The sequence below is a fragment of the Theropithecus gelada genome, chromosome 2 (assembly GCF_003255815.1).
Source record: "Theropithecus gelada isolate Dixy chromosome 2, Tgel_1.0, whole genome shotgun sequence".
In the NCBI taxonomy this organism is placed as follows: Eukaryota; Metazoa; Chordata; class Mammalia; order Primates; family Cercopithecidae; genus Theropithecus; species Theropithecus gelada.
Genome location: NC_037669.1, coordinates 81,595,602 through 81,666,168, shown reverse-complemented (window position 1 = coordinate 81,666,168; position 70,567 = coordinate 81,595,602). Strand labels below are relative to the sequence as shown.

The 70,567-nt window shown below is 45.7% G+C and overlaps 2 protein-coding genes across 5 annotated transcripts; one reads left to right on the top strand and one right to left on the bottom strand.

Moving 5' to 3' along the window:
* The first annotated feature begins 22,081 nt into the window (after window positions 1–22,081).
* On the top strand, window positions 22,082–32,756 carry KCTD6 (potassium channel tetramerization domain containing 6). Of its 3 annotated transcripts, none has more exons than XM_025376262.1 (3): window positions 22,082–22,232; window positions 29,078–29,147; window positions 31,349–32,756. In XM_025376262.1, the coding sequence occupies exons 2-3, from the start codon at window positions 29,121–29,123 to the stop codon at window positions 32,033–32,035; spliced, it is 714 nt and encodes a 237-aa protein (XP_025232047.1). In that variant the 5' UTR covers window positions 22,082–22,232; window positions 29,078–29,120; the 3' UTR covers window positions 32,036–32,756. The 3 variants fall into 3 exon arrangements, with proteins under 3 accessions (XP_025232047.1, XP_025232048.1, XP_025232049.1); XM_025376263.1 differs by lacking the exon at window positions 22,082–22,232 and adding an exon at window positions 23,858–24,456; XM_025376264.1 differs by lacking the exon at window positions 22,082–22,232 and having other exon boundaries at window positions 28,641–29,147; window positions 31,377–32,756.
* Window positions 32,757–35,508: 2,752 nt separating this feature from the next.
* On the bottom strand, window positions 35,509–68,710 carry ACOX2 (acyl-CoA oxidase 2). 2 transcript variants are annotated; one of them, XM_025375888.1, is made up of 15 exons: window positions 68,627–68,710; window positions 66,451–66,701; window positions 65,864–66,026; window positions 65,498–65,649; window positions 64,950–65,057; window positions 63,237–63,356; window positions 62,798–62,913; window positions 62,015–62,187; window positions 60,351–60,513; window positions 58,015–58,205; window positions 55,962–56,141; window positions 53,974–54,079; window positions 48,407–48,624; window positions 39,915–40,047; window positions 35,509–35,659 (listed from the first exon to the last, which is right to left on the bottom strand). In XM_025375888.1, exons 2-15 carry the CDS (start codon window positions 66,608–66,610, stop codon window positions 35,597–35,599), a joined length of 2,046 nt encoding a protein of 681 aa, XP_025231673.1. In that variant the 5' UTR covers window positions 66,611–66,701; window positions 68,627–68,710; the 3' UTR covers window positions 35,509–35,596. The 2 variants fall into 2 exon arrangements, with proteins under 2 accessions (XP_025231673.1, XP_025231674.1); XM_025375889.1 differs by having other exon boundaries at window positions 66,451–66,744; window positions 68,627–68,686.
* Window positions 68,711–70,567: the final 1,857 nt, after the last annotated feature.

The following is a 70,567-nucleotide window of genomic DNA, read 5'->3' as shown; positions in this document are numbered from 1 at the left end:
AAGATAATGATAATGAGCAGGCTTCGATTGAAGGATTAATGGTCATTAACAATACTAATAGCCACTACCTTTAGCAAGCACATCTGCACATTTCAAGTTTAATTATAGTCCTTATAGTTTCTTATAAGTAGAGATGCTAACCGAGGATGGCATGTTCCTCCTCCTGCTTTTCTGAGGATGCTCTACTTGACTCTGTAACAGGGTAGTTTCCAATAAACTTGCTTCTTTCACTGTGGTCTGTGGCTCTCCTTGAATTTTTTTTTTTTTTTTTTGAGATGGAGTTTTGCTCTTGTTGCCCAGGCTGGAGTACAATGACTGATCTTGGCTCACCACAACCTCTGCCTCCCAGGTTCAAGCAATTCTCCTGCCTCAGCCTCCCCAGTAGCTGGGATTACAGGCACGCGCAACCACGCCTGGCTAATTTTGTATTTTTAGTAGAGACGGGGTTTCTCACTGTTGGTCAGGAGGTCTCGAACTCTCAACCTCAAGTGATCCACCCGCCTTGGCCTCCCAAAGTGCTGGGATTACAGGCGTGAGCCACCGTGCCCAGCTTGCCTTGAATTCTTTCCTGCACTAGATCCAAGAACCTGTTCTTGGGGTCTGGATCAGGACCCTCTTTTCCAGCAACATATACACATGGGGGATACCCAGGAAGTGAGTTGTTCTCCAGGAACTCCAGCTTATATAGCATCTCCAACAAAGAACAGCGAATGTTTAGAGAAGTGACAAGATGGGAAAAGGACTTGAGTCTCCAGGGGCAGCAACTTGTGGGAAGGCAAGTAATTGGCAGATAAAGGCCAGTGAGTGAAGCTTGTTCATGTTGATTCCTCTGGCGTCATCTCCAGGGGCCCAGGAGGGTCTCGAGTTGTCTTCAGTGGTTAACCTTTGTCCTCCTTTTTTTTTTTTTTTTGAGACAGAGTCTCGTTCTGTTGCCCAGGCTGGAGTGCAGTGGCATGATCTCAGCTCACTGCAACCTCTGCCTCAAGTGATCCTCCTGCCTCAGCCTCCCGAGTAGCTGGGATTACAGGGGTCCGCCGCCATGCCCAGCTAATTTTTTTTGTATTTTTAGTAGAGACAGGGTTTCACCATGTTGGCCAGGCTGGTCTCGAAATCCTGATGTCAGGTGATCCACCCGCCTGGGTCTCCCAAAGTGCTGGGATTAGAGGCGTGAGCCACCACGCCCAGTCCCAACCTTTGTCCTCCTTGGTAGAAAGGGGTACAGGATACCTTTTGTCTTTGTAATCTATGTCCTGCTTTTAGGCAAGTAGAGGAAGGGCAGAGAGCTTTTCTGCATCTGCGTCTTCTCAATTGCCTTCAGCTCAACAGTGCTTACAACAAAGAGGCGTACTTAGGGGGTCATATTCCGATCTCCCACAGACGTTGCAGGTGGAGTGTCCTGATGGCAGGGTGTGGGTCACATCTCTGCTCTCAGGAGGTGGGGAGAGGGGATCTGGGGCCTCCTTGACTTCCTCAGGGGAGGTTGGGGTGTGCTGTTCACCTCGACCCACACAACCACAGAAGCAAGTTCCTTGGCAGTAACCAGCACATGTTCATTACAGTGAATGAACAGACCAGAGAAGGTAGCTTGGATCTCAGCAGCAGCTCGTGGACCACCCAGCGCTGGGACATTGTAGAGGTTCCCTAACCTCTCCTGAGCCTGAGTTTACTTATGCAGAAAATGCCAGAGTGGACTTGGAGGGTAGCTACAGGCCCTGTGAGCACTAAGATTTCCTGAGACTTCGCTGCTGTCCATGCCCCTCCCCTGTTGTGACCTTTCCAACAGACTGGAGGCTAGAATGAAGATAAGGAGTACCATTTTTTGTTAGGCACTTGGAGACGGCCCAGACTTTGCTATAGCAAAGGTTAATGTTCTGTCATCTCAAAGATCCATTTCCCCAGGCTCTCGGAATGTAAATGTTAAGGTGATGAAAATAGCGAAGTCTAGGTTCTGGCTCATTTGAGTCAGAACCTCTCACCCCTCACGGTGCAACGCTGGAGCACAGGGCCTCCGCTGTGGCCTGAACCTTCATAAACTTGGGTTTAGGCTGTCAGCACTGATTTAAAGAGATTTGCTTTGTTCAGTTTGCTTCTGGGAAAGAACTGACATTCACAGCAGGGTTTGGGGGTTAAGAATGAAACCTGAGCTGGCTGCTTCCCCCCCGGGTGTGTGCAGAGTGAGTCAGATGTTTGCACAGAAGGCTGCGGTGTCAAATCCACAAATTCGCAGGCCTTATGCCTTTACCACTTCAAACCGGAAAGGTGTTGCAACGTAACAGTTTTAATTGCTAAACCCTAGCTGCAAACCCAAATCTCTGGATTTAATAAGAATTGGGTGTGAGAGACTGTGAACAGTGGCAGTTTTCTGCCAGGTGGGTTTATTTTTTCCTTAATTCCCTCATTTGCTTCCTCCTTGGCGCCCAAGCCCACACCAAAGACCTCTGGCCGATCGCTGCCTGTACGCCCTCCTCTTGGTGATGGGCCTGTGGTCTCTCCTCTAGGTTTACCTTCTTTCCTGCTCCTGGTTGAGATTTGCAGACCTTTGTGTCCACTGTGGTCTCCTTGGAACAAGCAACTGGAAATTCTTCACACCAGCTATGGCTGGTAGGCATTTCAGGCCACAACTCAGGTATATGAAAAATAAAGCTTTCTTTTCTAGAACTTGACTCTGAGTCCAGGTCTTTGCTGTGCCAGACTGGTATAAAACCTCTAACCATGGTCTTTCATGGGCACATACCCACTTCCCCAGCAACACGTACTCACTGAGTTGCCCACAGTCCTGGCGGTTGAAGTAAGGCCATGATTAGGGAAGGAAATGAATCTGGCTCTGGGTCATTGGCCCACATAGTTGGTCAAGGGATCTGTTGGTCCTGCTAAGTGGTCCCCTTGGCTTCAGGGTCCTCTGTTGCTTTCCTGCCATCCTGGGGCCCTTTCTGAAGTTATAGTAACGGCTGGTTGTATCACCTTCCACAGGCTTCCAGACTCCGGACAGTATTCCCAGAGTCAGCTGCCTTCTGAATTGGGAGAAAGAGAGAAAGGAAAATACAAGAAGACCCAACCATGTGGATTAACACCCTACAGCATGATCCAGGCCCACAGCCAGCTCTGTGTTTCCAGGTGGGAGATTATAGACATCTACTTTTTCTTTTTCTTTTTTTTTTTGAGACGGAGTCTCGCTCTGTCACCCAGGCTGGAGTGTAGGGGTGTGATCTCGGCTCACTGCAAGCTCCGCCTCCCTGGTTCACGCCATTCTCCTGCCTCAGCCTCCTGAGTAGCTGGGACTACAGGCACCCACCACCACACCCAGCTAATTTTTTTTTTTTTGTATTTTTAGTAGAGACAGGGTTTCACCGTGTTAGCCAGGTTGGTCTCAATCTCCTGACCTTGTGATCCGCCCACCTCGGCCTCCCAAAGTGCTGGGATTACAGGCGTGAGCCACCACGCCCAGCCAGACATCTACTTTTTCAAAAGGAATAATAAAAGGATAAAAAATAATATTTTCTTACATCTGTTAGATACAAACTGGACCTGGAAGAGTAGCCTTTTGTACTGAGTACTACTATTATTTCCATTTCACGGATCAGAAAACTAAGGCTCAGTGATATAAGAAGCTTGCTCAAGGTGACACTGCGGTGATAGAAGAGATTTTAATACAGACCTATAATCCTGAGAGGGGATTTTTTTTTTCTTTTTCTTCTTTTTTTTAGGCAGAGTCTTGCTCTGTCACCCAGGCTGGCTAGAGTGCAGTGGCAGGATCTCAGCTCACTGCAACCTCCGCCTCCCAGGTTCAAGCAATTCTCCTGCCTCAGCCTCCCAACTAGCTGGGACTACAGGCATGCACCACCATGCCCGGCTATTTTTTGTATTTTTAGTAGGGATGGGGTTTCACCATGTTGGCCAGGCTGGTCTTGAACTCCTGACCTCAAGTGATCTCCCAAAGTGCTGGGATTACAGGCGGGAGGCCACTGTGCCCGGCCTGTGAGGGGATCTTTAAACTACATTTTAATGATTATTCTCATCTTGAACTGGAGTTTGTACTCTAGTCTGGCCCCTCTCTCAGTGGGACTAGAAAACACAGCGCCCAGCAGCTACCCTGGCTGCCAGGCTCACGCTGTGAGCTCCATCAATACTTGCTGACTGATTGATTGTACATCTCCCACGTGATTTTGCATTTTCACATACATTTGTGTCTGGTTCAGATGTGCCAGAAAAAGTGAGAGATTGCTGATAGCGTTGTTTTCTCTAAAAAATAGAAGAAGTCCTTCTAGTTTTGCTTAAAAAAAATTGCTTGCTGATATTCCTTCGACTCTTCCTTCATTTTGCCTTTCCAGTTAGTTCCCAGTCTGATGCACTCAGGGTGAAACCCCCTGCAGGGGTCTGACAAGACACACAGACCTGGGTTTTAAACCCCAGCTCTGATGCTTGCTGCTCATGTGACCTGAACTCGTCACATACCTCCCTGAGTGTCTGTTTCCTCCTCCATAAAACAGGAGCAATAATGTAACCAACTTTAGGGATATTGTGAATGTATGCAGTAGGCGCTCAGTGGCTAGTTCCTTTCTCTGATAATTAAATCAACCTCATCTGAGTATTTTGTCAATTTGAACTTTAAACTTAAGGTCCTTCTGAAAACTCTTTAAGAATGCCATCCCTTTGGATGGATTTAGGAATTCATGTTTACCCACACAGCTTAGAGCTGATGTATCAGTAAGATGTTTGCAGTTGCAAAGAAGAGAAAATACTGACCCAAACTGGCATAAACAATAAGAAAAGACATTATTCAAAGGACCGAAGGTTGATTCACTGGCTCAATAGTGGCAGTTAAGACTCAGTCTTGAATTCCTGGGCCTGAGACCCTGGCACCTCAGCCTCCCAAAGGGCTGGGATTACAGGTGTGAGCCACTGCTCCCAGCCTGACCCAGGCTTTTCCATCTGTTTTCCAGTTTCCTCGAGAGTACGGTGCATATGCTCATGGCCACAGGGTAACTGGAGCTGCAGGTGAACACATGGTGTTTAGACACAACAACATAGAGAGAGAGAACAGGGGCCTTTATTTCAGTGTTCCCTTCTCAGGAGTCAGGAATTCCTTCCCAGAAACCTCCCATCAGATATATCCTCAGGTTTTCATGGGCAGAACTGGGTCACATACTACAGTCTAATGGTACCAATAACAGGGAATAAAACCAGTTAGGATTTATCTCTGAGCTAGGGATGAAGCGACCATTTTCTAAGTCATGTTGTGGGGGATGGCCCCTTGAACAAAATCCAGGTTCTATCAGCAAAGAAAAATGGAGAGGATTATTTTGATTGCCTCTTCTTCATCCCATTAGTGAGGGAGGGATTCCTAGCTAGGATTATGGCTGTGACTGAAGAGTACACTGGCCAGGTGAGATTGAGACAGCTTACTCATCACATATACTCACAGCCCAAGGAAGGCGGACACAGGACCATATGGGGGTTGCACCCAGGAACAGAGAAAACAATCAGGGGCTCTGGGAGGCAGGCTTTGTAGTTTTAAGAGGCTGAAGTGCTCTTTAGTCCCTATAGGAGGAAGTGATTGGCTTTTGGAAGAATTCTGTGGGCTGGCAGGAAGTGAAACCTGTTACTCAGTGATAAGCAGGAACTGTGCCTTGTCCCTTAAATAAGGAAGGTTATTTGGCCAGGGGACCATATCTACAGGAACATAGTGGGGAAGAGAACTTGTTCTTAGGCCATCTGAGGCCCTTTCATTTTACCAGATGTCAAGACAGCACATAATATTGAACTTTAATTTTAGGTCTTACATACACAGGCAGGGATGGATATGGGCTACATATGCACAACCTCCTTTCCTGCTTTCCTTTATCCATCTATCCATTCATCCATCCATCCATTCATCCATCAATCTATCCAACCATCCATCCCTCTATCCAACCATCCATCCATCCATCCATCCATCCATCCATCCAACCATCCATCCATCCATCCATCCATCCATCCATCCATCCATCCATCCATCCATCCATCCATCCATCCATTCATCCATCTATTCAACCATCTATCTATCCATCCATCCATCCATCCATCCGTCTACCAACCCACCTATCTATTCTGTAGAGATTCCACAAATGATTGATTGAGGCAGCCTAAACATTCTCATTACATCTCTTGTTTTTCATGAGTCCAGTTCATGGTTGTTTGTGGGTAGAACATTGGAATCAGCCCTTCTGACCTGTGGCCGACTCTTCACCGTTTTCAACTCTGCACTAGTCCATCGGTCAGCTCATTGACCCTAACATGTGCTTTTCTCTGTTCTGCTTCTGATTTTGCTGGAACCATCACTTTCTTCTTTGCCTGTCTGAATTCTATGTCTTTGAGCCAAGTCCCTCATCATCCATGCACACTTTCACTCCCCTTCCGGAATTCTGAATCTTCTTGTCAGTCCAAAGCCTTTGTGGCAGCTGCTATATGCAAACACGTAACCATGCACTACTGTGTGTCCTGCATCCCCTGGGGATTGTTCTTTCCTGTTTTGCTGCGATTTCTCATTTTATTGGTATGTTTTCTCTCTAACCTCAACACTAGCTCTCTGAGGGTCAGGGGTCTATCCTGCACACCCCACTACCCCCTTCATTGCATGGGAGTGGGAAAGGACAGCACAGCACCTTCTTATGCTCCTAAACCTCCATAGATATTTTCTGACTTAATTTGAATCATCAAATGAACATTTATCTAGCATCTAGTACATAGAAGGCACACAATAAAAAAAGTGTCGAAATGATGAATAAAGCACCTCAATGGTCATAAACATCATTTTTTTGTTTTTTGTTTTTTGAGATGTAGTCTCGCTCTGTCACCCAGGCTGGTATGCTGTGGTACGATCTCGGCTCACTGAAACCTCCACCTCCCGGGTTCAAGCGATTCTCCTGCCTCAGCCTCTTGAGTAGCTGGGATTACAGGCGCCTGCCACCATGTCTGGCTACTTTTTGTACTGTTAGTAGAGGCGGGGTTTCACCATCTTGGCTAGGCTGGTCTTGAACTCCTGACCTCGTGATCCACCCGCCTCAGCCTCCCAAAGTGCTGGGATTACGGACGTGAGCCATCGCGCCGGGCCTAATGTTTTTTTAAATTGATTAATTTTAAAACTTAGTCCAGATCTAAGCAATAGTATCTGTGACATCATTGGCATGATGTGCTAGTTATTTTCATGTATCTAATTAAAAATACACAATTAAGATAGCAAATGGTTATCTATACACACGAAATTCTTTCTTTCTTTCTTTCTTTCTTTCTTTCTTTCTTTCTTTCTTTCTTTCTTTCTTTCTTTCTTTCTTTCTCTTTCTTGCCTGCTTGCTTGCTTGCTTGCTTGCTTCCTTCCTTCCTTCCTTCCTTCCTTCCTTCCTTCCTTCCTTCCTTCCTTCCTTTCTTTCTTTCCTTCCTTCTTTCTTTCTTTCTTTTTCTCTTTTTGAGATGGAATTTCGCTCTTGTTGCCCAGGTTGGAGTGCAGTGGTGTGATCTCGTCTCTCTGCAACCTCCGCCTCCTGGATTCAAGCGATTCTCCTGCCTCAGTTTCCTGAGTGGCTGGGATTACAAGCATGCACCACCATGCCCAGCTATTTTTTTTTTTTTGTATTTTTAGTAGAGACAGGGTTTCTCCATGTTGGTCAGGATGGTCTCAAACTCCCAACCTCAGGTGATCCGTCCGTCTCAGCCTCCCAAAGTGCTGGGATTATAGGCATGAGCCACCGCGCCCAGCCAATTCTTTCTTTTTTAAACATGATATGTAATGGTTGTATATATTCTGGGGCTACAGGTGACATTTTGGTACATGTATACAATGTGGAATGATCAAATTAGGGTAATTGGGATATCCATCACCTCAAGCACTTTTCTTTGTGTTGGAAACATTGTAATTCTTCTCTTCTAGCTATTTTGAGATACACAATAAATTATTGTTAACTATAATTTCCCTACTGCACTATCAAATACTAGAATGTATTCCTTCCATCTAACCGTATTTTTGTAACTATTAATCAAGCTCTCTTCATCCCCGCTAACTTCCCAGACTCTGGTAACCACCATTCTACTCTCTACCTCCATGAGACCCACGTTTTTAGCTCCCACATATGAATAAGAATATATGGTATTTGTCTTTCTGTGCCTGGCTTATATGAACATAATGACCTCCCCCAGTTCCATCCATGGTGCTGCAAATGACAGGATTTCATTCTTTTTTATGGCTGAAGAATATTTCATTGTGTATATATACCATATTTTCTTTATGAAGTTCATTCATCCATTGATGGGCACACAGCTTGATTCCATATCTTGGCTGTTGTAAATAGTGCTGCAATAAACATAGGAGTGCAGATATCTCTGACATGCTGATTTCCTTTGTTTTGGGTATATACCCTGCAGTGGGATTGCCAGATCATATGGTAGTTCTATTTTTAGTTTTTTGAGGAACTTCCATACTGTTCTCCATAGTGGCTGTGACTAATTTACTTTCCCACCAACAGTATACAACTGTTCCCCCTTTCCTACATCCTTGCCAGCATTTGTTATTTTTTGTTTTTTTGATAACAGACATTTTAATTGGGGTGAGGTCATATTTAATTGTGATTTTGATCTGCATATCCCTGATGATTAGTGATGTCAAGCATTTTCTCATGTGCCTGTTGGCCATTTGTATGTCTTCTTTTGAGAAATGTCTATTCATATATTTTGCCCATTTTTATGGGATTATTTGTTTGTTTGTTTGTTTTACTATTGAGTTGTTTGAGTTCCTTATATATTCTGGCTATTAATCCCTTGTTGGATGGTGATATGGTTTGGCTATGTCCCCACCCAAATGTCAACTTGGATTGTATCTCCCAGAATTCCCACATATTGTGGGAGGGACCCAGGAGGAGGTAATCATTACCTGGGACAGGAGGTAATAATTACCTCCTTCTGGGTCCCGTGCTATTCTTGTGATTGTGAACGAGTCTCACAAGATCTGATGGGTTTATCAGGGGTTTCTGCCTTTGCTTCTTCCTCATTTTCTCTTACCGCTGCCATGTAAGAAGAACTTTTCACCTCCTGCCATGATTCTGAGGCCTCCCCAGACATGTGGAACTATAAGTCCAATGAAACCTTTTTTGTCCCCAGTTTTGGGTATGTCTTTATTAGCATCATGAAAATGAACTAATACAGATGGTGTCTCAGTCTGTGCAGTGTTGCTATAAAGGAATACCTGAAGCTGGGTTGTTTATAAAGAAAAGAGGTTTCTTTGGTTCATGGTTCGGCAGGCTATACAAGAAGCGTGGCACCAGCATGTTTCCAGTGAGGCCTTCGGGCTGCTTCTACCCATGGCAGAAGGCAAAAAGGAGCTGGCATTGCCAGAGAGAGGAAGTAAGAGAGAGGGGAGGCAGGTGCCAAGCTCTTTCTAAACAACCAGCTCCCACAGGAGCTAATAGAGAGCACACTCCTTACTGTGTGCTAAGCCATTCATCAGGGATCTGCCCCTATAACCCATTGGAAGTGGACCCTCCAGTTAGGCTCTGTCTCCAACATGGGTCAATTTCAACATGAGGTTTTTGAGAGTCAAATATCCAAACTGTAGCAGATGGATACTTTGCAAATATTTTCTCCCATTCTGAAGGTTGTCTCTTCACTTCGTTAATTTTTTGCTTTTGTTGCCTGTGCTTTTGAGGTCTTACCCAAAAAAATCTTTGTTCAGACCACTGTCCTGTAGTGTTTCCCCAATGTTTCCTTCTAGTAGTTTCAGAGTTGTAGGCCTTACATTTAAGTCTTTAATCCATTTTGAGTTGATTTTTGTATATGATGAAAGACGGGGATCTAATTTTATTTTTCTGCATACTGATATCCAATTTTCCCAGCACCATTTATTAGAGGCAGCCCTTTCCCCAGTGTATGTTCTTGGTGCCTCTGTGGAAATCAGTTGGCTGTAAATGCATGGATTTATTTCTGGGTTCTCGATTTTGTTCCACTGGTCTATGTGTCTGTTTTTATGCCAGTGGAATGCTGTTTTGGTTACTAGAGCTTTGTAGGATAATTTGAAATCAAAGTTTGAAATGCTTCCAACTTTGTTTTTTTTTTGCTTAGGATTGCTTCAGCTATTTGAGGTATTTTGTGGTTCCACATTATTTTAGGATTCTTTTTTCTTTCTTTCTTTCTTTTTTGAGACGGAGTTTTGCTCTTGTTGCCCTGGCTGAAGTGCAGTGGCACGATCTTAGCTCACTGCAACCTCTGCCTCCCAGGTTTAAGCAATTCTCTTGCCTCAGCCTCCTGAGTAGCTGGGATTACAGGCATGTGCCACCATGCCTGGCTAATTTTGTATTTTTAGTAGAGACGGGGTTTCTCCATGTTGGTCAGGCTGGTCTCAAACTCTCGAACTCAGGTGATCCTCTCGTCTCGGCCTCCCAAAGTGTTGGGATTATAGGCTTGAGCCACTGTGCCCACCCAGGATTTTTTTTTTCTAATTCTGTGAAGAATGTCATTGTTATTTTGATAGACATTGCATTGAATCTGTAGATCACTTTGGGTACTATAAACATTTTAATAATATTAATTTTTCCAATCTGTGAACATGGGATATCTTTCCATTTTTTGTGTCCTCTTAAATTTCTTTCATCACTGTTTTACAGTTTTCTTTGTGCAGATCTTCCTTTTTTTTGAGACAGGGTTTCATTCCAGTGCCCAGGCTGGACTGCATTGCCATGATCATGACTCACTGCAACCTCGACCTCCTGGGCACAGGTATCTTCTTATCCCAGCCTCCCAAGTAGCTGGGACTTCAGCTAATTTTTTGTACTTTTTGTAGAGATGGGGTTTCTCCATGTTGCTCAGGCTGGTCTCAAACTCCTGAAGACAAGTAATATGCCCACCTCGGCCTCCCAAAGTGCTGTGACTATAAGCATGAGCTGCCATGCCTGGCCCTGTTTCTTTGTTTAAATTTATTCCTAGGTATTTTTTTTTTGTAGCTATTATAAATAAAATTGCTTTCTTGATTTCTTTTTCAGATTGATCACTGTTAGCATATAGAAGCACTACTGATTTTTGCATGTCGGTTTTGTATTCTGCAATTTTACTAAATTTATTGATCAATTCTAAGGTTTTTTTTCATGGAGTCTTTAGGCTTTTGTAAATATAAGATCATGTTATTTGCAAACAAGGATTATTTGACTTTTTCCTTTTCAATTTGAATGTCCTTGATGTATTTCTCTTGCTTAATTGCTCTGGTTAGGACTTCTAGTACTATGTTGAATAAAAGTGGCGAAAGTGGGCATCCTTGTCTTTTTCCAGATCTGAGTGGAAAGGCTTTTAATTTTTCCCTGTTCAGTATTATATTAGCTGTAGGCTTGTCATATATACCCTTTATTGTGTCAAGGTGTGTTCCTTCTATACCCAATTTGTTGAGGGTTTTTATCATGAAGGAATATTGACTTTTGTCTTTTCTTTTTCAGCATCTATGGAAATGCTAATATTGATTTTGTCCTTGATTCTGATGATGTATGTACCATGTTTATTGATTTGCATATGCTGAACCATCCTTGCATCCCTGGAGTGAATCCCACTTGATTAGGTGAATAATCTTTTTAATATGTTGTTGAATTCTGTTTGCTAGTGTTTTGTTGAGGAACTAAAGTTGTTTCATGTGCCACACTTTGAAAACTCTAATCTGGCAATATTCATATTTATATGTTTTATGATTAAAAAGCCAGTTATGGCTGAGGCAGGCAGATCATGAGGTCAGGAGTTTAAGACTAGCCTGACCAATATGGTGAAACCCCTTCTCTACTAAAAATAGAAAAATTAGCCGGGCATGGTGGCGGGCGCCTGTAGTCCCAGCTACTCAGGAGGTTGAGGCAGAAGAATCGCTTGAACCCCCGAGGCGGAAGTTGCAGTGAGCCGAGATCATGCCACTGCACTCCAGCCTGGGTGACACAGCGAGATTCTGTCTCAAAAAACAAACAAACAAACAAACAAACAACAGTTATAACACAAAAGACTATTATTGTTTGTCTCCTGTTGTATGGTTCCACTTATTTAAAAATTTTAGTAAAGGCAAAACTCTAAACTCTAGGGACAGAAAGCAGATCAATGGTTGTCTGGGGCTGAGGACGGGAGTAAGGACTGACCATAATAAGGGACTGACTTTGAACAAGAGAAGTTTTTGGAGCAAAGCAAGGATTCTAAAACTGGATAGTGGTCTGTTGTGTTGGCTCATGCCTGTCATCCCAGCACTTCTGGAGGCTGAGGTGGGTGGATCACCTGAAGTCAGGAGTTCAAGACCAGCCAGGCCAACATGGTGAAGCCCTGTCTCTACTAAAAATACAAAAATTAGCCAGGCATGGTGGTGGGTGCCTGTAATCCCAGCTACTCAAGAGGCTGAGGCAGGAGAATCTGTTGAACCCAGGAATCAGAGGCTGCAGTCAGCCAATATCATGACATTGCACTCCAGCGTGGGCAACAAGAGCGAAACTCCATCTCAAACAAACAAACAAACAAACAAATAAGTGAATGGTGGTGATGGTTGCACAACTGCATACATTTAGAAAAAAATCATCAAACTATATTTACAATGAATATATTGTATGGCTTGCAAATTATATCTCAAAGAGGAAGAAGGAGGAAGAGGAGAAAAGAAAAAAAAAATAAAGAAAGTAAAGGAAAGATTAGCCAAGAAGGGATATGAGGGGGCTCCTGGAGTACTGGTGCTGTTCTTTGTCTTTATCTGCATGTTGGTTACCAGGGTATGTTTACTTTGTGAAAATTCATTGAGTTGTTTTTGCTCTGTGTATATTTCTATATGGATGTTATACCCCAGTCGCAAAATTATACTTAAAAAAAAATTCAGTCAAAATGGGGATGCTGTTTCTTCCTCGTTATTACCTAGGTATTTAATGATATTTAAGTTATTGCTTTCCTGTTTATTACTGTGTATAATTACATCACTCTGCCAACTTAGTTTTACAATGTTAGGAATTTAGGTTTTGTGCGTCTTAATTCAGAAAGGATTATAAAAAGATATATTTAATTAATCACACAAGTGCTATAAGAACGTCAGTGGAAGTCATTGTTCCTTAATTATTCACAGCAATTATCAAGGTGGACAATATCTCAACTTGCCACCAAAATAAATGGATGTTTTAAGAGATCTTGTTGGAACAATCAAATCATCAGTCTCAAAAAGTCCCCTCTCTCTTAGCCCAGTTCTCCTGCTGCCTGCCAGGGTTTCACTTCTATATTTATCTCTTCAAATCAGCAGGGCAGCAATTAGTTATTATAATAAGAGCTACCAATTTATTGTGTGCCAACTTCATGCCAGGCACTGCATTGTCAGACTTTTTCATACTTTAATTGTTTCATTTTAGTGTCATAACAGCCCTGCCAAGAAGTTGTTTATTCCATTTTACAGTTGAGGAAACTGAGGCTGAGAGGCTTTTGAGTGGGTCCGAGCCCTGGTTGCTGGTAAGTGACACAGCCAGAGAGCAAACTGGGGTCCCACCCAGTCATCTTGGGACCTGACGTCAGTAACAGGAGATAAGTGACATGTGTAAGGCAATTCTGAATCCCAAAACATGGCTCTTCATGCAGTTGCTATAGTTACTGCTCGACATGATGCTGTGTCTATCTCTCTCTCTCTTTTTTTTTTTTTTCTGAGATGACAATGGATCCACTGTTAACTATTGAGGTGTTGAGCCCTCCAACCCCTGTATTGCCCCAAAACCCTAGGGACATTTTAATAGGGTTAAAATAGCGTTCTTGCCTTGTAATCACACTTTACATTTCAGAAGCTCCTAGAACATTCACAGATCCAGTATTATGGCAACTTTACAAATATTACTAATTGCAGGTTGTATAAAACATAGGAGTTCTATAAAGGTAATTATATGGAGGAAAAAATACCTTTTTCCTTCTGTAGCAAAAGACAGATTAACAAGATAAAAACTTACACATTTATGTAATACAAGTTTTGTGTGTGGAGGACTTCATAAGGAACTAAATAAGGGCTTATGACTAGTTTCAGGGGAAGGTCAAAGAGTCCTTCCTGCATCTGCTCTTTCTCAAATTCTTTCAACTTAAAAATATCCAGTATACCAAGTTGCCCTATTTTGGGGGAGCATATCCTGATCCCTGTCGTAACCATATTTCAGACAGTCATGCAGAACTCCTTGACAAGGCAACGTATTTGAGATGGGGCAGGGGCAGTGGGTTGGTGCCCCCTTATTGGGTTGAGATTGAGAGTAGGCATCCAGGTAGGAAAAAGTGTGGAAAGAGAGCCCCGAGGACCCAGAGAGCTCCAGCCTGGGAGGGACTGGACAGAAAAGGCAGAAGCGAGGCTTTGCAAGTAATTACGCCCTTGCTAAACAACTAAACACATGCAGAGGAAATGGCTTGGATTAGGAACAGGGCAAGAGGACAAACCAAGGCCTGAAATGTGTTACAGACAAGTGTTTGGGGGCACGGAGTTGTAAGGGTGAGACTTCAGAATCTGGAGTTGTTTTATGAGCTCTTTTCACACCAGCTGGTGATGCTATGGCTAGGCAGCTTTATTCCCATTTGACATAAAAGGGGTCTCAAAGCCAGTAAACTTTTCAGAGGTGCCACGCTGAGACACTCCTGGGGCTGAAGACAGGAGCCAGAGCTTCTGATTCCTGGGCTAATTTAAGATCCGTTGTCTATAATTACGAGTCATAATGGTGAAGAGGATGGTGACATCCAAGGACAACCGCAGGGCCTCTCTCCTGACACTGGTGAGAACCAGATTCCTTTCCCTGGTTCTGTAGCTCCCAGCAGAGTTTTGGAAGCTGATGAAAGAGAAGGTTGGAAATAACAGGCAATTAGAAACCTTATTAAAAAAAGGAAAAACACTCTCATCAAACTTGCCAAAGCGTCTTAATGGCTGGATGTGGAGGAGGCATTGGAAACTGCTGGCTGCAAGGGTCACTTGTGCCAGAGGGTGGCCTGGAAGCTGAGGCAAGTGTGGAGAGGGGCTGGGGCCAGTTCCCAGGGACAGAGAGTGCAAGGGGGCTGTTTAGGAATTTGTTTCTGAGTTGATGCACCCAGTGAGTAAAAAGCTAAAGAAGGCCATTTACAAGTCCTAAGAAAATCACAGTTGGTGAAACTGGTGGCACAAGGACCAAAGTAAAAGAAAGGGACACACACACACACACACACACACCCTACACTGAAGAGACAGAGCCCACCACCAAGAGAGGCAGAGTAGACTGCATTTCCCCACTGGCCAGTTCCTGGACTCCTCAGAATATGCCACAATGGGTAGTTGGAAGGAGATCAGCGGAGATGAGGGTTCAGATAATCGATGCAACTCACTGCTTTAGGGTTCCTCACCTCTTGCAGTCCCTAGGGACCACCCCCAGCATGGCAGGGCTTGTGGGAGGTAATTGGAATGGCCATGTGTGAGCTGAGTGCAGGTTTGGCCCTCAGGTGACCTGCTTGGACTCTGATAGCAGTTGAGCTGCCCCCCGCTTTGGGGGTACCTCCTTGCCCACTGCACCCTCACAGCTCTCCTCCATCCGGGGCTGAAGCATGAACTCCTACCTTGCTCCCTCACAGGGCTTCCCATTTTATTTTAATTAATGAATTGATTAATTAATTATTTTTTGAGTTGGGGTCTTACTCTGTTTCCCAGGCTGGAATGCACTGATGCAATCGCAGCTCACTGCAGCATCAACTACCTCAAGCAATCCTCCTACCTCGTCCTCCTAAGTAGCTGCGACTATAGGTGCATATCGCCATGGCCTGCTAATTTTTGTATTTTTTTTGTAGGGATGGGGGGATCTCACTATGTTTCTCAGGCTGGTCTCGCACTCATGGGCTCAAGTGATCCATCCTCCTGCTTTGGCCTCCCAAAGTACTGGGATTACAGGTGTGAGCTACTGTGCCTGCCTAGGGCCTTCCATTCTGAAGCTAAAGAGGTTGTTTTGTAAAACCTTTTAAAGGGACCCAGGCTGGTTTATTTTTGCATTCCTGCCCCAGAATAATCCGAAAGCTGCCTGAGACTGGAGCTGGGGGAAGAGGGGCTCTAACTGACAGAGGCAAGGCAAGGCATGGAGGGAGGTGGGAAGGGGAACCCCACATTGCACGCAATCAGTCAAGAGCTTCAGCCTGCTTTTGCTCCTTGGGCTGTGTTACCTTTTGTAGTTCCTTTTCCCATCTTGTTTACTTTTTCTCTTCATTGCTCTTTCATTTCTCTTCTCTGTAAACCCAACTAACCCTCTCCTGAGGGCCAAGATTGTCCCAGGTGAAGAGAGATTCTGAATGGAGTCTGAGACACAGTTCTCCGTGTCAGGAGATCACAGTCCAGTTGGTACAGACTGTTTCAAAACAGAGGGAGTGTTTACGTGCTCAGCAGGAGCCAGCAGGGGGCTGGTTTGGGACCCCTGGCTTAAGGGGCGAGCAGACCTAAAGTAGAGGTGGAGGCCAGGGAGACCTCTCAAAGGAGAGGGGAGTGGTGCTGGTTCCTGATAGGGTGGCCAGGTAAAATACTGGATACTTGTATCTAATGCAATATTTGGGACATACTTATATGAAAAAATTATTCATTGTTTATCTGAAATTCAAATTTAACAGAGCATCCTGTATTTTCATTTGCTAAATCTGGCAAACCAAGTTGCTGATGAATAAACTGGAGTTAGCTGAGTGAATCGGGGGAAAAAAGGGAAGGGCATGCCTTGAGAGGGAACAGCATGAGTGAACATCTGGAGGTCAGAGCTCCCGTAATTCATCTAAGGAAACGAACATTGTCCACGTGCTGGAGTGTGGAGTGCAAGTGGGAGACAGTGCAGAGAATGCACCAAACTGTAACATAGCTGTTGAGAACGTGCTAAGTGGCGGGTACCAGGTGAAGTACTAGGGTGCAGTTATGAGCTAAGGGGACACAGCCTCTGTCCTCAGGAGGCTCACAGTCCAGCTGAGAAGCAGGGAGGTGGAGAGAGGGAAGGATAGGCACTGTGGAAGTTATAGCTGGGGGAACTCAGCCTCGCTGGGAGGTCAGGGAAGCCCTCCCTGAGGAGGTGACAATATGCTAAAGGATGAGGAGACAGGCATGCTAAGGGGTGGGGAAAGAGAGATCTAGGTCAGGGGAACAGCATAATGGAAGGCCCTGAAGTGAGAAAATTAGCAGTGGGTCCCAGGACCTAAAATGTGGCCAGAGAGGCTGGGCCCAGAGAGAGAGGAGAGGGGAGAAGGAAGGACCAGTGGTCAGGGACCAGACCACACTGTGGGGAGTTTGAACTGGACCCTGAAGGCAATGGGTGCCACTGAGGGAGTATAAAGCAGGCAGGGTGACACGCAGCTTCGTGCTGACTTTGAGCTGACTTATGACTTTAGAGCTGACTTATGCTGGAGAGAGGAGGACGGATGGGCAACATAGGGGTCTGAGGGAATAGGGGACACCAGGAGGGGGCTACTGCAGAGGTCCGAGATGGACATATTGGTGGCTTGGCCTCACTTGATGGTGGTGTAGATGAAGAGGGAGAAGGAGAAATGAATCCAGGCTGCACTGAGGGGGAAGACTTGGCAGGGCTGGGTTCTCTGGCGCTGGGAAGTGAGGGGGAGGAAGGAGCAGGCATGACTCAAAGCTTCTGGTCTGGGCAGATGGGAGGACGGAGGCGCCATTTGCCGAGCTGAGCTGGAGACTTGGGAGGTTTGGGGGTGGTGAGGAGAGTTCAGGTTTGCACATGCTGAGGGTGAGGAGGCTGGCAGTGGACCCTGGTTCGACGGGCTGTGAGGAGGAGGAAACTGCAGGGAGCCAGCAGAACCATGTTCCAGTCTCCTCCCACACTTAGTCATGTGGCCTGGATCAATAACTTCACCTCTGTGTGCCTTCGCCTTCTCATCTATCCCGAGGGCCGTGGGGGTGTTCTGCCCTCCGAGCTGTGGTGAGGGTGTGGTGGCAGCCTCCTGCTTCATGCCTTGTGGTGCCCTCCCGCACTGTAGTAGGGTTTATCTGTGGGACCATAATAATATGTGTGTCGCTTTTGAGGTTGAGTTATAGAAGACATTGTGGCTTCTATCTTGCTGTCTCTTGGGTCACTCGCTCTGGGGGACGTCCGCTGCCATGTTGTCAGGAGAGACTCTCATGACAAAGAATGAATGCCTTGTGCTGAACGCCACGTGAGGGAGTTTGGAAGGGAAGTCTCCAGGCTTCAGATGACTGCAGCCCCTACTGCCAATTAGACTGCAAGCTCCTGAGGGATCCTGAGCTGCTTCCAAGTCCCTGACCCACAGAAACGGAGGGGAAAGCGCTTGGAAGTTGTTTTAAGACCCTACCTTTTGGGATTATTTGTTATGTGGCAAAAGGTAACTGATACAGTGGGTAAAAGCACCTGGCACAGTACCTTGTACACAATTGGGGCCATAGAATAGACAAGATCTATAGCTCTGGATTCAGGACAGAGGGCTGGCCCAGAGACATGGATTTGGAAGCCTTTGGCTCAGACACAGTAAAGGAACCCATGGAGGTGGCTGAGTCATTCCATGGAGAGGGGTACATGGAGAGGAGGGGATGGTGTTGGACAGAAACTTGGGCATAAGTGTCGGGGTAAAGCAAGAGGAGCATCTTTGTAAGTCTAAGAGGAGGAGCTACAGAAGAAGGAGGAGAACGAGGAGAACACTCATCCTAGAAGCCAAGGGAAGGGGCTGTCCCCTGGCAGACGTCACTGCAGAGGCCTTGCTGTGGAGAAGACTGAGCCACGTAGGTCAGAGGAGGCTCTTTGGGATTTAGTATCAAGGAAGATTCTGGTGACCTATTTAGATGGAGAGGTGGGCCCTGAGGTCAGATTGAATGTTACGGGTTGGGGTTTAGGAGAAGTGGGGGACACAGCAAAGGAAGAGAGGGAGGGGGACACTGTGTCAAAGGAGAAGTCTGAAAATTCTTGAGTCAGACAGAGACCTGAGGCTGTTTATCTGCTGATGGGCGTGGGAGATGGGGAGTGGAGAGAGGGAGGGATGGAAGATCTGAGCCTGGAGAGGCTAAAGGGCGGGAGAAGGAATGGACCAGAGCCCAGGGAGGGGATCACCTGAACAGGAGGTGGAATCCCCCAGCCATCTCATGAGGGGAGGTAGCGCAATGCTGGTCAATCCAAAAGAGGGCAGAGGAGAGGTCCAGGGGGCTCCCACTGAAGGGGAAAGGTTTTCCTGACAAGTAGGAGGTGAGGTCGGCTAGGCAGTGAGAGTTGGGAGAAGAAGAAGGGACAGAGGCAGGGGACTCAGAACTCCAGGCTTCATTCCTACCAATCAGTTGTGTCAACTGCTGGTCCCCCTTTGCCCTCCCAGCACCGTGCTGGGCTTGGTTCTTTCCTGTAACAGGTGTAGCTGCAATAATAAACAGCCTCCTCCAGGTCAGCCTGGCCTGGGGCAGACCAGGATCAGTGTCTTTACCACAAGAGCCTGGATACTTGGTGGCCACCTGGAAAAGAGAGGTGCAGAGGGTCAGGGGCAGCTGTAAACCAGAAGCCAGCCTTCCCCAGCAGGCTTGCAACCCTGAGCTCTATGGAGGCAAACAGTTTCCAATATAAACCCTTTCCACCCCCAATCCTCCAAACTAACAGATCCAGATGGTTTGCGGGAGAATCCTATAGAACATTCAAATTCTATAGAAAATCCCAGTCTAGTGAATAGACACTCATTCCTTAAGGTATGTTATGAGCTCAAGTAACTTTGATAGCAAAGCCAGATGAGGAGAGAATAAGAATGGAAAATAGTAGCGTATCTCAGTCATCCACATGGATACAAAAACCCTAATGAAATATTAGCAAATGGAATCTAGCAGTATATTGAAAAAATAATACATCATGATGTGTGAAATTCCTTGAATAAAAATATATTGACTTAAAAAAATACATCATCAAGGCGAGTTTATCCTGGGAACACGTGGATGGTTTAATATAATAAGATCCATGGTTGTAATTCATTACATTGCAATGGGGGGAATCTCACATTGATAAAATTCAGCACTCATTCATAGTAAAGAAGAATAGTGCTTCCTTACCCTGATAAAGATTATCTATCAAAAAAATCCACAACAAACACTATAGTTAACGGTGATATGTTAGAAGCAGTCAAGAACAGGATAGAAATGCCCATTACCATCACTGCTCTTCAACATTGTGTGGGAGAATTTAGTCAGCACAGTACTGCAAGAAAAAGGAAAAAAAGGACGGGAAGATATCACACTGTTACAACTTGCAGATTCTATGATTATTTGCACAGCAAATTCAAGAGAACCTACAAACTTATTAGAACTGAAAGAGTTCAATTTTGCTGAATATAAGATTATGTAAAACCCAACTGCATTTCAATAGCCATCTATCGATTATAAAATACAAAAGTGAAAGTACAATTAGCAATAGTTATAAAAATTTTAAGATAGGAAGGACTAGGTCTGACAAAATCACCAATAACAAAATTAATCCATCAGTTTTTATATGTGGAAATAGAAGCCCTGAGAGGGGAAATAACTCTTCCAAGGACACCCAGTAAGTCAGAGGCAATTCTGGGTTATCAGTGGCACCAAATTCTGGAGATCTGAGTATTGGGTAATTTTGGTATTGTCCTTCTATTAAAACAACAACAACAACAAAAGTCAGCGGGGTGGGGCGGGGCGGGGGGCCAAAAAAAAAAAAAAAACCCAAAATTCATTGTATTTTTCTGATTATAAATTCAATATTCATGAAAATTCAGAAGACTGTTAAGAAGCAATGCCATTAACATCCCCATACTATTATCTTGAACACGATGATCCTTCAACATTTTTGTCTGTATATATGTTTTTAAAAATAAAATCAGGATATCATGTATACTAGTTTGTGTACTGATCATTTTGATCATTTTCACACACATTTCCCTGTATTCTCACCTAGTCTTTGTGAATTTGATCATGTAGCACTCGGGTATGTTGATGAAGCATATGTCATTTATTTAACCTATCAATTTGAGCTTTGGAGAAGAATCAAGTATCAGATACAACTGTGATGATCATGCTGATATAATTTCAACCCCAGAGCTAGCTCACACACATGCAGACGTGAAACCCAAGTAAGTTTCTAAGGCCAGTGGTTATTCTGGTAGAGAAGGTTAAACCCAGCATCAGGTAACCGGTCCCAACGGAAGGGGACAGAGGCCTGGCTAGTAGGAAGCGAATGGGACTTGGAACGAGTGGACGGATGGAGGCCAATTAGCCCTGAGGCGTTAGGAGCTGCCCATCCTCTGCAGTCTTGGCTTCCTTCCTGGTGAAGTGGGGACAATACCGACGCCAGTCTCATCTAGGGCCGAGCTCCTCCAGGCCCCAGAGCCTTTGCACGGGTCGTTTCGTCTGCTGAAGGTGGCTCTGCCCTTCTCTCCACCTGGCTGCCCGTGTTGCTGAGGCTCTGGGCCCAGCTGTCCTTTGCTGTCCTGCCCACCAGGCCGGAGGGGTGGCCGCGGGGGCTTCTTCACAGGCCTCATCGCAGGGTTGTCTCCCCAGTGCAGGGCAGGCAGGAGAGGCTCCGACCGCAGGTCCGGGCTCCAGGTCTTCCTTGGCTACTGCGTTTGAAGCAGGGGCTCCCTTCCCTTCTCCATCTAAGTCCTCTAATCACGCCTCTCCCAACGCTTATGATCATAACCTGTCATTATTTTGTCTATTAGCTGTTTCCTTGAACCTTGTCTGTCTTCTTCTTTCATTAGGACCCGCTTCCGTCTTGGTGGCCGCTGTATCTCCTAAACCCTCAGGCCTGAGATATACTGGGGGCCCCATACAAGTTCATGAAATGACTAAGGAGAAACAGCTGTGGAAACACCGGCTCTGAGGACGCAGTGGGCCTGGGGCTGGGCGGACCCCAGGCTGCGGATGGAGGCGGGACGTAGGGGCGGGGTTTCGGGGCTTCGGGGTTTCTGAGCGGAGCCTAAGGGGCGGGACTGGGGCTTCGGGGCGGGGCTTCGGGGCTGCGGTCTTGCAGTCTTGACCGCGCGGCTCCGGCTGCGCTGGCTCCTAAGGCCGCCTGGCTCTCTGGCTTCCCGCCCGCGCTGCCGTTAGGGGGCGCCCGCGCTCGTGGCGCCACGGCTCTGCTGGGAAGGCGCCGCCCGCGCCGGGCAGCTGGAGCCGCAACTCCGGGCGCGGGCTCAGTCGTCCCTTCTGCCGCCGCCGCCGCCGCCGCCGCAGCCGCCGGGCGCGGGCTCGCTCGTCCCCGCGCTCGCGCTCTCCGGCCGCGGGCATCTCCCGGCCCGGCCGCCGCCTCCGCCGCGCAGTGAGTGGGGCTGGCTTGGGGCTTGCGGGGCCGGGGCTTGGGAGGGCCGGGTTTCGGGAGACGTCTGCGCGGAGCGGCCAGGGGAGCGGGGCGGAGGATTATCTGGGCGGGGGCTCCTGGAACCGGGCGGCGGCGGCGGGGACGCGTTGAGGGGACCGCGCGTCCCGGGGCTGGCACGAGCCGGCGGCGGAGGTGCCCGCGGCGGGGCCTGGGCGGGGGTTCTGGGGCCCGCCCGCCGGGATGCGCGGTTTCTGCGGGCCCGGGTTCGGAGCTCCGCGGCGCGCCCCTCGTCCGGGCCCGGAGCATCGCCCGCCCTACCCCTGGCCGGGTCGGGTTTGTGGGGGTTTCGCCGAAGCACGGCCCGGACGGAGACATTCGGGGTGTGCTCGAAAATGATTGTTTTTGGGAGATTGCGCTTATTAGCCACCAATTGCCCTAGTTTAAAGCGTGAGGCAGGACTCAAAACCCTGGCTTTGGGATTTTCTACCCTGAAGAGACACTCAGATTGCAGCTGAGTTCTTTATGCCTAGATTTGTGTGTGTGGTGGCGTTTTTAATGCTTGATGTCAGAGGTGATAAATGGCTGTGGTAATGGGGAGCCCTGGCAGCACCTGCTGGGCTGTCAGTGGTGGAGGCTGTGTCTGGGGGTGGGACGGGGAAATGAAACGTGACAGAGATCCTGTTTGGATATTCTGCTGAAGTTATCATGTTTCTGTTCAAGTATACCAGTTCTAGAACAAGTTGATGGATCCAATTTTAGGACTTAGTGATAGAAGAGGTTTGGGTGGCAAAGTGACCTGGGATGACCCGGCTCGGCTAAGAATATTTGGGGTAGCCTAAGCATCTCTTCCATATCCCCCTGGCATGTTCTTTTTTTCGCTGTCACAAATGCCCTATTACTTGAATCATCCTGGGATAGGAGAGAAGCTTGGGGACAGCATGTAGCACAGTCCTGAGCCCAAGATTGAGATGTTTTCAAATGAATAAATATGTAGCTAGGAAAAGGAAAATGGTTTTGTCAGCAGGGTTGGTAGGTTGAGAGAATTTTCTCTTTGGCCGAAAACCATCAGTCCATACGGATACTTGATTTTGTGCTATGCTTTAGATATGAACGATGGAGTGGAGTGGTCAGGATAGCCACGGATGCCATCCCAAAGTTTTGTGATTTGAATTTTCATAAATCATATTTTAACCAAAGCATTACTACTTACAGAAATCTTAGGGTGAACCCTATGAATCCTTCGGTGCGTTTGGATTTTGATATTTGGGGTCCATTTAAAATGGAGTACATGTATGTATTTGGATTCAGCTTTACCTTGGAGATAATCCTGAGTCATGCTTTAAGGAAGTTCCTTCTGAGATCAGGAGCTCAGATGTTGGGTGATCTCTGGGAAAACTAGACACTCCCCTTTACCTGTATGTAGTTCTCCCTTCTGGAGCTCTGGGAAAAAGAGGACCCGGGGAGATTTAGAGCAAATTAAGAGGCTGCCTCCTCCATATTTGCCGTCTCCAGGCCAATGCTCTAAATTACTTGTGTTCACAGTCAAGTTTTTCATGTTAACATAGAAATTTTGTTTATGCTGCTGCCACTAGTGTTTTCACATTTGTCTAATACTTGCCAGTTTACAGATGGTTTTATATTCATGATCTCCTTTATTTTCTCCATTTCCCCAAAGAAGAAGCTGAGCATAAAGAGTGATTTTCTCAGGGTCTCATAATCAGTAATGGAGCAAAATTCGACTACAGAACCTCCCTGGGAACCTGTTCTCTTTCCTTGTCCTGTGATGTGTTACTCTTATAGGCCAATTTTTGCTTTTGTGTAGTGCCTAAATGGTGTAATTACTTTTGGGAAGATGGTATTAGCCCGTCTTATCTTTCGGAAACTGAGGGTTAAGAGGAGTGTTATGATTTTGTGACAGCTTTTTAATATTAGGTCACTTTTAAACCTATAACTCCTCTCTTCTTGACCACATGGTTGAGAGAGGAGAAAGAGAAAATGATTACTTTTAGAGAAAAATCCATTTCTGCAGTGGTATGGTTAAGGATAATCTAACACCATAATCACATTATCCTTGTATGCCTGGCTACTTGTGCTGGCCTGTGTGTGAATGTTAACCCCAAAGGCTCCTTTAGATGTCGCTGAACTAGTTACTATAAAAAGTATTTCACTTTCAAACTCCCACATTTCAAGAAGAGCAAAACTCAGTAAAAAGGCAATTTTGAAGGTAAGTATAGAGAGAGGGAGTTTATTGAGTCTTTTCTGACTACCAGACACGAAGGTTTCATTAAAAACGCATTTTAAAGGGCTGCCTAGAAACTCTGGGAAGTCAGTAGTTGGAAGTTTTTATTTTTCATTGAAGTTCGGAGGTTTTTATTGCAACATATAGGTAGTTATACAGGATTAGGACTTTTGCCCTGGAGAATTCTTAATCTATAGCAAGAATGATAAACCCAGAATATTGTTAGATTGGTTCATCATAACCATGAGGCCTGAAATTGCAATTCTGCAGTGACAGGGAGAATGGCATTTAAGGGTTCTTAGGTTACTTTTTTAAGTTATTAACTTACCAAATTATGCATTCTTCAGATATACTACTTTAGAAAATTAATATTTTCTTTTAAGGCTTCTGTAAATTCTTCAGTATGTGTTTTCTTAAGCTTAATTACCTGCTAACATGACACTGTCAGAATTTATACATTAGTCACAATAACCTTTGAAGCTTAAACATGGGTGAATTTTCAGCACTGCTTTATATTCTTTGGGGAATGGTCAGTGTTGTTTTCACAAGAATTTTATTTGCATCAAAGGTTACATCTTTTCAGGTGAACTGATTTTACAGGGTCAGAGGCTTCTTTGAACTTTATAGCTGTTTGTGCTTGGTTGCGTTTGCTGTCTTTCAAAACTATCTTTAGTTTTAGTAGGGAAAGTCACTGTAAAGGAAAACTTTTTTCATTTTTCATTGTTACCATTCCTGGTAGATTTTCTGAAATAGTAGATATTTATTTGCTTTCATCAAGTAAAACCGGCCTATTTGATACCCATTTCAAGATCTTCCTTCTGCTGCCTGTCTTGTGGTCATTTAACTTCTCATTAAGCCCTCCACTGGAGACTGTGCCAGAAGGGAGAGAAGATGAAAAGCAAATGAATCATTTTGTAATTGTTAGTAGCTCTGGAAAATGATTTAGTAGAAGAGATTGAAACTATTCTGGAAATTCTTTGGGATTGTATTTCATTCATCTGCATCATTTCAGAGATATTCCTAATGGTCGTCAGTTCAGAATTCAGAAATTGATCATTATCCAGCTATTGTATAACAAGGAATTCTTCGTGCTTTTTTGTTTGTTTGTTTCTTGCTGTATTTAAGCATCTCCACAGAAGATATTTAGAAGCAGCTAGAGATAAAATTTAAACTAATCAATACTGTTTTTTCCCTTTGAACTCTTTAATGAACAATTTGATTTCTTTAGACAGTTTAGTCATTGTTATTGGAAGTGACTAATAGTGACTTTGCTTCAATTTATTTTGATGTATCTTATACACAAGTATAGGAAGCCTTTTGGGTGCTTTTTAAGAAACAGGGGCTGTAGATTCCCATAATTGCTTTCCTGAATTATTAAGCGTGAGCTTTCATTACATCTTTGTACCGGAACTTTTGCTTTTGCTGTGGAACAGATTCAGGGACAGCATCTAATTTTTTTTTTTTTTTTTTTTTTAGATAACTGCTCAAGAAGTTATCTTGTTTTGATTTAGCAGTAAAAAAGAAAAAAGGGTTAATAGTGGACAGGCTTTTCGTTAACGGCTGCAACATTGATGTCTGCTTTTTTCCTTGTCTTTGATCTTCTGTTTCTTATTTAATCATTTGGATATTCATGGATTGGAGTTCTTTATGTCACTACAGACAGAGGACAGCAGCCATTATTCACACTAGTTGAATGGGTTCCTGCCTTTTTTTGGTGGCAGGGGAGGGCCTCAGGAAAATTTTTACAAACCCGTTATGACTAGTTAGGCTGAGTTACTGTAAAATTTGTAAATAAAACCCTACTGGGTGGATAGGGTTAATAGATGGCTATAGAGAGTTTAAAGTTAATCTTTTTCAATTTCTTGTCTCTTGGATTCTGTTCTTTCAATTTCTACCCTAGGAGGGGATTGATGGAAAAATCTAGACTAAGAGTCAGAACATGTGAGTTCTTATCTAGTTACTTCCCAGCTGTGGCGCCTCCAGCTAGTCACTTAATCTGCCTTGTTTCTCTGTTTTGCATCTTTAAGATGAGGATAGTAATCCATGCTCAGCCTACTGGTATCAGGAATGTTGTAGGGGGAAGAAGTTTTTCATGCCCCTGTCTTTTAAATTGGTTCTTCTTTCTAGAATCCCTTCTTAAGTTGTCCAAATTTTCTTTCAAAGATTCAACTGAGTGGGCTCTTCCCAGAGGTGCTCCATTTTCCCATTTGGTTCTTGCTTTTCCCCTCTTGCAGGCCTCTGCTGGTCCATCTGTTACATAGCGCTTTGAATTCTGTTCTGTACTTCAGTCATTGCATGTTGCCTTCCATTATAGATGGAAAGCTCCATGAGGGCAAAGATTGTTCTTTTCCTCTTTCTGTGTATCCACATTGCACATAGGCATCCCCTCCACTCCATAGATAACCCACAATAATTGTTGGTTGAATGAATGATTATTGAGGCTGTCAGGAATGAATACTTTGGGTGATGGGAAAATGCCAAAGATGAGCATCTTACCAGCACTTTTGGATGAGTGGCCTTTTAAATTGCTCAGTTGCTAATCTGTTGTTATCAGTAACTGAATCAGATCCTGGCAAGACAAATTGGCAAAGCCCATTTCTTGGTCCTGTTTACCTCGGATACTATTTGTGAAGCAAGCCAGAGGAATGAAAGACTGTCATAACAGTCTTGAATTTGACATTTGTTCCATTTCTCACCCCATAGCATGTGGAGGCCTATCTATATCCAGCTGCTGAGTGTAAAGAATAAACACTGACTGCCCCATAGCCTGGTCCACATTTTAGTTTGTGTGCTTTGAAGGATTTGCAAGGTAGAGAAATAGATGCTTCAGGCTCTGATTTCAGCCCATGCTGTGCTATGCAAATGTTCTCTACATGCCTGAGTGACCTTTTGAGAAAGAGCCTTTGTGATCTTCTATAGCCAGGGCTTGTTCTGGGAATTCTGTGCCAGATTCCTCTAAAAGTGGGAAAAGTGGATCTGTTAAAGGACCACGTAAAAAAGCTGGTGCTTTTCCTGGATGAATACCAATAATTCCATGTTTCTTACCATCTCTTGCCAGAGCTTTAGAAATTTGCTCTGCAGTTTGCTTTGCAGGTTGATTTGGGATTGAAGTGTGTGAGAGGGAACTGACTAAGGCAGTTCAGTAGCTGGGAAACTGTTTGTTTAAGTGCTTTTGAATTGTAGATAAAAATAAATTCACATTGGCATCATTAGTATCTGAGCATTTCTCAGTGTCTTAAGGCTGGCTCTCCATGAGTGCTGGCTGATTGAGTCTCATCTGTATTGGTAAGGTTCTTTTCGCCCCAAATTGTGCTCTTAACAGTTTGGCATTTAAATCGCTTTCTATTTAATTGTTGTACAAAGAGAATTACATCATTATTAAAAAACATCATTATTATTATTTTTTATATTATGAGATAAATACCATTCTGATGTATTTCTCTGGGAAAGGGATGCTGGTGTCCTGGGAGGTTTATGATTTTTGATGCTTTTACTCAGGTGACTGGCTTGTACAGCCGAAACGCTGATGAAAAGAAGTTTTCCCCTTCTCCCTTTTCCTTTTTTCTTTTTTTTTTTTTGAGATGGAGTCTCGCACTGTTGCAGGGGCTGGTGTGCAGTGGCACAATCTCGGTTCACTGCAGCCTCCGCCTCCCAGGTTCAAGTGATGCTCCTGCCTCAGTCTCCTGAGTAGCTAGGATTACAGGCGCCCGCTACTACGCCCGGCTAACTTTTTGAATTTTTAGTAGAGATGGGGTTTTACTATGTTGGGCAGGCTGGTCTTGAACTCCTGGCCTGGTGATCCGCCTGCCTCGGCCTCTCAAAGTGCTGGGATTACAGGCATGAGCCACTGTGCCCCGCCTCTCCTTTTTTCTTTCTTTTTTTTTTTTTTTTTTTTTTTGAGACAGAGTCTCGCTGTGTCACCCAGGCTGGAGTGCAGTGGCGTGATCTCGGCTCACTGCAAGCTCCGCCTCCCGGGTTCACGCCATTCTCCCGCCTCAGCCTCCCAAGTAGCTGGGACTACAGGCGCCCGCCACCGTGCCCGGCTAATTTTTTGTATTTTTAGTAGAGACGGGGTTTCACCATGTTAGCCAGGATAGTCTCGATCTCCTGACCTCGTGATCCACCCGCCTCGGCCTCCCAAAGTGCTGGGATTACAGGCTTGAGCCACCGCGCCCGGCCTCCTTTTTTCTTAAATGACCTTTTTGGTGAGGACCATTATAGGTTTGTACCAGGATAAGGTTGTAGAGTTAATCATAATGTTCTCTTATATAAATTCTAAAAATTGGTTTTCTAAGAAGAGAGGTAGAATTTGAATGACTGGGTTGCTTCCTAGACTCTTTCTCCTTCTCTTAAGTACCGGATAGTTCTTTCTCTGAAAATCTTCAGTCTCTTAGTTCCAGATGGGTTCTCTATGGTAAGAATACAGGATATGAAGGCCCTAGGGGAATGCTTTCTTCCCCAGATCTTTGCCCTGCAGTAGGTTTCAGCTGAGCAAGGATGAGTAGTTTTTCTGGTGTTTGGCCTCCTCTGTTGGGTGGAAAAAAAACCTTTCTTCTTTATGTTCATAGTTATATATGCTATCATATGTCCGTTTTTCCTCTTGAAGTTTCCCTGAAACCTGGGTTCTTGAAGACGCATCACTGGAGCAGATGGATAATGGAGACTGGGGCTATATGGTGAGTGCTTCTTGGAGATGCATTTTGAAGGCTGGGGAATTATTTTTGTGTGTACATAAGGATAACTTATGTATTTTTAGGTATATCTTATAAGAAAAGAAAATTGTGAATTTGTGTAACCTCTCTGCCCCCTTTTACTTAGTTTAGATGTATTTTGGAGGTTGTTTTTGTCTTGTGTGGTGTTTTAAAAATTTTTATTTTATTTTTAAATTTTTTTTATGTGGAGTCTTGCCCTCTTGCCCAGGCTGGAGTGCAGTGGTGTGATCTTGGCTCACTGCAACCTCCACCTCCCAGGTTCAAGAGATTCTCCTGCCTCAGCCTCCCGAGTAGCTGGGATTATCAGTGTGTACCACCACATCTGGCTAATTTTTGTATTTTTAGTAGACATGGGGTTTTACCATGTTGGCCAGGTTGGTCTCGAACTCCTGACCTCAAACGATCCTCCTGTCTTTGGTGTTTTAATGGAAGCAAACTCAAAATGGATTCTCCAAATACTTTTTATAATCACTGGAGAAGTAACGTGATTTTTTATTTTTTAAAGTATATTGCTCTGAAGACTCTTCGTGAATAGTGACTACAAAAGGATCTAGTGAGTAATGATATGGAGGATATTTTATTGTGGTTTGGGAGATTAATGGTTGAGAAAGTGCCTCTTCTCCCACTCCTTTTTTTGTGTGTGCGTATGTCTCCCTATTTTTCTATTCCTTTGGTGTAAGGTATATTTTACTTGCCTAGTACCCGAAGTCTCTTTCTTTTTTTTCTTTTTTTTTCTTTCTTTCTTTTCTTTTTTCTTTCTTCCTTTCTTTTTTTTTTTGTTTTTTATTGTTTTGAGACAGGGTCTTGCTCTTTTGCGTAGGCCGGAGTGCAGTGGTGCGATCTCGGCTCATGACTTTCCAAGCTCAGGTGATTGTCCCACCTCAGCCTCCCAAGTAGCTGAGACTAAAGGTGGGCACCACCATGTGTGGCTAATATTTTGTATTTTTTGTAGAGACAGGGTTTTGTCATGTTGCCCAGGCTGGTCAGCAACTCCTGGGCTCAAGTAATCCACCCTCCTTGGCATCCTAAAGTGCTGGAATTACAGGTGTGAGCCACCACGCCTGGCCTGTTTTTTTCCTAAATAGTGTTTCTAAAACTGAAGGTATGTTTTTTAAGAGAAGCTTGCTTCTCAAAATTAAAGGCCAGATTGCAACATTAATGTTACAAAAGTGAATACACTATCAGATTATTAAATTTTATGGCTGCTGTTAGCTTTTGGGTATGTGATGATTTTTTGACTAAACTGTATATTTTAACTTAGTATTTGAAAGTATCACTTCCATGAAAAAGTTACCAAGATTAAGTCTGCACAGTTTTTAATTAAATTAATTAATTAATTAATTATTTTTGAGACAGAATCTCTCTGTGTTGCCCAGGCTGAAGTGAAGTGGCGTGATCTTGGCTCACTTGCAGCCTCCGCCTCCCGGTTTCAAGTGATTCTCATACCTCAGCCTCCCAAGTAGCTAGGACTACTCAGGCACTACCACGCTCAGCTAATTTTTTTTTTTTTTTTTTGTATTTTTAATAGAGATGGGGTTTTGCCATGTTGCCCAGGCTGGTCTTGAACTCCTGAGCTCAGGCAGTCCGCCTGCCCTGGCCTCCCAAAGTGCTAGGATTATAGCCATGAGCCACTGCACCCAGCCCAAATTTTTATTTTAAAAACAAATTTCATAGTTTATTCCTTTTGTTTGAAGGGGAAAAACCCAAAGAAATACTGAAAGTAAATGTCTATATTATCAGATCATTTTAATTCTATCTTATGGTAAATTAAGTTCAGAAAAATGCAAGCCTTTAAAAAAAATCAGAAAAAAGTAAGTGTATTTTAGCGTGGCTTTTCCCTTCTCACAATATATTCTGACCTGAACATTCTGTAGATAATGGGCCTGAAATGATGTGGCTCTGGAAGTCAGTGCCCTGGATTCTTAGCGTAAGTCTTTACATAATTGGATTTATCCTTGTTTTTTTTTCTATTGAAAGCAAATGTTAGATCGCTTCATCTGGGTGGGTTTATTGCTGGTAGTAAAGTCATTTTGCATTAGAGGATTACTAAATACATTATAGCCTGAAAGAATCTTGGGCTTTGCTCAGTATCACTTACTTTCTTAATTTGTCAAAGTTGTTATTTAAAAATTTCAGGTGACTGATCGTTTCTTTAAAAATTTCAGATGACTGACCCAGTCACGTTAAATGTAGGCGGACACTTGTATACAACGTCTCTCACCACACTGACGCGTTACCCGGATTCCATGCTTGGAGCTATGTTTGGTGGGGACTTCCCCACAGCTCGAGACCCTCAAGGCAATTACTTTATTGATCGAGATGGACCTCTTTTCCGATATGTCCTCAACTTCTTAAGAACTTCAGAATTGACCTTACCGTTGGATTTTAAGGAATTTGATCTGCTTCGGAAAGAAGCAGATTTTTACCAGATTGAGCCCTTGATTCAGTGTCTCAATGATCCTAAGCCTTTGTATCCCATGGATACTTTTGAAGAAGTTGTGGAGCTGTCTAGTACTCGGAAGCTTTCTAAGTACTCCAACCCAGTGGCTGTCATCATAACCCAACTAACCATCACCACCAAGGTCCATTCCTTACTAGAAGGCATCTCAAATTATTTTACCAAGTGGAATAAACACATGATGGACACCAGAGACTGCCAGGTTTCCTTTACTTTTGGACCCTGTGATTATCACCAGGAAGTTTCTCTTAGGGTCCACCTGATGGAATACATTACAAAACAAGGTTTCACGATCCGCAACACCCGGGTGCATCACATGAGTGAGCGGGCCAATGAAAACACAGTGGAGCACAACTGGACCTTCTGTAGGCTGGCCCGGAAGACAGACGACTGATCTCCGACCCTGCCACAGGTTCCTGGAAACACGGAAAATACTGATTTTTTTTTTTTTTTTAAATCACAGTGTGAGATTTTTTTTTCTTTTAAATATTTGTATTTATTTGAAGGCAGTGAGGACCAGAAGGAAGTTTTGTGCTTTGGCACACTCCTCCGTGTTTTGTTCCCTTCCTCCTGAGTATGCATGTGCCTGTTCAGAGTCTCCAGATACCTTTTTTATAAAAAGAAGTCTGAAAATCATTATGGTATATAATCTACCCTTAACAGAGCTTTTCTTATTACAGTGCTAGAATGATTTCTGATAAAATGGTCCCTAACTCAACTAGAAGGCTAAAAATACAAGAATGAAAGAATAAGCAGAGTACTTATGATGCCTTTGAGAAAAATCAAAACATCACATAGGGTGACCTAGTTTCCAAACCAATAAATAAGTAGTATTGTAATATTAAAGGAAAACTGTTCCAATCATTTAAAAGTACTTATTAAGTACTGCTTTTTACAGTTATGACAACTGTTTCTTTCTATGCATATAAATCAAGGAACCAAATATCTGTAGCCATGGAAATGTCTGACTAGAAATATTTATATTGAATTCTGAATACAAAATGTCCCTGTGGTAGAAATCTTACTCTTTATGCCTGGTGCAGTATAATTCTCAAGTGTACTGTCTACCAGAAAAAAAAAAAAAAAACTAATAAAAAATGAAATATGAAAATTAAGTTTGTATTTATTGATTATTATTAAGGGGAGAAAAATCATATTCCTTGTCTAAAATATGCATTGTTTATGTCCCATTGTTTACTGCCTATAGCATATTTGTATTTAATTTGAGAGGACACAGTGGGATCTTAGGTTGCAGTTTATAAAAACTGTTGTGTCATTGAAGCAAGGATGGATAGAATTATTAATTTTGACTAAAAGGGTGCATATTTGAACAGTGAACATACAGTTTTTCATATTTTTCAAAAGAATTTATGTTGAAGATTACAGATTTTTCTTTAATTGCCCACGGTTCTATGACCATTATTTCAGTTTTCTGCTAAGCACAGGAACAAAATGACTCTAGCCCTTTATGCTCATGTTTTATGGTGATCCACAAATGTATTTTGTTAACAAAGTTAAGTTTATTTCTGAAGAGAAGAAACAAACTGCAGTGAATGAAGGACCTAGAACAGTTGGAGAAATACACGTACTTTTATTTATTTCCCTGTAGTCTTTTTTTTTTTTTTTTGAGACGGAGTCTCGCTCTGTCGCCCAGGCTGGAGTGCAGTGGCCCGATCTCAGCTCACTGCAAGCTCCGCCTCCCGGGTTCACGCCATTCTCCCGCCTCAGCCTCCCGAGTAGCTGGGACTACAGGCGCCCGCCACCTCGCCCGGCTAGTTTTTTGTATTTTTTAGTTGAGACGGGGTTTCACCGTGTTCGCCAGGATGGTCTCGATCTCCTGACCTCGTGATCCGCCCGTCTCGGCCTCCCAAAGTGCTGGGATTACAGGCTTGAGCCACCGCGCCCGGCCTCCCTGTAGTCTTATTTTGCGTAGTTCATTTGCTTCTATTTCTTGAAAGTAACTCATAGGAAGGATTATTTTAATTATACTGAGACTTCCTACTTTGTTAGACCACCGTATAAAAGGAAGTCATGTAATTTATTCCCTATTTTCTAAGGGAAGAGTGGAACTCTGAGGCTGTGTGCCCTGGGGCAAGCAGGCCCCTCCTTTTCTCTTTCTCTCTGTGAGAATATTCTAAGGTTCTCTCTCTGCAAAGAAGATTACAGCACATCCTTATGTCTATTTTTGCCCATGTCTCTGAAAATTGATTTTAAAATTTGACAAATGACCAACATCCAGAAACCTATAATTACCCTGTTTTCACCATCTTCAAACTAAGATCCTTTGATGTTATTGACAGGTTGCTGTGGTTTCAGTAAATTGATATACGAGTACAAGTTTATCATTTTGGAAAATTATCTTGTATTTAAAATTGATTTGATAGTTACCTTAAAAAAAAAAAAAGGCCCAACCAGTTAGTTACGTGTTGTTGAGCTAGCTGAGGTCAATATGAAATAAAATGATTTGGGTTGAAAACAGGTGTGGAAATAGGAATAATGCTAGTTCCCAGTTTTTATTTTTATTTTATTTTTAAATGATTTTTATTTATTTATTTTTGAGACAGAGTCTCACTCTTGTCACCCAGGCTGGAGTGCAGTGGCGTGATCTTGGCTCATGGCAACCTCTGCCTCCCAGGTTCAAGCGGTTCTCCTGCCTCAGCCTCCTGAGTAGCTGGGATTATAGGTGTGTGCCATCGTACCCGGCTAATTTTTGTATTTTTAGTAGTGTTGGGGGTTTCACCATGTTGACCAGGCTGGTTTTGAACTCCTGACCTCAGGTGATTCACCTGCCCTGGCCTCCCGAAATGCTGGGATTACAGGTGTGAGCCACTGCGCCCGGCCCAAGTTTTTTAAAGTTAAAAACTTATGAGGCCTCTTCTTTGTCCTGTTTACTGGAGATAAGTTTGCTTTTGGTAAATTTTCTCAAATTTACTAATTATTAACAATGAAATGATTGTTTATATGAGTAAATTAGGAAAAGTAGCCAGCTGAATTTTTTTTTGTTGCCATTTTACTTGTGACATTTAGAGTGTTTTGTCTAATTGGGTAATTGAAAGTGATATGAAAAATGTAGCTTCATTATATTTGGGTAACTTGAGACAGTTATGTCTTTTAATGAAATTTTAAATCATTTTCACTGTGGAAGAGTTGATTTTTAAAAAATGATAGTTGCATTCTTCGAGCTGTATTTTATTTAGATTACAGCAAGTATAAGCACTTAGGAGGATTGTGTGTGTGCATGTATGTGTGTCCTTTTAAACCCAAGGATAAGTGTGTGCTAAAAACACACTAACTAATGAGCCTGTTGGCTTTTGCTAGATCTAAAGCAAAATCCTGGTATTTAACCAAATAGATGCTATAAATGGACAGTGGTGCGGTTTTACTGTGGGAAACTTCTTTTCTTTTTTGAGATAATTCTTACTCTGTTGCTCAGGCTGAAATGCAGTGGTGTGATCACGGCTCACTGCAGCCTCAACCTTCTGGGCTCAGGCAATAAGCCTCTCAATAGCTGGGACCAACGACATGTACCCCTGGCCAATTTTTTATAGTGATTTTCATAGAGATGGCATCTCTCTATGTTGCTCAGGCTGGTCTTGAACTTCTAGGCTCAAGTGATCCTCTTGTCTTGACCTCCTGATGTGTTGGGATTACAGGCATGATCCACCCTTCCACCGGAAATTTGAAACACATTCAGAAGTAGAGAGAATAGTGTAATGAACACCCATGTACCTGCCCATTGACCAGCTTCAACAACTATTCACTTTGGCTTTTTTCTCCTATGGATTATTTTGAAGTAAATCACAGATATTATTTCACATATATCACTTCAGACTGTATTTAAAAGATAATGATTCTGAAACATAAATATCTAATTTAAAATTTTAATGTTGCATATATGCCATAGTACCAGTATCACATGATGGTGCTGGTTGCTTCTTGAATACTGTTGGTTATTTCATAGCTTGGATCTCCAACTTTGTAATAGTGGTCTTATATATTCCTCATAGGCAGGGTTCTCCTGTTTGTAGAAAGAAACGCATTATTAAGACAGTACATTTCTGCCAGGATTAATGACTTTTACTTTCAAATTAAGTCTTTAGCTTCAAAAAGTAACATTACGTAAGATTCTTAATTTTAAAAATTATTTCTAAAACTCATTTTGTGTGAACATATGGAGAAACATTTTTTCCAAAGGGCATCTTTCCTTTTCTCATGCAGATTTTAAATTGTGGATGCAGGTGGCCAATTAAAAACACAGCTTATCACTTGCTTTTGGAATTTAATACAAATAAAAGGCTTGACTCTTTGAGGCTCTCTGAAACTGAATATTAATCACAAAGCAAGGAACCAGATAGGGATCATATAAGCAGTATTCTAGGTCCGACTAGGTTATCTTTATGCTGTAATTCAGCGTCTTGATTCTTTGTTTCTAGTCTCATCTTTTATAATATTTACTTTGTGTGTATGTGCCTGTCTACACTAAAACTGTAAGCTCCTCGAACATTGGGCTTGACTCTTTTTTTGTTGTTGTTGGAGACAGGGTATTGCTCTGTTGCCCAGGCTGGAGTGCAGTGGTGTGATCTTGGCTCACTGCAACATCTGCCTCCTGGGTTCAAGCGATTCTCGTGCCTCAGCCTCCTGAGTACCTCGGATTACAGGTGTGCACCACCACACCTGGCTAGTTTTTGTATTTTTAATAGAGACGGGGTTTCGCCATGTTGGCCAGGTTGGTCTTAAACTCCTAACCTCAAGTGATCCACCTGCCTCAGCCTCCCAAAGTGCTGGGATTACAAGCTTGAGCCACTGCACTCAGTCTGGGTTTATGACTCTCGTTCTCCAGTATATCTTCAGTATCTGGAATAGTTTTTGGCACAAAGCATGTACTTAGTAAATATTTGTTGAATTATTGAATGAATGAATCAGTAGATGTATTTAATGCATCTAACTCCTACTTGGACAGATTTTTACAATAGAATAATTGGGGAAAAACAGGATTTTTGTTTTGAAATTATCCCCAACGGGCCGGGCGCGGTGGCTCAAGCCTGTAATCCCAGCACTTTGGGAGGCCGAGACGGGCGGATCATGAGGTCAGGAGATCGAGACCATCCTGGCTAACACAGTGAAACCCCGTCTCTACTAAAAATACAAAAAATTAGCCGGGCGTGGTGGCGGCGCCTGTAGTCCCAGCTGCTCGGGAGGCTGAGGCAGGAGAATGGCGGGAACCCGGGAGGCGGAGCTTGCAGTGAGCCGAGATCGCGCCACTGCACTCCAGCCTGGGCGACAGAGCGAGACTCCGCCTCAAAAAAAAAAAAAAAAAAAAAAAAAAAAAAAAAAAAAAAAAAAAAAAAGAAATTATCCCCAACGATTCCTCCCTTAAACCAAGAAAGCACATCATCCTATCCAGGGATAAAGCTCAACACTGCCCCAGACAGAAGAGAGCTTCTCCTATGATTCTAAGATGTTCACCTTAGCATAGCACTTTTCTTTTGGTAGAAAAATGTCAGTGAAATATATTCTTGTTTGTACTTTCATGTCTACAGGGGGTGTTTCAACATAGCTGCTCTTTTATTTAAAATATCTGCCAGGCGTGGTGGCTCACACCTATAATCCCAGCACTTTGGGAGACTGAGACCAGCCTAGCCAACATGGTGAAACCCTGTCTCTACTAATACAAAATACAAAATTAGCTGGGTGTGGTGGTGTGTGCCTGTAATCCCAGCTACTTGGGAGGCACGAGAATTGCTTGAACCTGGGAGGCGGAGGGTTGCAGTGAGCCGCGATTGTGCCACTGCACTTCAGCCAGGGTGACAGAGCGAGACTCCGTCTCAAAAAATAATAATAAGTAAAAATACATAAAATATCTGCAGTGTGCCTTTTTCTATTAGTGCAAATGAGGAAAATGTCTCTTATTGCAGCTTCAAAATTATAGCATATTTTAAGAGTAGGATTAAAAAATTATCCACAGCAGATTAAAAAATACACTTTAAAAGTACTATTTTGGTGATCTCTAAAAGGAGCCAGAAATGTAAGATCATGTACGTTAGCAGGCAGCCTCATGTCATTTTAACTGACTGGAAACAGTTCACAAAGGTCATTTGTAACTTCACATTCCCAAATTATCATACGTGAAAGATCCACAGTGCTATACCTGTCACCTTTTTAGGAAAGTAATATAAGCTAGGATGACAAGAGTCCTTGGCACTGTGTATGCAGCAGATTCCTTCATCTCACTACGTAGGTCGTAAAACCATGTTCATTTATTCCATAAACGTGGAGTGTCTACTCCGTGATAGATCCTGGAGCTGGGAAGGTGAAGACTCCTTTGTTGTTCACAGTCAAGTGGGAGGAGATAGAAGTGAATGGGATGAAGTGCATCAATGTTTTCCCAAATGTGTTGAGCCTCTGGGTCAGTCATTCCTCTTGTTTAGATAAACATGTTCTCGTGTAGTATCCAGATTAAAGTCTTTTAAAATAAATATTAAAACCAAACTAAAACACAAGAAAGCCCCCTCCATTCTCTCCAGAGAAACCAGAATGTTTCCTGTGTTGCCAGTAAAACAGGTTTGAGCTATATATGTCAGCATTTCTGACAGGTGTTATAGCAGGGCAGGTTTTTCTCTGGAGCCCCAAAGGGCATACATTTATCTTTAGACCATGGGAGCTAGTGTGGAGTGGGAGGACTGCTGTATTTTTATGCCAAGATTTAAATGTTAGAAAGTAGAGAGATCTAATCATTAGAAAAAACACACTGGAAATAGGTTAACTGTACTAAAGTAGCGAACATATATTGTTTATGTTTCCTTGAGTTAAAAGGATATCTTTCTGGGGACAGGGAGTGACCAAGATGGGTTAGTTGTGTTGTAACTTTAGATAGTCATGTTAAATTAAGCCATGTGGTATGACAGGCTGCAAATTGTTAAGAACAAGTCTAACACCATGCTAGGTGTGAATGAAAGCCTGAGAGTTGCCAATTTGATGTGGTGTTAAGACACCTTTTCTGAAATTGGATCAAAGAGGTAAAAAAGAAAGCTTCACCACCTGAATAATGTATTGGCACTATAAAATTTAAAATAATCTGTTGTGTACCTATCGACTATTTGTTTTGATCATTTATGTAAAATCTGCTATTAAATATTGGTTCCTCATATTCTAACTACAGGGTTTATTTCCTCACTCCTGTTAACATATTCACTGACATTTACAACTTTTCTCAAACAGGCTCATAAGCAGAGAGCTGTGAGCATACCCTGGCCCTAGAGTGTTGGGACCTTATGAGTCCTCCCCGTCTTCTCACTGTTAATGATGTAGAGTTCTGGTGTGCTCTCCTAGGATGGCTGGGGATTTTTTTTCATGACCCTTGTAATTGTCACTTATATGGCTTTCCTGGGCTACCGATGGCAGTGCAGCAGCTCTCTTTGCTCCTTGGATTGTATTCCTTAGAGTGAAGAGGAGAGGGTATCATCTCTAGCAGGCAATCAGGTCTGAGAGAGACATCCCTCAAGCTTCCTACCACTTCCGAATACCCACTTTTATCTACACAAAACTGAAAGTTAAAAGGCTGAAAATAAGGTGGTTAAATCACTGCAGTGATTTATCTCCTTCTTTTTGTTACTTAAAAGCCAGTTTACCACTCTGTGTGTATGCCCTTGGGTCTGTCAAGCCATGATTTAGAGCTTGGGCCTTCCTCTTAATTCCCTTTACCAAGTTCCAAGCAGTGCATTTTGCTGATTACAATCCAGGCTCAGAGTTCCTGCCACGCCATACTGCCACTCCTGGTTTCTTTTGTGTGTTCTCTAAAAATATTTTATTTTATTTTATTTTATTTTATTTTATTTTATTTTTTGAGACGGAGTCTTGCTGTGTCACCCAGGCTGGAGTGCAATGGCGTGATCTCGGCTTACTGCAAGCTCTGCCTCCCGGGTTCACGCCATTCTCCTGCCTCAGCCTCCCGAGTAGCTGGACTACAGGCGCTCGTCACCAAGCCCGGCTCATTTTTTTGTTTTTTGTATTTTTAGTAGAGACAGGGTTTCACCGTCTTAGCCAGGATGGTCTTGATCTCCTGACCTCGTGATCCGCCCGCCTCGGCCTCCTAAAGTGCTGGGATTACAGGCGTGAGCCACCGCGCCCGGCCTCTAAAAATATTTTAAACAGACATGCTACGCCAAGTGATTGCCAACCTAATGGGAATCAGTTAAAATAGAAGAACATGCAGGTGTATTCACTGCCTGTTCTCTGCTTTCTTACATAATTTATAATGTGTTCCACTCAACTACCTGAGTATTGGTTGGTGACTTCTGAGCCCACTGGAACAGGCGTTCATAAACATTTCCATCATAACAGCCAAGTGCTGAATTTAAACACTCATCGGTGAAGTCAAAAGCATCAGTTAACAGGATGGCATCCTTCCTGGGATAGGAAACAAGAGTTTGTAAGTATTTTAGATTGCTCTTATGAATCAAACTAGTCTTGGATGGTGAATAACAATACCTAATTAGAGGTTGCATGATTATTTGCTTTTCAAACAATTCAGCTTTTTTTTTTTTTTTTTTTTTTAGTTTTTAGTTTTTAATCAGTTATATATGCATAGTATAATGAATGAGTCAAAGAGTTCCTTAAGGCTTGTTTAAAAAACAGCATATCCGGCCGTGCGCGGTGGCTCACGCCTGTAATCCCAGCTCTATGGGAGGCTGAAGCAAGCGGATCATGAGGTCAGGAGATCGAGACCATCCTGGCTAACATGGTGAAACCCTGTCTCTACTAAAAATACAAAAAATTAGCCAGGCGTAGTGGCACGTGCCTGTAGTCCCAGCTACTCAGGAGGCTGAGGCAGGAGAATCACTTGAACCCAGGAGGCGGAGGTTGCAGTGAGTGGAGATCATGCCACTGCACTCCAGCCTGGGCGACAGAGCAAGACTCCTGTCCCAAAATAAATAAATAAATAACCAGCATATTCCTGCCTGATTTCCACTTCTTTCTCCTCAGAAGCAATTTCAATCTTTTTTTTTTTTTTGAGATAGTCTCGCTCAGTCGCCCAGGCTGGACTGCAATGGCGCAATCTCGGCTTACTGCAACCTCCACCACCCAGGCTCGAGCCATTCTCCTGCCTTAGCCTCCCGAGTAGTTGGGATTACAGGCGCCTACCACCATGCCCGGCTAAATTTTGTATTTTTAATAGAGATGGGGTTTTACCATGTTGGCCAGGCTGGTCTCGAACTCCTGACCTCAGGTGATCTGCCCACCTCGACCTCCCAAAGTGCTGAGATTACAAGTGTGAGCCACCATGCCCGGCCGACAATTTCAGTCTTTTAGCTGATATTTCTGTATTTATCCAAATGTCAAAATATCTTGTTTATATTGCTGCTTGTTTATGGTTCAGTTTGAGATATCATCTGTTGATTCTTCATTCAAAAGGTAAAGATTTATATTTATCACCCCTCTCTTCCCTCCTACCTCCCCCTGTTCCCATTCTTCCTCCTCCTGGCCATCAGGCCTCCCAATATAGTTATAATTTTGGCCAGACCAGTATTTAGTATTGACATCACGATGACTGTGCATCATTAAAGCATTGGAGGTAACTGGGATACTGTATCCAGTGTAATCCTTTCTTGATGATCCCCAACATCATATGAGCCCTACCACCAATTTAATGTCCCCCTTGCTGCCTTGTGGACTCACTTCATTCCTTATCCACCTGAAATTCCATGCCCTATTACTCTCTCAAAAATATATTCAACAGGCCAGGTGTGATGGCTCACGCCTGTAGTCCCAGCATTTTGGGAGACTGAGGCAGATGGATCGGCTGAGGTCAGGAGTTCGAGACCAGCTGGCCAACATGGCAGAACCCTGTCTGTACTAAAAATACAAAAATTAGCCAGGCGTGGTGGTGTGTGCCTGTAGTCTCAGCTTCCGGGAAGGCTGAGGTGGGAGAACTGCTTGAACCCGGGAGGCAGAGGTTGCAGTGAGCTGAGATTGTGCCACTGCACTCCAGCTTGGGCAACAGAGCAAGACTCTCTCTAAAAAAATACACACACACACACACACACACACACACTCAACAGTTTTTCTTGCTTTGTCATACCTGTTTAGCAAAATGCATACCTCTTTGTCTTTAATTTTCCACCCACTATGTGCTACCACCTTTGTAGCTATACATGACTGGAAAAAACAATCATAACTGGTGTAATGATGGCTCAAGTGGGCCCTAATTGCAGCTCAGCAATCGTATTACATTGCTGCATTTACTCATTGTTCATTTACTCTTTCCTTTTCTTAGGTAGTTATTTCATACCATCTCTTTGATCCTCAGATTGACACTATCCACCTTTCCCATCTCTCTTGCCTGGATGGCTTTACATCTTATCTCACTGATGAAGTGGAAGCAGTAAGAGAATCTGTGTAAGTTCCCACGCTTGCATTTATACATACAATGCCTTCTCTCTTCAGGCTGTCAGCTCAGGCCTCAGTCCCTCCTTGTCTACTAGAGGTCTTTTCCTCTTGCCTACTGGAGAAACAAAATTCTCCTGCCTTTCCCCTACAACATCAAAATTCCCCTCTCAGGGGTAAAAGGTTAGTGGAAATGCCCTTCTTTCTTTTTACTGTAGGCCTGGCTGGTTGCTGTCAAAATGGGCAAGTTCATGAAACCTGGGAATGTGGTGCTGGTCCTGGCTGGATGCTACTCTGGACACAAAGCCATCATCATGAAGAACATTGATGATGGCACCTAGGTCCATTCTTACAATCATGCTTTGGTAGCTGGAATTAACTGCTATCCTCACAAAGTGACAGCTGCCATAGGCAAGAAGATCTCCAAGAGGTCAAGGATTAAGTCTTTTGCAAAAGCTTATAACTACAATCACCTCCTGCCCACAAGGTACTCTGTGGATATGCTCTCGGACAAACTATCATCAACAAGGATCTCTTCAAAGAACTTGCTCTTAAACACAAGGCCTAATGGGAACCCAAGATCAAGTTCAAAGAAAGGTACAAGGAAAAAAAAATCCCCTCTGTACTGGATCATTTCCATCAGTATACAAACAGACAGTCATTTCTCCCATCTTAAACACAAGCTTTTGACTCTATTTCCTTCTCCATCATCTTGGCCCCCCTTTAGGACAAAACTCTCTGAAAGCGTTACGCGTGTTTATGCTTATGATTTCCAATTTTCACATTCTCTCCTGAACTGGATCTATTCATGTTTTTACTCCCACCATTCCACAGAAATAGCTTTTGCCGCGGTTACTTCCTTACTATCTTTCAAGGGTCTCAAGACTCAGTACTTGGGCCTTTTCTCTTCATGCACTCCTTGTGATATTCTTCTCATGGCTTTAAATATCAATCATATGCCAATGACTTCCAAATTTATTCCTCCAGTGTCCCCTGCTTACCAACATCTGTACTTGGATTTCTGACAGGCTCTTCAAAGGTAATGTGTCTGAACCCAAACTCCTGGGCTGCTAGCTCTTTCCTGTCCACCCTGCCACCTGGCCCTCCTGTAGTCTTCCCCATTTATGGTAAATAGCAGCTCTGTCCTTCTGACCAAAAACCTTGATTCTTCTTTTCTTTCTTACCGTACATCTAATCTGTCAGCAAATCCTGTTCTGCCTTCAAGATACATTCAAACTTCAACCACTTCCCACCACTTCCAGCGCTATCACTGCTCCAATCCACTATCATCCCTCACTTGGATGATTGCATGAGCCATCCAGCTGATCTCCCTGCTTTTCGCTCTTAGTTCTTAATATAGCAGCTGGAGTGAGCCTTTAAAAATATACATCAGATTCTTTCAGGTTGTGTCTATCCAATGCTCAAAACCCTCCCATTCTATCCAGTGCTCAAAACCTTCGCATTCTCTTAAGTCTTTGCAATGATCTACCTTACTCTTTCTTCCCATCCCCTGCTGTACTCCCTTAACTCTCTGACCTCTGCCCTCATTTTCCACTGCAGTCATGCCCTTCCTGCCCCTGTGGCCTCTTCTGTGTGGATGGATATGCCAAGCACACTCTGGTCTCCAACATTTGTACCATCATGCACTGCATAATGATGTTTTGGTCAATGATGGACCATGTATATCATGGTGGTCCCATGACATTATGATAAAGCTGAAAAATTCCTATTGCTTCATGACTTACATTAGAATTGCCTACAGTATTCAGTACAGCACCGTGCTTTGCAGTGTGAGCCTACGAGCAATAGGCTATACCATTTAGGCTTGTGTAAGTACACTCTGTGATGTTCACATGATGACAGACTCACCTGAAGACACATTTCTCAGAACGGATCCTCCCGTCATTAAGTGATGCATGACTGTACTTATGTTCTGCCTGTAATGTTCTTTCCCTAGCAGCTACAACAGCTTCTCCCTACCTTCTCCCAGGTCTTTCCTTAAATGTCACCCTCCCAGGGAGGTCTTCTCTGGCCTACTTAAAATTGTAGCTCCCCATCCTCCCTACTGACCCCCGGCATTCTTTCCCCCACTTCCTACTATCGTTTCCTTGATCGTAGCTATTATCATTTCACATGGTATACAGTGTGACTTATTTTGTGCATGTGTGTGCCTGTCTCCTCTCCTCTAGTGTGTAGGCATCTGTGACCCTTTTTCATCTGAAACTCGTATCCTTCACTTGAGGAATGTTTTCTTGAATTATTTTATTAATGATTCGCTTCCTTCTGTTTTCTCTGTCTTCTTTCTAGACCTATTCTTCAGATGATGAACAGCTAAGACTGGTCCTCTTACTTTTTAAAAGTCCTCCTTTTTTTTGTCTTTTTGCTTTCTTGCTGTGAGATTTCTGCAACCTTATCTCCCAGTCCTTACATTGAGTTTTCATTTCCACTATCATTTTTTAATTTTGAGGAGCTCTTTTTTAAGGTTCTCTGAATATTAGTTTTAAATAATGGCATTCAGGTTTTTTTTTTTTATTTTGTGGTTGCAATACTTTCTCTATCACTGTTTTTTTTTTTTTTTAAGTTTTCTGGCCGGGCGCGGTGGCTCAAGCCTGTAATCCCAGCACTTTGGGAGGCCGAGATGGGCGGATCACAAGGTCAGGAGATCAAGACCATCCTGGCTAACACGGTGAAACCCCGTCTCTACTAAAAAATACAAAAATCTAGCCGGGCGAGGTGGCGGGCGCCTGTAGTCCCAGCTACTCGGGAGGCTGAGGCAGGAGAATGGCTAAACCTGGGAGGCGGAGCTTGCAGTGAGCTGAGATCCGGCCACTGCACTCCAGCCTGGGCGACAGAGGGAGACTCCGCCTCAAAAAAAAAAAAAAAAAAAAAGTTTTCTTCTCCCTGTGGATCCTCTTATGTCCTCTGAATTGCCTTGTTCTTGCTTGTTTTAGTCTCCATCTTTTATGTTAGGGGCATTCTTCAGGTGTTTATTGATCCCTGAGTGTCTGATCATAGCTAAGAGCAAGGCATTAACTAGCTGATTACAAACCTGTGGCTATGCTTGCTAATGTGGGGTTCACTATGGAGTGAAGTGGGTGGACCATTGGGGAACTCTGATGTCAGTGTCTTTAGCTCCTTCTCCTTGGGCTGGCCAGATTCTCCAGAGAAGGATCATCTTATTATCTTCTTGCAGGGTACTAGTCTGGCTGCCAGTTTTTTAGGAACCAGTGGGAAAAAAGGTCTGGGGGAGGGAGGTGTCCACATTTGGCCTATAAAGAACCCTGTTTTCTGAAGGGTAGCCTTATTATCAACTATACCTGATGCTCCCTAGTCCACAGACCCTCTATTTACCCTTCTGCCAGGGCAGAGTCAAGGAAAGTCTTAAAATTACTCACAGAGGCTAGGTGTGTTAGCTCATGCGTGTAATCCCAGCACTTTGGGAGGCTGAGGTAGGAGGATCCCTTGAGCCCAGGAGTTCAAGACCAGTCTGGACAACATAGAGACAACATCTCTTTCTCTTTGTGGGTTTATGCCTTTAAAAAAATTTCAGTCCATTCACTGATGTTTTAGTAGGGTTTCAGGAAAGAACAAAAGTAAATGCATATGTTTAATCTGTCATCTTTACCTAGAAGTAAAGGTAACCCCCAACTGAGGTTTTATGACCGCTTAAACAACTAAAGACTGGGTCAGTTAACATTACAGAGAGCTTGTTCTTGGCATCCTTAGCATACTTTGCCGCCCTTCAGTTTTCGTCTCAGAAATCTTAGGGAGATAGTGACTAATCAAGGCAGGGAACTGTGACACCAAACAGTGATATGCATAGAATCTGTTATGTGCCGAATTACCCTGCAGTAGTAAGGCTACTTAGGAACCATCATGGAAGTAAATCTATTTCTGGGTTTGATGCATGAGTAAGTTGGCAGCTTGCATCAGGGCTGTCTGTCTTGTCTTGAATTGTAGGTTGCTGAAGCCAAGGCAAGCACTTAGAAATGCTGATGGCAAATTTAAAAAACATGCTTACAGGGTGTTAAGGTGATCTTTTGTATTTTATCATCACCGACAACCGGGGCTAGAACAATTATTTTCAAGTGCTTTTAAATTCTGAAGGTTTCAGACAGATAGACACCCTTGGGCTTGAACTGTGCAGTACTTAATTATGCTCTTAATAGTTTTCACCACTGGATTCCCTGTATTAGGGAAAGTTTAATACCTGGGACATAATTGTGTCAAATGTATTTTTGACAGTTTTTGATGATTTAACTGAACTTTTTTTTTTTTTTTCTTGAGACGGAGTCTCACTCTTGTCGCCAAGGCTGTAGTGCAGTGGTGCGATCTTGGCTCACTGCAACCTCCGCCTCCCGGGTTCAAGCTATTCTCCTGCTTCAGCCTCCCGAGTCGTTAGGATTACAGGTGCCCACCACCACACTGAGCTAATTTTTTGCATTTTTAGTAGAGACAGGGTTTTACCATGTTGGCCAGGCTGGCCTCGAACTCCTGACCTCAGGTGATCCACCCACCTTGGCCTCCCAAAGTGCTGGCATTACAGGTGTTAGCCACCATGCCTAATATATATATATTTATATATATATTATATGAATATATATTTATATTTATATTAAATAAATACATGTATTTAATTTTAGAGACAGGGTCTTACTATGTTGCCCAAGCTAGTCTTAAACTCTGCCTCAAGAAATCCTCCCACCTTGGCCTCCCAAAGTGCTGGGATTACACGTGTGAGCCACTGCTCCCAGCCTCTTTTTTTCTTTTTGTCAGTCTTGTTGATATGAGAATTGTTGGAGATTCTAGGAGTCACCTCTAACCCTATGCAATAGGCATCATATTTTCTGCCCAGTGAGGTCTCGAAAAGATTATATTCTCAAATTAGTCCATTTTTTTTAACCTTATGGACAATGGTAAATAATTTGGAATGTTTTCTTTTCTTTGCTTTTTTTGAGACAAGGTCTCACTTTCTTGCCTAGGCTGGAGTGCAGTGATGCAATCATAGCTCACTGCAACCTTAACCTCCTGGGATTAATCAAGCTCACTGCAACCTTAACCTCCTGGGATCAATCAATCCTCCTACCTCAGCCTCCCGAGTAGCTGGGACTACAGGTGTGTGCCCAATTCATTTTTTGTATTTTTTGTAGAAGTGGGCTTTTGCCATGTTGCTCAGCCTTTTTTTTCTTTATTGTTTTTATTTCTATTTTTTCTAGGACTCTGATCAGGTTGGGCTTTGGTTTTGATATGTTTTTAAAGCAATTGTTTAGATTATAGAATAACAGTGTGAAAGCACTGCATTAGTATTTCATTGACCCTGCATTAATGCTGCATTTAAAAACTTTGTGTTATTATTTTATAAATGAATATATGAATTACAGAGTTAAAAAAATTTTCATCTTGAAGCTGAGGGAGGATTAAGGTAAGTTTACTAAACTTGGTAAGAATTTGCTGAAGCACATTTAACAAAGACAAGGATGTGTTTGAAGTATATAATGCCTCAACCTTAACCTTAACATACAGGTGAAGAGCTCATGCCCAGGGGCCAGACCTGAGATTGTACCCGGCGCCTCCTCTGGCTGATTGACACTGGGCAACTCCCATCAGCCTGAATTTCCTTTCCAATAAAATGAGGAGATTAATAGTACCCATTTCAAAGGGCTATAAGGATTAAATGAGATGTATGTAGAAGCCTTTGGCACAGGGCCTGTCACACAAGTGCTCTTTAAAGGTTAGCTATGCCTGGGCATGTTGGATCACACCTGTAATCCCAGCACTTTGGGAGGCCAAGGCACGTGGATCACTTGAGGTCAGGAGTTCAAGACCAGCCTGGTCAATGTGATGAAACCCCATCTCTACTAAAAATACAAAAATTAGCTGGGCATGATGGCGGGCACCTGTAATCCCAGCTACTTGGGAGGCTGAAGCAGGAGAATCACTTGAACCCAGAGGCAGAGGTTGCAGTGAGATGAGATTGTACTACTGTACTTTAGCCTGGGCGACACAGCAAGACCCCGTCTCAAAAAAAAAAAAAGAAAAAAAAAGTTAGCTATGTTTGAGACTATTATTAGCACATTAGCAATGTATCATTCATGTGTAGCATACTTCATTTTATTCATTTTCCTTAGATACTATTCCGATTTCCTTGACAATGTGAAGAGTTCAACTGAGGCAGCTCATTTATTCTTAAGTGTTTTTCCCATTTTTTTCTTTCATTAATTCATAATGCTTTGTGCTGGTGTAATGATAATAGGGTGTAAACCTCTCTAGGGCTGTTGCTGCTCTGTCCATTAGCAAGGTTTTGGAGTTGGAAGTGACCTGTGAACAAGGGGGTAGGGTTATTCTCTGAAGGCTAACATGGTTTGAAGGCTGTGCCACTCACCGGATCAGGCAGAGCAGGTCCAGGTAGGCTGTCCTTGCCATGTCCACTTGGGCACCAGACAGGAAGGCATCATGGAGAAAGTCACCTGAGTTAGTCAAGATTCCGTGTATGGCATGGAGGTCACAGAGGCGCTTGAGCACCTGCTGAATCGCTGATTCATTTTCTAGTTTCTCCAGAGCTTCTGTGAAACCCTTCACAGTGACATAGTAGCAGTGCGCCTACAAAGACACAAAGATATGTTCTCCTGGTTTCTGGTTTTCTACTCCAGAAGTCATCCTGGAAGCTTGGCAAGATGGCTGGAATAAACTTGAGGCAGGATGTGCTTCCCAGCAGGCTGACTTTTCTTCTAGCTCACTCTGGGTCTGATCAAGGCTTTTTGATGTCGTGTGTGTGTGTGTGTGTGTGTGTGTGTGTGTGTGTTGGGGACTGGTGGGCTTTTGAAACATGGCCCTTGTTTTCTTTTGCTTGGAGCAGTTTCAAGTAGGTTGGAAAGTGGAGAGAAAGAATACAGGCACATTGGAGGCTGGCCTGGGGAAGGTAGAGGACAGCACCACTGTTCTTAAGAAAATAGCTATTTTAAGGCTGGGTGTGGTGGCTCACGCCTGTAATCCCAGCACTTTGGGAGGCCAAGGTGGGTGGATCACCTGAGGTCAGGAGTTTGAGACCAGTCTGACCAACATGGCAAAACCCTGTCTCTACTAAAAATGCAAAAATTAGCCAAGCATGGTGGTGCATGCCTGTAATCCCAGCTACTTGGGAGGCTGAGGCAGGAGAATCACTTGAACCCAGGAGGCAGAGGTTGCAGTGAACCAAAATCATGCCATTGTACTCTAGCCTGGGCAATAAGAGCGAAACTCCATCTCAAAAAAAAAAAAAAAAAAGCTATTTGTTGTCTGCAGTGTTCAAGTCAGTGGTATGTGTGTGTGTGTGTGTGTGCACGCACACATGTGTACACCATGGGGTGAGAAAATAATGGTTCAAGATATATCCCAGCTAGAGTATAAACTCCTTAAGGTAAGCAGTGCTGTTATTTAGCTCATATGTAATGGTCTGGCTATGGCAGTTGTCAAAATAATACTTTAATACCAGCTGGCAAGTGTCCACTGCCATCAACCCTGTGAGAGCCCCTCCTGCCAGATGGACTCTGTCCCGAAGACCCCCTCCTTCTCTCCACAGCCCAGTAACTAAAGGATTAATGCTTGACCCAGCAGGAGGCCTTCAGGACCTTGCTTACCCTAGGGCTGAAGTCCATTTTGATTGGTTAGTGCCTTGTCCTACTGGTTGTAACATATTTTGAACAGACCCCATCTCATCAAGACAAGCACACATAATTATTTTGTCAGGTAGGATATATGAGTTCTATTAGGGAGAGTGAGGAAGACAGAAAGTATAAAGCAGTGCTTCTCAATTTTTTTTTTTTTTTTGAGATACAATCTCACTCTGTCACCCAGGCTGAAGTGCAGTGTTGCGATCTTGCCTCACTGCAACCTGTGTCCCACTGGGCCCAAGTGATCCTCCTGCCTCAGCCTCCCGAGTAGTTGGGACCACAGGTGCACATCACCATGCCTGGTTTTTTTTTTTTTTTTTTTTTTTGGTATTTTTAGTAGAGATGAGGGTCTTGCTATGTTGCCCACTCCTGAGCTCAAGTGATCCTCCTTCCTTGGCTTCCCAAAGTGCTGGGATTACAGGCGGAGCCTCTGGGCCTGGCCCCACTTCTCAGTTTTTTATGTGCACACAGATCACCTGGGGATCTTGTCAAAATGCAGATTCCAGGGCAAGGCCTGAGACTGCATTTCTAACAAGGTCCCCTGTGATGCCCATGCTGCTGTAGTGATTTTCAGTAGCAAGATTTAGAGTGTCTTGGGGGTTTGGCTGGGTGTGGTGGCTCACACCTGTAATCCTAGCACCTTGGGAAACTGAGGTGGGCGGATCACTTGAGGTCAGGAGTTTGAGACTAGCCTGGTCAACATGGTGAAACCCTGTCTCTACAAAAAATACAAAAATTAGCCAGGTGTGGTGGTGCACACCTGTAATTCTCGCTACTCGGGAGAGTGAGGCACGAGAATCGCTTGAACCTGGGAGGTGGAGTTTGCAGTGAGCTGAGACTGTGCCACTGAACTCCAGCCTGGGTGATGGGGTGAGATTCTATCTTAAAAAAAAAGAATGTCGGCCGGGCGTGGTGGCTCAAGCCTGTAATCCCAGCACTTTGGGAGGCCGAGACGGGTGGATCATGAGGTCAGGAGATCGAGACCATCCTGGCTAACACGGTGAAACCCCGTCTCTACTAAAAAATACAAAAAACTAGCCGGGTGAGGTGGCGGGCGCCTGTAGTCCCAGCTACTTGGGAGGCTGAGGCAGGAGAATGGCGTAAACCTGGGAGGTGGAGCTTGCAGTGAGCTGAGATCCGGCCATTGCACTCCAGCCTGGGGGACAGAGCGAGACTCTGTCTCAAAAAAAAAAAAAAAAAAAAAAAAAGAATGTCTTGGGGGTTCAAAAGAATTCACCCAGTGGGACCTGAGTTGGGGGAAAGGTCATTCCAGGCAGGGAGAACCTTATGTGCAAATAGTTGTACATTCAGGAAGCTGCAGGCAATTTAATGAGGCTGAAGTGTGGTGGTATAATGAGGTGATGGGGAACCATGGAGGTTAGGGTGGACTCATACCTGGGGCTCAGGTCAGTGAAGGGCTGTGAAGAACATGGTCGGAATTTGTTCTTTAGCTGCGCAGTGACCCGATCCATTTTCTCACTTGGAAAGAACCTGTGTTTCCTAGGAGGCCCTCACACAGGTGCTGACAACTCCACTTTGCCATTCAGACATGGTGTGCTCACAGCCATGCTGGACTTGCAGCATCTGGCTGTGGAAGGTCAGCAGATGTGCTGTGTTGCCTCTGGGGCTCCAGTAGCCTTTGTTGCTCAGACTGGGTCCAGCTTGGCAGAACTGCAGACCCACACTCCTTTTCCTGTCCTAATCTGAGAGCTGCATCCTCAAATGCTTAAGGCTCTCAGTTGAGGAGTGGAGTGATGGAGAGCTGCCCAACGGCCTGGGCCTCTGCCTTAAAAAGCAGGATGAGGATCAGAGACAGAGGTGACCTCTACGCTTTGGGGAAGGGCTGAGCCGAACTTTGGTCCCACGCTCTGAGCACAGTGAACATTATTTACATTGTGTGTGTTGGTTTAAATCTTGCCTCCTGTCTAATTTGGGGGTGGGGGTGGGATATATGCACTTACGTGCTAGCTGCCTCTAAGTTTTACTCATTTAATCTTTATCAGAGTCCTACAAAGTAGGTACTGTTATTAGCTCTATCTTGCAGATGAAGAGACTGAGGCTCTGAAATATTAAGTTTCTTCCCCAAGGTCACGGCTAGGAAGTGGTAGCAGTGAGATCCATACCAGGGCTGTATTCCTAACCCTGTGTGGCCAAAGCCACAGGAGACTGAGGCTGGATTATAATGAGGCCAGCATTTTTTCCAGTGGTCCTGGAGACTGACATCTCTTCTGGTCAGAGTCTGCATTATCGGACCAGAGCCTGACAGAGCCTAAAGGGCTCTCCCATGCCCCTTTGTCTACAGACAGGGAAGTTAAAGCCCAGAGAAGGAAGGGGCTGCTTGAGGTCACACAGAGCTGGGACCAGAATTTAGCCCATGGCTCCCCCTTGTCTACTCTTCTGTCAGTATCATCCCCGCTTCCCCCAAGTTGCAGTTATCTCTACCTGCACATTTATGGTTTCCAGATGGGGCCCAGTTGGGTGCTGAAGCTTTCTGTAGACTAAATAACCCCGCAAAGCACAGAGAGTACAGAAAGCCCTATCCATTATGACCTTGGAGACTCAGCTGGGGCACCACCTCCCCAGGAAGCTGTCAGGGACGTGTTCTTCCCTCGCAGGCTGGCTGGCTATCACCCTCCATCCCCCCAGAGTTTGTTGCTCACCTCAGTCACTCATCACACCCTTGGTGGTGTGGGAAGGGAAAGCATCTGGACTCAGCTATTTTCTACCTCTGGGACCTAACTCCTGAGTTCTCTTTCCTTACTCTTGAAGTGGAGATAATGTCAGTCTCCCTCCCAGGGCTGTGTGGATTAAATGAAGTAACCCTGGCAAGCAGCATCTGGTCCATTTGAAGGCAGGCCATAGGTTTGGAAAATGGATGAGTGGATAATGGGCAGCTGTGGTTCCTGTTTTGGTGATCCAGTGAAAGCAGGAAGCCTTGGCTCACCCTCTGTGTTGACAGGACAGTTAGCACAGCAGGGGGTGCCCCTGCTGTAGGCTGAACAGAACTGAGGGCTGCAGAGGTAATCCCAGAACCGGCGGTGTGGTGGAGGTGGTGGGTCACGTGGTGGTACTCAACGTCCAGCCTGCCCCACCAACCCTGTCCCACGAGGGCCTCTGCAGCCCTTCAGGGCTCTCCTGTTCCAAGGCTGCCATTTTCTGGGTCTGAGGCCTGAGCATTGGTGTGATCACTTTAGTTTTCCAGTTATTGGCAGTGCCAGAGTCCCAGCTGCCTAAGCTAGAACTCAGGAGTTGTTCTTACCTCTTTCCCACCCCAGCACTCTGAGGCTTGTCACTGCCTTCTTCCCCCTTAGTATCTCTGATCTCCCCACTTGTCTCCAGGCCTTCTGCCATGCTCATGGTCAGGACCACCCTCAGTCTTGGCCCAGACTTGCTCCTTTCTAACTTGCTCCCTTTCATTCCACCCCGGGCAACCTGCATGATTCTTCTAGAATGAAACTGATCACTTTACTCCACCTCCAAACAAACTCAGCAAAGGCATTGCAATGAAAACAAAACCCCAACTTTTCACAGTGGTGCAAAAGGTCAGAGGCCTTGCCTGTCTCCCCTTCTCCCCTTGTCTCAGTCCTCCTCCTTACGTCCTCCTTGAGAGATTTGCACTTCCTCCCAAGCACACCAGGATTCTTCTTGCTGACTCCTTTTGCACGCGCAGCTCCCTTTGCCTGGAAACTTTTGTCTCCAAAGCTGCCACCCCACCCTTTAGCTGGCTAATTTCAGCTTATCCTTGAAGTTGCCGCTTCTTTTGGGAAGCCTTTCTGACTCCTCCAGGTGGGCAGAAATGTGCCTGCTCTGGGATTCCGTAGCAGCCTGTATTGCCATGTCATGGTGCTTCCTTGATTGTAGCTGTGCATGGGCAGTGGCTTCACTGTTGAGCACCCACCTCAGTGCCCAGTGCAGAGTGGGTGCTCAAATATTTGCCGACTGACTATGAATTATGCACAAACACAAAACAAGTAGAAATTGAATCAGACATCCAAGGATTGCCTGTGGGGCTAAGGGGAGACTTGACCTGCTTTTCTATCTGGGAGGAAATATTTGAACAACCTGAAGCAAATCCAATAACACTGCCTCATTACCTTTTCCCCTAAGAGCTGCCAGCAAGATTGCTTTGGAGTTAAGTCCTTTAATTAAAATACCCTGGACTAAAGCCTTGGAAGTGAAATGAGGGCAGCAGCCGCTGAGGCAGAGTTGGGGAATAATGGCAGAGCCCGGATTTTCCCAGCAGGGTAGCCTGCCTGGGAAACAAAACGATCCCTTTCAGCTTCAGCTGGTGGGCGCTCACCTTAGCAGCCTGGAGGTGTATGACAGTGGTCTGGTTCCAGGCCTCGTGCTGGTCAGCTCCGGATTGCGTCAGGGTCTGTAAATGGTGCACTGAGTCCTTTATCAGTCTGAAGGCCAAAGCAAAAAAGGTTCAGCTTCCTGACTGAGTGGAAAAGACAGCTGATGGGCTTCCTGTGGTCCCTCAGAAGTAGAAATAATGCCTGTTTATTGACCACTTATGTGCTATAAAGCTAAATGATTGATACTTATTATCTCTTTAACTCTTTTAAGGGCAGGCACCCCCCAGTTTGCTATGGGGAAAACTGAGGCCCAGAGAGGTTAACTAATTTGTCCAGGGTCACACAGCTAGTAAGGAGTAGAGCCAGGATTTTGACTTGTTGTTAATCGCCATGTTATAAAGCCTCAGGGCCACAGGCCAGGAGCTGTGCCCTATTTCTAATGCAGATTCCAGCCTGACACCAGTATGTTCAGGCCTTTTTGTTGACTCTCGTCCTATGGCCTGAGCAAGGAGAATGGTTTTTCTGTAAAGGCTACAGAGGTCCATCAGTCACCTAGCCTGCTGCAGGTTCTACCCACGGGACCTAAAAACAAAAACAGAAAACCAACCTTTGTCCTGAAAACCACTAAATTAGTCATTTGCCATTTTATTAACCTTTAATCCCTTCTTATTTTCTGTTCCCTGCCCGTCCATCCATGACCCTTGGAATCTGTGTGTAAAGCAAACTGTTTATTAGGCAATATGTTTTTTGCTTTGTCAGGGAATAGATAAGCAGATGTCACATTGAGTTTCAAGCAAGGAGAAATATCATGACACTTTAATTACCTCGAGCAGCCTTATTTTCCCCTCCTCAAATCTCCCAATTGAAATGTTAGCTCTGTGAGGTCTGGGGTGTTTATCAGGCCTATTTACTGATAGGCCCCTAATGCCTGGAACAGTGCCTGCCATATTATAGGCAGTTAATAAATATTTTTGGAATAAATAAATGAATGTTCCAAGTTGCTTATGATCTTGAAATAACTATTAACCATCCCTGGGACCACAGGTTGGGATATAAGGCCTCTTATTATATACTGAAAACATGTTTTTCCAGTTTGTTTTTGGTGTTTCATTTTTATTTTTTTATTAAATGTTTTCTATGTTTGGTAGAGGTGGGGTTTCACCATGTTGCCCAAGCTGGTCTCAAACTCCTGAGCTCAAGCAATCCTCCCACCTCGACCTCCCAAAGTGCTGGAATTACTGGTGTGAGCCACCATGCCCAGCCTGTTTTTGCTGTTTTAATTTGGGGCAGGGTTCAGAAGATTTCCTTTTTAGGTAGTTAAACCTCCATGTTTTCCACGGTGGTATCTGTGTTTGGTCAGGACCTCTCTATTCCCAGCCCCTGGCATATTTAGTCATTCCTAACACAGAGTAGGTACTGAACAGTATTTGTTGAATGACAGAATGGATGAGTCCTTGGCTTTGTCCATGTTCCCTAGAGCCTACTAGACCCTGGAAATAAATGAATTCTATTCTGTGGTGTTGTCATATTTTCAAAAATTATTTTTATATTATGGGATATTTCAAACATACAAGTGAGTATTGCTTTATTTATTGATATTTGCATATCAATACATTTGTAGCATTTACATGTGGTACATTCCTTGTATTGCAAATCACCATAGGACCTTAGAGATTCAAAAAATATCTCACAGTAGTAGAAGGACATCACACCTCTGGGCCACCAGAGGTGGCCAGGATGGGGAAGTGATGGGGATCCATGGCTTCTACTACTGTGACCAGGATGGGGAAGTGATGGGGATCCATGGCTGATGCGGGGGACTTCCCCTCTCTCTCCCATGGTGGCAGGGACTGAGAGAATGGGGGAGGCTAGGCATGGGGTGGCTTTTTAGAACTGAATCCACGAATGTCCACCCAACCAATCCAAAGGCCCTAGTGTGGCATGGAGCCTGTCCCCAGGTGGGATGGCTGCTTTCTCAGCACTGGCTTACCTTGCTGCCACGTGTGCCCAGGCCGTGGTGTAGAGCTCCGGGCAGAGGAAGTCGGCTGCCCTCTGGGCTGGACACCTGGCCAGGTCAGGTGTGGCGAGATACGCGACAGATGGAGGGAGAGATCTCTGTGGCGTGGAGCCAGGGGACATCTGAGTCTGCAGGTAGCTCTTCACCAGAAACCTGGGGGGTGGAAGGGGAGGCAGGTGAGAGGGCAGAGACTCTGCAGGACAGCCCAGCACCCCTCACTCCGAGGCAGGCGAGTTCATGCTGGGTTCCAGCCTTCCCGTGGGAGAGCCAGGTCACCGGGCCTCCACCTGGCCTCCCTCCTGAGGATTCCCCCTTGGGCCATTCTGCCTTGAGGCCTGCAGTCAGGCACACCCCGGGAAACTGTAGAGCCGGGCCAGACACTCTCAGATCCTGAACAGAAACCCTTCTGTGATCTGAGCAAACAGAATTTTCCATCAGAATACTGCGATTTTGGGATTTATAATGACTTGTACAGTGACTGGGTGGAAATTAAATTTTCTTAGCTGAAAAAAGAAGGATAGAGGCAAGAATGCTAACAGGAGTAGGAGGATTATAGGTGACTCTCAACTGCTGCTTTAGGATAATCCAGTGGTTACAGGTTCTGGGCTTAGACAGCCCTGGATTCCCATACAGCCTCGCTGAGACCTGTATGATGAACGAAGCATCACCTCCCAAGTCATGGTTTCTCTGGCTCTAGGTGGGAGGAGAGTTCTCATCTGATTGAGGGTTTGTGAAACGGAATGAGATGATATTTGTAGAGTGCTTAGCACAGTGCAGAGTACATAATATGTGCTATTGTATTCCTTTCCTAATTTGGAAAAAAATCAAGGGACGTTATACATTTTTAAAAACACAATAAATGTTGTTTTTCATATTTGCCAGTGAACTTCTTTCTCCTTGCATAGGGAAGCATTTGCCCTGTTTGGTCACCTGAGAGTAGGTGAGGATGAGGCTCTGTCAGCCTCCAGGGTCCACAGACCTAAGAGGGATGAAAAGAAATCGCTTGTGTGGAGGAGGCTGACTTGGCCATTGCTTGGAGCCTCTGTGTGCAGGCTCTGCACCAAGCCTAGGCGATGCTAAAGTGAGCAAGGTAGGGGTAGTCCCTGCCCTCAGGGAGCTCCTAGTCTAGTTGGAGAGTAGAGCTAAAAAGGTGAACAAAAAAATGAGACGACGATAGATTGTGAAACTGCTCCAAAGGAAACAAGGCCATGTTGGGTGGGAGGGGATCAAATGCAAAGGCCTCCTGGACAGAAAGAGGTGTGTGGCTGGCAGAAGTGAGCAGAGGTGGCTGGGTGTGGTGGCTTGTGCCTGTAATCCCAGCACTTTGGGAGGCTAAGGCAGGTGGATCACCTAAGGTCAGGAGTTGGAGAGCAGCCTGGCCAACATGGAGAAACCCCATCTCTACTAAAAATACAAAAATTAGCCGGGCATGGTGGTGTATAGTCCTAGCTACTGCGGAGTTTGAGACAGGAGAATTGCTTGAACCCAGGAGGCGGAGGTTGCAGTGAGCCGAGATTGCACCACTGCAGTCCAGCCTGGGTGACAGAGTGAGACTCCATCTCAAAAAAAAAAAAAAAAAAACAAAACAGAAAGAGTGGAAGTGAGCAGAGGCAGGAGGTGGTGAGAGCATCATGGACAGGGAGGCAGGGGTCAGGTCACACAGACGTTGCAGGCCACAGCATAGAATATGTCTTTTTCCTATGAGCACTGGGAAGCCATTGAAGAATTTCAAACCAGAGAAAAATGTGACCTTCCCTAGGCTCTGAAAAGATCCCTCCGGTTGCCTGTGGAGAAGCAGGACAGGACAGAAGCAAGAGACCAGGGAGGGGTCTGAGGCTGTGGTGGAGGTGAGAGAAGATGGTGGCCTAGAAGTGGATAGCTGAGTCATACTGGGGAATTGGACAGCTCCCAAGTGGCACTTCCCAAAGCCTGCTCCCTTTATGGGCATCAGACAAAACCCTCCACCCAACAAGCTTGGTGGGTCCCCAAGGGCTTGGGCAAAGGCCTGGGTCAGCCTGGACCTTACCTGGCCACCTGCAGGTAGAGCACTGTGTTCTCACCCTCATAGGTGCAGGAGGCCGACAATTTGGTGACCAGTGATGGCAGGCCACTCAGCTTTGAGTAGCCGTGTCCGCCACAGGCCCTGCGGCAGATCTCAGCTCCCTGAGTGCAGAATTCCGACATCATGGCCTTCATGCCTGTGCTCAGTGCGTGGAGCTGTGAGAACATGGAGGGGGGTTGGGGGGTGTAAGGGGGCCCCTACCATGGGGACCAACCCTGTGCACCACTTACTGAGCATCTACTGCATGCCCAGCTCAACTCTGAGGTAAGAAGTGTTTCCTCTGCTCACAACTTATTCTGAATGAGAAGGCGGGTACTCAGCTTATGTGACTCACCCAGAGGCACACAATTAGGCAGTGTAGCTGTAGGGGCATAAGAGCAAAGGAAAACCTGGCCTGGCCAGTGTCTCCAGGATTGGGAAGAGGGTGCTGCCTGGATTGGGCCCACAAGCCTCCAGGAGTTACAGATTTTGCCGGCATGGGTTTTAGAAAGCCCGCCTGTGAGGACGGGTGTCCACTGTAAGCCCACTTACTGGGTTGTTGAAGGGTGACAGGGTCTGAATGTGTCCACCTAAAATTCTTATTTAGAAATCCTAGTCCCCAAGGGTTAGGGCTAGGATTAGGAGGTATTGATGATTAGGAGCTAGGAATAGGAGGTATTATGATGGTAGTAGGAGGTGGGGCCTTCTGGAGGTGATTAGGTCATGAGGGTGTAGCCTTCGTGAATGGAATCAGTACCCTCATGACAGAGGCTGCTTCTGGCTGGGTGTGGTGGCTCACACCTGCAATCCCAGCACTTTGGGAGGCCGAGACAGGTGGATCACGAGGTGAGGAAATCGAGACCATCCTGGCCAATACAGTGAAACCCCGTCTCTACTAAAAATACAAAAATTAGCCGGGCATGGTGGCGGGCACCTGTAATCCCACCTACTCAGGAGGCTGAGGCAGGAGAATCTCTTGAACCCGGGAGGCGGAGGTTGCGGTGAGCCGAGATTGCACCACTGCACGCCAGCCTGGGTGACAGAGTGAAGCTCTGTCTCAGGAAAAAAATAAAATAAAACAAAAAGAAAGAAAGAGGTTGCTTCTACCATACGAGGGCACAGCAAAAAGACAGCAGTCCATGAACCAGGAAGCAGGCCCTCACCTGACACCAAATGCACTAGTGCCTTGACCTTGGACTTCCCAGCCTCCAGAACTGTGAGAAATAAATTTGTTTTTCTTTTTTTAGACAAGGTCTCACTCTGCTGCTCAGGCTGGACTGGATGGAGTGCAGTGGCACAATCACAGCTCCTGCATCCTTGAACTCCTGGGCCCAAGGAATCCTCCCACCTCAGCCTCCAAAGTAGTAGTTGGGACTACAGGTGTGTGCTACCACAACTGACTAATTTTTCAATTTTTTTTTTTTTTTTTGTGGAGATGGGGGTTTCACCATCCTGCTCAGGCTGGTCTTAAACTCCTGGGCTCAAGCAATCTTTCTGCCCTGGCCTCCCAAAGTGCTGAGATTACAGGTGTGAGTCACCATGCTGGGCCAGTTTCTGTTGTTTATAAACCACCGCTTTATGGTATTTTGTTACAGCAGCCTCAACAGAGAGAGAGGCTGCCAGGCAGCAGGCCTAGTTTGAGATTTTGGTTCTTGAAGCCCCTGCCTATCTTTGGAGTTTTCAAGTCCTTGGGAGGAAAGTTGTGTCCCCTGATCTCTCTGTGCCTCAATTGCAGCTGAAAGGGTTAATGAGCAGGGCTTATAAAGCATGGTGCCTGGACAGACTGAATCTTACTATATATGTAAGATTTACTTGAGACCTGTGAGCCAGATGTGTTTAGGAATCAGAGTAACTTTTGAATTGTAGAGAGGCCAAGTGGCATTTAAGGTACATTTTATATAATAGCCCAGTGGGGTTTGGGGCGGCTTTAGGGATTAAACACATTAATAATTTTCTCGCAAAATGTATTCACACTCAGAAGGATAAATCAGGTCAGTTCAGGTCAAACTGTGCCACCAAATGAGTTCCAAACGACTGTTTTTCAGAGCTTTTTGGGTTTCAAATACACATCGGGGTTGTGGACTTGTGTTCTCTACACTAGATGTGATTGTTTTCTCTTAGCATGTTTGTAGCTCTCTGGGGGCCAGTTGTGGGTAAATTTATATATCAGGGTGCCATTCACCCAGACGCCCTGGGATGCTGAAAGCTGGGAGGGGTGGGGGTGGGGAGTGCCCGCGGGGATGGGGCTGTGGCTGTTCCCCAGTGAGTGGAGCAATCTTAGCTGCCCTCCCAGCGCCTGCCCCTCTGCAGACAGCAGGTACCTCAGGCAGCAAGCTGAAGTCTCTGTTCAGAATGGCAGTGTAGGCGTGCTGGAAGAACTCCAAGAGGCTGACTGCCAGGAAATGGAAGGCATAACTGATGGCCAGCTGAGGAAAGAGTTTCTGCTGCTGCGTCTGGTAGTCCAGGACCTTTGCCTCTGGGTCACTGAAGGGAAAAGAACCGGAAGATTTAATCACTACGTGCCATGTCCACCTTCCCCTATCCCTGACACCATAAAAACCTTAAAAACAGACAGTTCCTTAGAACTGATTGCAGAACTTGAACTGACACGAGGCTGTTGATAATCCTTTAAAAATCCCATCTAACATGAACATCCATCCACACATTTCACTGCAGGAATATTGACACGTTTGTTGGTGGGTACTGCCTCTTGTTATGGGAGGCTTATAGAATTCCAGCATATACACGGTATTATCCTAAAACCTGAAAAGTTCTGAGATTCCAACGTGCCTGGTCCCAAGATTTCAGGTGAAGAGTTGTGGCCGTGCACCCGTGATGATTTGAACCTGTGACTCCACTGCCCGTGTGCACTTGCTGCGTGCTAAGGAATACATCAAGCCTAAACAATAACTCTTAGAATGTAAACTCGGGTTCAATGGAACCCCAAGGAAGGGACTGTGTCTGCCTTATCCACTGCTATGTCCTCAGTGCCTGAGACTATGTCCAGCACTTACGAGCTCACAGTAACTGGATTGAAAGAGGGTGTGATTACAAGAAGCCTCCTCTCTGGACAGCAGCTGCTCACCTGGCGCATCTTTCTCATGACCACCCTAGGGACACTTCTGCAGCCCAGATAAATGGGCCTCGGGCAGGATAGCAGCAGAAGCCCCTTCTTCCCAGTGGCCCTCTCCTGCAGAGAACTCTCGCAGCCCAGACTCCGAAGCCCAGGCCAGGCGAGGGCGCTGTGAGCTTGCCAGAGGAAAGGATCCTGGGCTGAGGGCCTAATGCACCTTACTGCATTTCACCCTCCACACCACCCTGAAAGGCCGCTTCTGCCACACCCATTTTGTAGCTGAGGAAGCTGAGGGATGAAGTGAAATGGCCAAGCTGAGTGTTCACAGAGGGTTCAGTCAGCCCTTGCTGTTCTGTGCTGTGGGGTGGAGGGAGTGGTAGCAACACAACCAATTACAACAAAAGGGATCCAGACATAGACATACCAGTCAGATGCTGACAGCACAGCTGGACAGAACGAGTTCAGCCACACACAATCGATATGACATTGGATTTTGCTAGGCTCAGCCTGACAGAATCAACTCAGCCAGCCACAGTCTGACGCAGCTGGCAACTGACTGACCCAGACCCGTCCAAACCCTCACAGCCACACAGAACACAGCCGGACTCGGACAGACACAGAGTCAGACAGACCTGGTGCTACAGGGCCAAAGGCACGATCACACAGAGCCCAAGGGGTCCAGGCACTGAGGATGCAGGTTAGGCCAACTGGTCAGCCCTGTTAGAGGGAGCCAGAGAGACCTCTCTGACATGCCCAGATGGGGCCAGGCCTGTGTAGATTGTGTGTGTGTGTGTGTGGTGGGTGGCAGTGCCTGCTCCCAGCGCTCTGGCTCTGGCAGAAGAGTGTCGGGGGAGGCACTGTGGGACCAAGAGGCAACATATCTGTGGTAGTCAGTCACTGGGCACCCCTTGCCTGGGCCGGAGCTGGGATTGGCGGCGGATGACTGAGTAGCGCATGGCGATGACACAGGCCTTCTGCAGTGTAGGGAGGACCTCCCCTAACAGCAGCTCCACCCGCACCACCACCATGGGAAGGTAGTTGCTCTGTGCTGTCCCGAGTTTGATGTATGTGCCATCTGGCAAGACCTGTGTGGAACAAGGACGGGCACAAGGTCTGAGCCAAGGCTCCCCAGGATGCCCCTGCTTCCCCAGAGCTGTGGGGCTCCACACAGGGAGGGTGCTTCTCCCCTCAACTGGCGCATCTGGGGTTGGAATGTTAAAATACCAGGCCATTTCCCCAAGTGCCCTGCTTCACAGCGCCTCTCCTGGGACACCCCAGACTGCCCCACAACCCATAACTAAAGGGGTGATGCCTGGCAGAGTTGGGACCGCCAGAACTCCTGCTGGCATTCTGGCTGGTATCTGCTGGGCGACTGGCTGTGTCAGGCCTCACCGTGGGTAAATATTACGCAGATCACCTCAGCTCTATCCTCTCCTGGGGCTGCCGCTCCACCCCACGACTGCTCCGTCAGCCTATGTGACGAGCATTTCTGCATGAGAAGTCGGAGGCTCTGTGTCCAAGATCATACTGCTCCTAAGCAGGGTTCACCCCAGTCTGTGGGACATCAGAGCCTCTCTTGGGGGAGGAGGTTATGTGGCCCAAACTCAGCTCTATGGAGGACCCAGACCCAGTCTGCACAAAGTGCAGGTCCCCTCTCCGGGAAGTACAAGTCCCCGTCCTCCCCAGACCTGTAACCTGTGCAAAGCGACTCAGCATGTTCTCCCTGGGGACCCGCACATGGTTCAGCTGCAGGAAGCCGTTGTCCATTTGATCAAAGTCCATCTTGGGCCCGATGTCCCCAACGATGATTCCTTGAAGGAGATGGAGATGAGGACACCTATCAGTTGAGAGACTGCTTGTTATGTGGCAGGTATCACACACACATTCCAAGTCACAGCAGCCTGTGACCCTGGGGTTATTGTACCTATTTTGCAGGTGAACAAGCTGAGGTCAGACAGATGCTAAATCTTGCTCAAGTTCACCTCACCAGTTAGCACCAAGTCTGTCCAGCTGGACCTCTCTGCCCAAGGGAGACATGTCTTAGCTACTCCTGTGGCCCTCTGGGGCCCCAGGTCAGGGAGGCCACCTGGGCTCTCCTCCTGGCGGGGTCCTTGAGGGAGCATTATGGGCTCACCTGGCAGTGGGGTATGGTCCCGAAGACTCCGGATTGGCACAATAAAAGCGTGCATGCCCCGCCGGGCTCCTGAGCAGACCAGCTGGGCTTGGACCAGGGCATGGGTGGCTGACCGTCCCACTGAGGGCAGAGAGAGGAGAGGCCCGTCACAGGAAGACCTGCGCATTGCTTTTCCCAACCCAGCCTCCTGGGGCTGGGGTTTTGGATGGGTACCTCTGGGGCCCTGAAAAGTCATTGATCAAAGAGAGGGGGGATTGCCCCCAAAGAACCAAGCAAACTTAGCAGTGACTTGGCAAAGGCACTGTGAAATGATTCAGCTTTTTTTTTGCCCCCCACCCCCCAACTATTAATGAATTACTCTGTCATCAACCTTATAACAATGAATACAGATAATTATCGTTTATCAAAATCCAGGCGGCGCTAGACCCTGTGATAGATGCTTTCCAGTTCTCTCAGGGGAGAGAGGATGATGAGTCCCATTTTCCAGATAAGGAAACAGGCTCAGAGAGTAGAGTGACGCACTGAAGGTCACTGGCCTGGAGGGGCAGAGCTAGGATTCATCTGTACCCTGGTCTATCTGATCTTAAAGGGTGGTTTCTTTTGTCTTCATTTTTGACAGTAGTCATTTATTTTCTATCTCTCTTTCTCTCGTCACTCTCTCATCTCTCTCTCTTTCTTTTTTGAGACAGAGTCTTGCTCTTTCGCCAGGCTGGAGTTCAATGGTGTGAACTCAGCTCACTGCAACCTCCGCCTCCCAGGTTCAAGCAATTCTCCTGTTTCAGCCCCCCGAGTAGGTGGGACTACAGACACCCGCCACCACACACGGCTAATTTTTGTATTTTTAGTAGAGATGAGGTTTCACCATATTGGTCAGGCTGGTCTCAAACTCCTGACCTCAGGTGATCCATTCACCTTGGCCTCCCCAAGCGCTGGGATTACAGGCATGGGCCACCGCACCTGGCTCATGTCTCTCTATTATGTCTCTGGTCTCTGCCTCTGTCTTCCTCTGTCTGTGTGTCTCTCATCTCTGTCACTCTCCTGCTTTAGTTGGACTCAGCATATTTGTTTTAATTTTTTCCACACAAGGTGTGGGTCCCCAAGTGCCACAGGTGTGTCCTGGGAGGTGAAATTCTCAAGTTTGAGGAAGGGGAAATCCCTCCTTGGGGCCTGGTAAATCACCGAGCCTCAGGGACACTTGATGTGGCCGCCACCTGGTGGCCACAGCGGGAGGTACGGCGTTGGTGGCTTGATGGGGGCTGGTGGTGGGTGTGAGCCTTTCTGGGTGTCTGCAGCAGGGGCAGACAGGCGTGCTCTTTCCACCGTCTCATCACAGGGCCTGTGCTCTGGCTGGCGGCAAGCTCTACCAATAACTCAGGAGATGAGAGGAGATGTGAGGAGTGCCTGGGACTAGACCAAGTGTGTGTGTGTTTGTGTGTGTGTGTGAGTGTGAGGCCTTGTCTCTCATGGATTGTCTCCTCTATTTCAAAGTTCCTTTGGGGACTTTCCAGCCACTCACTAATGAAATGTTTAACATCCCACCTATTTTACAGAGTGAGAACCTGAGGCTCAGGGAGGTGAACTGACTTGCCCAAGGTCAGTAGCCTAGAACAGAAAATCAATCTGAGGTCTGTTGAACCTCAAAGCCAGTGCTACTCTGCCCTCCAATATTTCTATCTGGGGAGAGATAAGGAAGGGGGTTGGATGGATACTCACGGTCTCCAGGCCACCATTTGGTGGCAGTCAGCGTGGGGCTGTGTATCACAAACTCCTGGGTGGCTGCGTCATAGGTGGCTTCAGTCTCCAGGCCCTGAAGATATGTCCCTTAGGATCAAGGAGGGATGTTAGAATTGGCCCAAGGTGGGGTTCTTACCTGGGAAGCTGCTTCTAGGTGGGCCTGAACTCTTAGGCATCAGTGCGGTACCGAGTGGGGCTCAGCTCCCAGCTGTACGTGCAGGCAGTTCTCCCCTTTCATTTGTGGGCCGTGTGGGGGTCACACAGTCCCCTATAGCCAGTCTGTGACAAGGGATGGCTGCTGATGTTTCCAGAAGGAATGACTTGCCCCACTGGGAGCTCACACAATATGTGCAAATTAGAAGGCAGCATCCCTTCCTCCAGACCCTTGACTGCCATCTGCTGGAATGTTTTCATATTAAACATATGTCCCTCGAAGCATATGAACCTGTGACTACCGAGATGTAAATGGACCCTCTGGAGTTTTGCAGTGCACAACCTAAACACCACATGCAGCAGCCCTGGCTCACCATGTCCCAGCTCTGTCTGTGCATACGTTGCGATGATCTGGATGTTTTTGCAGAGTGGGTCCCATTTGGCAATCTGTTCCTCTGAGCCCAGGCTCCTGAGGGCTTTCAGGAAGACTCTGTGTATATTTAAAGCCACATCTCCAGAAAGGGCTCTGTTGGGGAGAGATGCTGTAGTTGAGTAGCCTATTGGAGACGGGGGCCCAGGTACCCCCTGCCTGAGCAGAGTACAGGAGATAAAGGGCACCTGGCATCCTGCTTTCCCAACAAGTCTTCCCTTTGTTGGGGGAAATGGCTCATGGGGCTGGGGGGTTTCCAGGTGATCCCAGGTGGATCCCTCTCTAGTGGGGCTGCCCCAGGAGTGAGCACCTGTAAGCATAGCCTAATTCACGACCATCTTCCAACCAACCCAGGCGCTGTGCTATCAACCGGATGTGGAATGCCCTCCGCATGGCAGCCTTATAACGCTCATTCTGGGTCATGAAATAATTGTCCTTACGGCTAAACTCTGGGTAACTGTGGATGATGCTCTCTGCAGAGACAGAGAATAGAGGGCTTAGGGACCTGGGTGAGGTTTCTGGCACCTTCAAATCTTCTTACCCACTTGCTTCATGGATCTGGAAAGGAAGTCAGACATTATTGTTATTTTACAGATGACAAAACTGAGGACCAAGGTGGGAAAGTGAATTGCCCAAGGTTACAAAGCTATGCAGTGGCAGAATTTCAGGACCAGAATCCAGGTCTTCTGCTGCCTAGGACTCTTCTATCCCCCAGGTGGGCTCAGGCAATATTGACATGTGAAGATTGTCTTTACAGTTCAAAGGAATGAATCTCTAACAGTGGAATTTCAAGGCAAAGTTTGTTATTTGAAAGCAGGACTGCTAATGAAGGAGACTCTTCTTACAAGAGAAGCATGGGGCATAAAGCAGATGTCCTATTCCCCAGCTTCCCCTTACCAACTTTCCTCCGGAGAGCAGTGTTCTGGGCACCTCCATCAAGGATGTTGGTGAGCCGTTCCACGTCAAAGGACTGCATATACCTCTCGCTCTCCATGTCGGGGTGCATTTGCCTGCTCCAGGTATCCCCCAATGACACTCGGTGCACTGGGCTGCCCATCCTATCCTGGATCTGTCTGGTGACTGAGGTGAAACACTTCCAACCCGGCTGCTCTGAGGGTCTGCTCTCAGTGTTGGTCAGTGCAAAGAACCTGTGTGCAAGAGGAACTGCCTAGGGCTGGGTGTCAGCCAGGGCTGGTTGGTAGAAGAAAGACATCCCTAAGTACCTGAATCCCACTCCACCTCCACACTCTCCCTGTGGATGCTGGCTGTGGACCAGGCACTGTGTGCATGGTAGGCATGGTATGCAGTCATTGCTTGGTACATGTCTGTTCAATACTTGTTAAATAAGATTGAACAGGGCCTGACCCCAAAGATTGGGCTCTATCCACTGCAGTTCGTGTTACATGAGTTGCCTAGGGAAATCTTCACAAAAAAGTCAGTGAAGGTTACACCTGAAGAAAATAATCCTGGAGAGGCTGAGTGGCCCCTAGCCACACAGCTGGAGACGGCCAGGAGTTGGATGGGGTCTGACCACAAAGCACATGCCTTGTCCATACTACAGCTCCACTGTGGAGGATTACTGAGGGCACCTTGGTCTCATTCAGCTGCTCATAAGTTCTAGGATCATTCAGCCCCATTTCTATGAGCCCTGCAGGTGTATTGTGGAACTGAAAGGAGGAAACCTGCTCCCTGACTGTGAAGTGTTCCCCTAGAACCCCTGAGTGTCTTTCACACCCAGGTTGGGCCCTATCTCCTCCATGGCAAATGCTTGGCCTCTGAGAAGCCCCTATTCCTCCACAGTGAGGGAACCATAAGGTGCAGTTCATCCTATTTCACAAGTCTCTTGAGTCCATCTGCTCCTTGCTATCTCTTTGGCTAGCATCCAGGCCACTGTCATCTCTTACTTGGCCTCAGTGTCCCTTTTATCTGTTCTCCCAGCTGCCAGGTGGACTCTTGAACTGCAGATCACATTGTTTTCCTCTCCTGCTTGGAATCTGCTCCTTGGGGCCCACTGTTAGTGGAACGGAGTCCTTGCTGTGTCTACCCACCTCCCACTCCACTCGCCTCTCTCCTATGTCAACTAACTGCCACATCATCCCTGGCCTCCACTCACTCTCTTCCTACCCTTTGCCCCTGCTGTTCTCTCCGAACAAGGTTCAGCTCCCTGGTCCCCGGAGTGCTCTAGGGTTAGGGACAAGTTCTTATTTGCTTACATGTTCCTCCCACAAGGCCTGGGAGGCCAGCTCTACATTTCCTAGCTTGCAGCAGGCATGCTGTAAATCTTTCCCGCAGTCTGCCATGCTTTTGATTGCCCTTCCTTCCTGACCTCAACCTGACAGATGCACTGCAGTTATTACCATTTTATGGGGAGGATGTGGGCCTTGGAAAGGGAGGAGACTTTATAAGATCATGCAGCCACATGTAGCAAGTGAAATTCATATGCAGGCTTTCAAACCAATACCCCTAGCAGGGCTGTGGGGGTGCTGGTAAGGGCTCCATCCTCTGCCCCCTGGAGTCCTGCAAGCGCACCTAGTGTGGCTCCTCTCTTCCTGCCTCACCTCTTTTCCTTGCTCTGTTGCCACTACCTCCTTGCTGTTCTGAATGCTCCAGCCCTCCCTGCCACTGCCAGCTTTTGCCGGGGTAGCTCCCTCTGCCCAGAACACCCTTTCTTCAAATGTCACCAGGGCTGTTTGCGTTGAACCTCGTTTAACCTTAAAGAGGCCACTGTCTTTAAAACCAAGCCACCTCCCCCAGCATTCCCTGTCCTCCTCACTCTGCTCTCCTTTTTCTCTTTTCACTTACTCTCTTCTGACATTTGAGATCATTTACTAATGTCATATGTTTTTTGTTTACTTCCATCTCCCTGCTAGTAACACAGAAACTGCAAGAGGGCCAGGATCTTTGTCACTGTCCCGCTGTGACCCTAACACTTAGTGCAGGGCCTGGTTTGCAGGAGGTGCCCAGTGAAGAAAGCCTTGCTCAGGGTCTCTCGGAGCTGCAGACAGGGTCATCACGAGGGCGACTCTGTCCTCTGGGGTCTCCCAGTCCCTCCCCACCCGAAAGCCTGGCTCACCTGGCTCCCCTCTGTCCTGTGTCTGCACTGTAGGCCGGGCTGGCCTCTCCCCGGCTGTAGGCCACAGCCTCTCACAGGCTTGTGGTCCTGCCCTTCTCTCCTCCCACAGAGGGGCTGGAACACAGGAGCGGAGAGCCCTGCTTGGCCAGCACTCTGCCTGTCCCGGAGTGCAGAGCTCCCCTCCCTCCTCCCTCTCTTCCTGCATGGGTGTGACCTCTGTGCCAGTTGCTGGGGCTGCTCTGGGAGGACTGCTGGGAGGTTGGAACCCTTCCTTCTCAAAGCCAGGGATTCCTTTGACACTACTTGTACCAAAAAGCTGTGTACCCCAGCAGTGTTTCCAAAGTGATATCCTGGTCTTCACTGATCTTTCACTGTGTGCCCTTCAGGGACTCAAGCTGTTAATATCACACGAGCTTAATAGGCTCCCCTCAGATGGTCCTCATGTGAAAGGATTGCTCTGTAAGGTGTATGTTTTTCCTCTCTTCCCATGTTTCTGCTCTAAAATATGGCTTGTCTTATGCTTAGCATCCCCTGACATTCCCTGGAAAAATATTTGTGGCGCATCCATCTGTAGTGTGTGGGATCCAGATGGGAGCTGGGTCTTAGTGAGAGGAATGAGAGGCTTAGAGGTTCCCTCCCTGCATAACCACCCTGGAAAGTCAGATGCGGCTCCTCATTTTGCAGGTAAGGAAACAAGCTCAGGGAAGGGATGTCACCTTGTTTAGGTTTGCACAATAAGTAGATTACGTAACACATTTGTGTAAGATTGGGAAAGAAATCAGGGGACCACTAGGAGATCAAGGCTCCTGTTCTGGCAGGACTTCTGAGCTATTTTGACCCTGAGCAGGTGTACTCCCTTTCTGGGCCTTGGCCCCCCTGTAATGCAAGGTATTTGCTCCGTAAGGAGCCTCACAGCACCCCATCATATCGCCAAGGTAATGTCTAGCTTGTGTCTGCAGGAAGAGGCAGGACCTGTGGCCCAAGCTTTGCAACTTATTACCTAGCAGGTCCTTCTGGAGCTGTGGGGCTCAGAATCCTGGCAGTCCCCATTGCTGTGGGCAGTGGTTTCAGGGAAGGTGGTCTTGGCCCCACTGTTTGGAGGTGAAAGTTCTTACTTCCAACTGGACTCATCTCTGTCAAGGATTTATGCTATGGGAATGACTTAGTTATTCTCTGCCATAGAGAAAGGCTTGGATTGCAGGAAGTGCCCAGTGAAGAAAGCCTTGCTCAGGGGCTCTTGGAGCAAGGCTTTTTAATAAACTCTCCATGTTTACATTGTTTTCTTTTTTTTTTTTTTTTTTTTTTTTTTTTTTTTTTTTTTTTTTTTTTTTGAGACTGAGTCTGGCTCTGTCGCCCAGGCTGGAGTGCAGTGGCCGGATCTCAGCTCACTGCAAGCTCCGCCTCCCGGGTTCACGCCATTCTCCTGCCTCAGCCTCCCGAGTAGCTGGGACCACAGGCGCCCGCCACTTCGCCCGGCTAGTTTTTGTATTTTTTAGTAGAGACGGGGTTTCACCGTGTTAGCCAGGATGGTCTCGATCTCCTGACCTCGTGATCCGCCCGTCTCGGCCTCCCAAAGTGCTGGGATTACAGGCTTGAGCCACCGCGCCCGGCCTACATTGTTTTCTCATCTACTTTGAAGCTGACCCTGTTCTGTATGTTTTGGATGTGATCATTGTGATTTGTTGCACTGAACTCTTGAATTCTGTAGCTTAAAAAGCCTTTTAAAATTACAAGATATTTCAAACTTGTACAAAAGTGAAGAGAAAAATATAATGAACCCACACGTACCTAACATCCAGCACTAAAAATGATCACACTTGTTTCCTTGATCTTTGTTTTTAACTTTTTATTTTGAAATAACTTTAGACTTTCAGAAAGCTGCAAAAAGTTCTTGTATATCCTTCACTCAGCTTCTTCTAAGGTACAATTATGAAACCAAGA

Coding starts and splice junctions, on each gene's coding strand:
- KCTD6 (XM_025376262.1), top strand. CDS start 29,121: ATGGATAATGGAGACTGGGGCTATATG. Junction 29,148..31,348: donor ATGGAGACTGGGGCTATATG/GTGAGTGCTTCT, acceptor TAAAAATTTCAG/ATGACTGACCCAGTCACGTT.
- ACOX2 (XM_025375888.1), bottom strand. CDS start 66,610: ATGGGCAGCCCAGTGCACCGAGTGTCATTGGGGGATACCTGGAGCAGG. Junction 63,357..64,949: donor CAAATGGTGGCCTGGAGACC/GTGAGTATCCAT, acceptor CTCTGCCCTCAG/TGGGACGGTCAGCCACCCAT. Junction 62,914..63,236: donor GGACCATACCCCACTGCCAG/GTGAGCCCATAA, acceptor ATCTCCTTCAAG/GAATCATCGTTGGGGACATC.